The sequence below is a fragment of the Odocoileus virginianus genome, chromosome 27, assembly GCF_023699985.2.
Source record: "Odocoileus virginianus isolate 20LAN1187 ecotype Illinois chromosome 27, Ovbor_1.2, whole genome shotgun sequence".
Classification (NCBI taxonomy): Eukaryota; Metazoa; Chordata; class Mammalia; order Artiodactyla; family Cervidae; genus Odocoileus; species Odocoileus virginianus.
This window is the reverse complement of record NC_069700.1, coordinates 18619461-18691273: the sequence shown is the minus strand read 5'-3', so window position 1 is coordinate 18691273 and position 71813 is coordinate 18619461. Positions and strand designations below refer to the sequence as shown.

Here is a 71813-nt window from a genome sequence, read left to right as displayed (position 1 = left end):
ACTTCTTACTCGTTTTTCCATTCTCTGGGAAATATTACTAAGCAATAGTGACCAAAGAGCCCTGTTAGTCCCACTCTAACTGGGTCTGTTACTATCCCAAGAGGCTGTCCATGAAATGCAACTCATATCAGCATACCTGCCCTTCCCCCTCCCTTGGGTGGATGGTTGCTTTTCAATGGCTTTTCTTTCTAGTGATCTTCAATATAATGTCTGTGCTCCAAATAGGCTGATGGGATTCAGAGGCCAAAAAATAGCTACCAAGGTAAAAATAGCTTAGAACAGGTGACAAGAAATTCTGATATTTTTTTCTGATTTAATCCTCACAAAATTACAGGGAGGTTTTAACTTTTACTAATTTTCCAGGAATGAAAAATGAAAGTACAGAAAGTTAACTTGTTAATGCCTATCAGAAAATATCTCCCTGAAAGTTTGGTTTATATCAAAGTCAATAGCATGAATCAGTACACAGCTCAACTTTGCTCTTCTAATCTCAGTTGTACTTCTTGGCTTTACTTCTCTCTAATCTCTACTTGGCTTTAGTTACTCCAATTCTTGGTGAGGAGAGAACTCTTCCAATTACAATTTATTATAACTCTAGGGTTAGACCCACATAACACCTGTCACACTTCTCTTTCATTCTAAAGACTGTCTTGCAAATGTCCACAGTTCATTTCTCTGAAGCTCTCAGAACGTATTTATTCCTAGTTTTGAACTCTCTCAGCACTTACCTTTGATAGCCCCTGATTCCTGTAGGCTGATCAGGAGAGGGATGAAAAGTCCTAATATTGGGATCCTGGTTATGGCCATTTTCGTCTTTGGTGTCTCGAGGAGGGTCAGTGTCTCGATGAGAGCTCAAGGTGGATCAGAACAGACAGGAATATGAGAAAAGAGAATGTAAGGTGTCATAGAGTCTGACTGATTAAAAATTTAAAATCAGTTGAGCTGCAGCCAATCAGAAAAATCTTTTGAGATGACACTGCTGTTGCTAAGGGAAAGACTCTTGCAAAGGGTCCAGGAAAGGAGAAGCTTTGTGTATTAGATGAAAAGGAACTTCTTAATTAACCAAACAAAAAGAATGAAAAATTGAGTTTTCAAGAATAATGGGCAATCATCCACAGACTCTTCCAACTCAAGCCAAGTTCTAGAAAGGGATCTACCTGAAGCACATTAGTGAGAATAGAATCAATGGGAATATCCTAAGGTGAGAGTTAATGGCAAATCATGGTTCCATGCTGTGACAGCTGGGGAATTTATTTAAGGGACACCAGGTCATATAAAGTGTCAGGCTATGAGGAATGCCTGAATCTTGGGAGTGCCAGGTGACAGAGCTTCACTTAAGATGCCACTTTTTACTTGAGGAGAATCCTCAAGTATCTTAAACTCCAAGGTGGCCAATTCTGTCTAAGAGTTTGGGAGCCCTGGCTCTTTAGTATATAGAGAACATTGGAGGAGAAACTGAGTTTCAACACACCCAAAGCTGGAGAGAGATGGAAAGCTGCACCTTGGAACACAGGTTGTGGTTACTGGAGACAGTAGATTGGAAAGAGAGATCCTATTCCTAATTCTTACTACTTTCATATCACTGGAGATTGGAGAAGACCGCTGGGCACACATTTATTTTTGAAGACTCAGATAGATGAATATATACACAGGGCAGAGCTTATTTTACCTGGACGATTAAAGATATAATCTGCAGGAATGCTTTACCATTCTTTCCTCATGATGAAAGTTCATATTCAAAGAATTTATTTTGATGCTAACTATTGAGAATACAGAAATTTAGGTCATGTTGATGGGCCTTCATGTTTTTGAAGATATAGCAAAGTAGAAGAAATGTTAAGCCACCCAGAAAGGGCTGGGATCCAGATACTTCCAAGGAGGAGAAAACTGGCAGAGACACGGCTCACGAGATGGTGAGTTCACCGCTTAAGATCTCAATACATAACTTAGCGTGGATGGTTCATACTCTTTTCTACACTGTTGAGGCCTTGCCTTGCGCTAAAACTCTCCTCACCATTCATAAGAGTCAACACTCTATACATGGTTGATTGTAACTAAGAGTTTTGAACATCCTCTGATAGGGACTTCTATATTACTGGGAGGATGCATGAACAGTTCTGCCTTAAAGTTGTTGAGGACTGTGCTTCCTGAAGATAGTGGAATGAGCCAGATGAGAGTTCTACAGAGTAAGTCGCTGCTTATCATGTGGTCTTATACTGTAGGCTCATCATCAACTCTATCCCAACCTCCTGTAATCACACTTAACCAAGAATGACTTCTCCATGTCTGCCCTTTGCTGGCTGCCATAATGGCTTGTTCTTACAAGATGCTCAGTAAATGTATAGTAAACTCAGAGATTACATCTTTGCATTTTTCATTTTGTAATAGCACATTCAATGCAAGTGTTGCCCAGCAACGTATGATGTCATTTAGTCCTAAGGCACTGATTGGTTCTCCTCCTGAGATGACTAAATTGGGGACTCTTTAGAACAGACTTTCAGTTCCCTTTCTATGTGATGAGAAAGAAGTTTCTATTTGGACATTAATCACGGTTCCCTGTTTTTTCCTGACCTCTAACTTCCTGTGCGTTTGAGGGAATTTCTGAGGGTACCTGAATGAGGTTGTCTCTGACATTAATAGGTGAGGAGCTTCTGTACTAGTCAGAATTGATTCAGGAAATAGAAATCCCTGAGGACATCCTAGGCAGAGTTATTTATTACAACTCTACTCTATTATAGGGGATTATATCTTCAAACTGTTAGGAAGCCTGGGGGAGCACAGGTCAGTGCAGACCCCTAACTCTGAGAGGGAGGGACCTGTAGGAGCCACTGCTGACATCACGGCTCCTCTAGAACCCAAGAGGAAGGAATGTCTTGGGAACCCAAGGATGATGTCAAGATCTTCGTCTGTGAACCTTTGTGTCTGCTACCTGAGAAACCCTCAGCCTGTCTGTGCTTACCAAATCTCACGATACGAAGTTTCACTGGCAGAATGTAGGCCACATTCAGAAACTGGGAGCCAGGGAGAGTCTGGGAGATGCAATATTCTTAGTTTTATTCCTTACCATAGAGACAAGGGGCTTCCCAGGTGGCTCAGTGGGAAAAGAATCTGCCTGCTAATGCAAGAGATGCTAGTTCAGTCCCTGGGTTGGGAAGATCCCCTAGAAAAGGAAATGGCAGCCCACTCCAGTATTCTTGCCAGGATAATTTCACGGACAGAGGAGCCTAGTGGACTACAGTCATTGGGACCGCAAAGAGGCGGACATGACTGAAGTGCTGAGCCACATGGCCCATCCCACCCTGGGAAGGTGAGAGTCTAAGAGTTTCATCCATTTTCTCTTTATCCCATTTGACATCTGATGATGCAAAGACCTGAGCTTGTACAGGCTCTCAGGGGTTCAAAGTCACTTTTCTTTGTGTAGTTTTTGTAAATAAGAAATTACACACATACACACACACACACAACCATGTCAGGGGAGGAGCTGGAAACTTCAAATCCATATCTCATTCCACAGGCTCCACTGCTATGATTTGAGCATCAAGGGCCAGTTTGTTCTTTTCAATTTCTTTGTCTGTTCTAACAGGCATGGACTGAACTTGGTAATTGAGAGACTGTGGAGAAAAGATTCATCTGGGAAAAATCCCAGTGAAGCCTGAGAGCCTCCTTCTGCCCAATCAATGACTGATTCACTCCTTCATCACCACTTCCTGTTCCCTCCATATTTTGGCAAATTATTTTCAGTGCCATATCTAATTCCATATGTCATATTTGCCAATCTGTGGCAAAGTGAAGTGTGAGGAATGACTCCTTAGGCCTGCTGACTGACTGGCTTAGAACGAGGAAGGTGGTAAAGAAAACGATTAAAAAAAAAGTATTTAGTTAGTTAGTAGTTAGTTTTCAAGTCTGAATGTTAGGATAAATGAAAGACATTTTCAAAAAAAATAGAGGTCATGACAAGAAGGTGGTTCTTGTTCGCATTAACATAGCATGGCTAAAGCACAGAGTATAACGGAGCTGGGTGATCACAGTAGAAGAAGGGAGACCTTGAGTGGATGAGTAGCGTCTAACACACAGGTCATTTCAAGACTTAGGATGATACAACAGAAATGGCCAGTGCTGTAAAATGTTTTATAATATCAACACCAGTGTTTTTATCAAGCCATGACAGTCTTTTTTGTTGCACTCTTTCTCCCTTACCAATTAAAATACTTTAATTTTAATGGTGACGGTGGTGTAGTCTCTAAGACTTCTCTGACTCTCGTGACCCCATGGACCGTAGCCCACCAGGCTCCTCTGTCCGTGGGATTCTCCAGGCAAGAATACTAGAGTGGGCTGCCATTTCCTCTCCCAGGGGATCTTCCCAACCCAGGGATAGAACCCGGGTCTCCTGCTTGCAGGTGGAGCCTTTACTACTGAGCCACTAGGGAAGCCCAATAAGATAATAAACACCATATTAAATATTACCATTATATTTTCCACTGTCATATTTCCCATTTATTCTGAGGAAACCAAGATTTACAGAAGTCTGGTCTTTCGGTCCATGTTCTCACTTAGAAAGTGGGAAAGTAGTTTTGTAAATCATGTGTCTGACTCTGTAGCCAGTAATACATGGAATCAAAGAGCAAGTCCATTCGAAACACCAAAACCACGCCAACCACAAATGCAAGCCTCAGGTGGGGATGACAGTGGCTTTGTCTTATACACTGTGTTTATTGGTGAACATTTTAAAGGTACTCAGGAAGCATCACTTTCCTTTTCCCCTCCAAAGCATAGTAAAAACGGGCCTAGGCTTCCCTCTTGTGGTCAATAGTATTTAATTCTTCACATCAGTTTTTTTTTTTTTTTTTTGACATTGAGCATTCAGAAGGTTTGTGAGCGATCTGAGATTTTAAAAATCAGGATGTTGTAACTAATTTTTTGCCTCATGTACATACTCAGAATTCCAGGTGTGTTTGATCTAATTAGGTTGCTTAAATGATCTGCAGTTTAAAAACCTTGAAAGTCTTTTTCTATTAAGTATCACAGTGAGTTTTTTTGGATAACAAAACACAGAATGTGCCTCTTTTAAATAATTTGACAAAGAAAGTGGTGCTTAGTATAGTAAAGGAAAAAAGAACGGTAAATCATTTTCATTCTTGTGGGTAAAAGTTTAATACCCTTTCTACCTATCAAGGACAAGTTTAATCTTAGGCTTATTTCCTAGCTCTTTTCAGGAAACCAAAGAAAGGAAGAATGTCAGCTAAATTTCTAGACAAAATTGACTGTGGTAAAAATGACCTCTGCTTGATAAGTTGTATCTTGGCTAGGAGGAATTTCTGATAAACTATAACAATGTTGGAACCCATAGCTTGGGCATCTCTGAATGCAGTGATCCTTGTAATTGGCCATGTGCTTACCAGGGGTCTGGAAGCTAGGCTCATGAACTTGATACAAGAGGCGTGGATTCCAAATGGATGAGGACTCTACTCTAGGGGAGATGTCACTTTCATGGGTGTAAATTCATCTCAAACCCAAGCTGACCCTTGCAGGGAGCAGGAGGGCAGAGATTAGGACCCGGTCTGCATTACAGGTTGTTCCAAGAACTTCTCCCATTGAACAGAATTATCAGATGCTGCCTGCTTGAAATGCTTTGATCCTGTTATCCTTCGGAGTGACTCTGAGAGCTAAATGAGCCTGAATATTTGATCAAAGCTAAGAAGATCCCCTGGTCCCTCATTTTATTCATTTTTTACACATATATGTGTATATGAGACATCATCAGTGTTATTAAAGATCTCTCTCTAATAAGCGTCTGCTGCTACATTTACACAGATAAAGGGGTTAATAATGTCCCATCTGGCTTTGATCACTCTCCCCCACTTTTATACAGTAAGACCACAGTCCTAAATGAGTCTCCTTATCGACACCACTCTGGGATTTATCAAAGTGGCAGATAGTTTGGGGCAGATAGTTCCCCTGCGTGTTCATGATTAAGTCTAATAAGCAGTGGGCTTAACTTTCATGTGACATTTAATATTTGTATTTCTTTCTGATTTCTCTCAACCTACATCACATGATAACACTATGAAATTTTTTTAAAAAACAACATTTTTGGAATCACTATTTGAATATCCTTAAGATGTTATTTCTATTCTTTAGACATATATATCTTTTCTTTTCTTGCATAAAGTCACTCTTGCTGTCTATCAATGCTGCTTTTGAAGTCAAGAAATTCTACCACTTTGTGAATTGCTTTGCTTCTACCTGAATGGATACCTTAGGATTTTAACATATGCAGATTGCAGCCAGCACATTTCTATCTACTCTGAAAACACTCACACTCTTCTTCTGGGGTTACCCTGTCTGGGATTGTCTTGATGCTCAGTGCCCAGGAGATGTAACATCACCACAGCCTCCTCCCTAGTACAGAGCTGAGACTTTCCTTCGCTCACTTTCTAGAACCCCCATAGGAAGGATGGGCAAAGGGCCCTCCATCCCTCACATGGATTGGTGCTCACCCGGACTCTGCAGATACTCCTGGGATTCTGGGGAAAGTGTTGGGGAATACAGTGAACTGGAAGTCTCCTATGAAAAAGTGAGATAAAAGTTACCATCATCAAAGCTTTAGGTGTGTAAAGTCCATGCTCTGGAAAACCTAGTCTTGGGTAGGAGCTTTGATCAGCCTTGGGTGGGTCCCTGACAGTGACTCTGCATGAACAGTGGAACCATGTTCCATCCATATCTACTTGCACTGGGCCACGCATGGTCACGCACCAGTGTACTTACTCACTCTGCATCATCAAACCACCAGGCACTAGATGACGTTGTCCCCATGTGTCCCCTCATCAGGCTGGTTTCAGTGGCACTCTCACTGTAGTTGGGTAGACCTTCCGCCAAGCTTCTGTGAAACTGATGTCACGTGTGGGGAAATAACACAACATATTCAGCTGCAGCGTGGGCTGCTTAGCCCTGGACGAAGCAGCAAAGGAACTGCTGATAATGGTCAGCAGCCGGAGACACATATTTGCATCTGCTTAGCCTTGTAGGCTTGTCTGGAGTCCGAGAGAAAAAACCAAGAGTGATGATCAGACCCTTAATCACACTACACAAGGAACTGGAGCTTCTGCTTTATACTGGTTCCCACTCAGAGAAGATGGAAGAATACCATTTCAAGCAGGAAAGGCTGTGCAGTGCTGGGCAGTGAGATAAGGGTGGAGGGGAGCTGTGTGGCTGCCAATGACCCCCATATCCACTCAGCTTGTTCAGACCGCATATCTGAAATCACAGGAATGGTCTCACCAGAGGTCCAGTACACAGCACAGAAGATCCTGAAGAAAAGGTGCGGGCCCTAGAGATATGCTTTTTTTTTTTTCTTTTATGAAAGGTCTGTTTTGTGAAACATATATCTTTGTGAGTTGCCCTGAGAGAGAGGCCTGGTTCTTTGGATCATATTCAAGCTCTGGAGGCATCTTTCACCTTTAATAATCTGCCTACATGCTCAGCAGGCCTCAAGGTGATGGCTCTGGAAAGTTGGAGCAAGTTTGGTGCAGAAGTCAGGGTCCATAAACCTATAAAACTTGTCTCTCAGATTGGGTCTGATGCGCTAGGGTACAGGCCAGGGCTTCAGGGGGCTTTGGTACTTTCCTAACATTTTTCTTTTTTGTTATTCCTCTTCTCTATTTGCATTTATTGCTCCTCCATCCTACCAGTCTTACTCTTCCCTAGGGAAAACTGCCCAAGGGGCATGTGAGTCTATTTCAAAATTATATGCAATAGGAAAGGATTGGAAACAGTCCAGGTGTCCATTACAAGTGACATGTGGAACAGATAAAGTACAGCCACACCACGCAGTGCAGTGGAGCTGTTAAAAGTAATCATGAGGCGGCAGGTGGGGTGTGGGTGGCAGGGGGACAAGCAGAGAAGCCCTAGAATAAGGGACTTTTGGCCTGGGATTTGCAGGTACCAGTAACAGGAGCAACAGAAGCTACAACTGAAGACAGAAGCTGAAATTAGTTCTCAGAAGAAATAATGTCACTGGACCCTGGAGCCAAACACACAGCTTTCCACGGAGAGCTGCCTAATTGCACCAACCATTCCTGGATTTCCCCTCCTTCTTCCCCTCTGCTGAGGTAGATGTTTCTTCATGATAAAAAGATCAGAATGGTTTCTCACACCTTATTTATCTGGATCAGAGGGGAAAAAAAAAATCTAAACATCTGAGCAACTGTAGACAGTGTTCTTCCCGCATGGACATGATCCTTGCTTATGTTTCCTGCTTTTATATCTTCTGATTATGTCAGCTACACACCAGTCATCAGGGACCAGAAATTAATTTCAAGCTGATTTTATTTAGGCAAGAAGTGAGGATTGTGGGACTGCTGAGTTCTTCCAAGAGCTGGTCACCTCCATCAGGGGATTATGGTTATCGTGCTGCTCACAGAGCATGATCAGCACAGAACACCGTCAGAAAGAGCCTGGTTACAACACTTTGTGATGCGAATGTCCTACACAGCGGCCAGCAAAAGACTGTGCTGAATATGCCACACTCTGAAAATCTAGGTGAGGGCCAAAAAAGTCATTTACGTTTGTAAATTTAGCTAGAATTTATAAAGATATATAAAGTTATTTATCCATTCAATGGTTAGCAAATGTTTTGCTCTTATGAATAATGTTGTTATGAACTTGTAACAGTTTCTTTAGGTGTGTATTCAAGAGTAGAATGCAGAATTGTAATGATGCATGTACATATTTTCAATGTTACTATGTAATTTTGACTCTGAAATGATTATATCAACTTATACTCCTATCAGCTGTATATTGGCAGAAACATTGTTCCACACCCTTGCTTACAACTGCTATGTTTTTGACATTTTTATTATTTTTTCAAGGTGTTTTGTTGTTTGCATTCCTCTGATTAGTACTGAGGAGGTTGAATGACTTCTCATATTTACATATAATTTAGAATGTGTCTGTATAATGTTTCTTCTTGCCTTTGCCACTTTGTTTTTCTTGCACATTATACATTTTACAATTGTCTATTTCTACAAAGCAAACCTGCTGGGAACATTGATGAAGATTGTGTTGAGGAGAACTGGTGTTTCAACAACATCCCATTTATCCCAAACCAAGCATCTTCTATCTCTCCATGTATTTGAGATTTCACTAGTCTCTGGCATCAGAACTTTGTGGTTTTCCCTGTTGAGTCATCATACATATTTTGGCTAAACTCATAACTATTTTATGCTTTTATTGCTATTGGAATTACTTTTAAATTTTATATGCAGTGTTATTCTGCTATCATAGCAGATCACAATTGTTTTTTCTTTTTATATTGCCATCATTAAACTCACACATTCTAGACATTTTAATAACTTCTTAGGGTTTTCTACTAAAGTGTATTAAATGCTTCCTAGGTTGCAATGTTCATTATTTGTCAATAAGAGTCTGAAATGAGGACTTCCCTGGCTGTCCAGTGCTTAAGACTCCATACTTACACTTTAGGATCAAACCAGGTTTGATCCCTGGTTGGGGAACTAAGATCCTGCAGGCTATGTGGCATGGCCCAAAGTAAATAAAAATAAAAACCGATACAAAAAAATCCATGCTGAACATAAAATCAAAATTAAAAAGTCTGAAATGATGTGAAATCTGCTTGGCTCATATTAAATTTGCAAAGCAATATTATTTAAAAAAATAAAGCCTGATTGATTTTTAAAATTGAAAAATATTTGAAAGATAGCTTCACATACCCAACAGTCAGATATAGTCAATTAAATATCTTAGACATGATCGTGGAACTAGTCACCAGTTGTGTCCCTGTTCCGGTTTAAATCATTTTCATGGCCTTCAGGGTGTAGGTTTCCTTTCTCTCTGCCAATATCTAGAATATCTTCATTATCACATGTGTCCACAAGTAGATATTGCCCTGGTATTGAAAGCTCCATGTGCCTATTAGGTGCGCCGCCTCCACCAACTCACAGCACTCAGTGAAGCATGAATCATTCCATCAGTTTTTATTTCATGAAGCATCTTCTCCATAAAAGATTTTCCTAACTCCCTCATTAGTCACTGGACTATCATAATTTAATTCTCTTCTTTTAAAGCTGTAAGTGGCCTTGAGAACTGGATTTATAATTTTTTCAGTGTTGCTTCTTTCATGGTGCTTGGAAATAAAACATGGTAACAATGAATGTAAGATAAAGGAAGCAGCCTCTCTCTCAAGGAACCTTTCCTTTTTTTCCCCTTTCGCTTCTCCTTCAACCTCTCTCTCCTCTTCCATTCCCATCCCCACCCATGTCTCCAGGGTGGTCCAGTTAAGGAATTCTAGAGCCCCAGAAGACTGGAGCAGGTTCAGCAGCAGTAATTTTCCTAGCTCTGCTCCCCTTTCGTACAATTTATGAAAGGAAGAGATTGGAAGTTAAGATCTGGGACATTTTGGGAGCATTTCTCAACCCTTCCCACCTCACTCCGAAGTCTTCATGCTTGCTCAGTCGTTTCAGTCAAGTCCGACTCTGCGACGCTATGGACTGTAGCCCACCAGGCTCCTCTTTCCATGGGATTCTTCAGGCAACACTATTGGAGTAGGTTGCCATTTCCTCCCCCACGGGGTCGTCCCGACCCAGGGATGGAACCCACGTTTGTCAGCGTCTCTTGCTTTGCAGGCGATTTGTACCTACTGAGACACCTGGGAAAGCCCCTGAAATCCGCTGAACATTCATGGAAAAACATGCCATCTGCTGGTCACATGCGGAACTGCAGTAGCCTGGGTGGAGGTTAGTGTTTGAAGGGACTGGGTTAGTGGACCCAGTGTTTGGACTGAAGCTCCAATACTTTGGCCACCTGATGTGAAAAGCCGATTCATTGGGAAAAACCCTGATGCTGCGAAAGATTGAAGGCAAAAGAAGGGGGTGGCAGAGGATGAGATGGTTAGGTATCATCATTGACTCAACGGATGTGAATTTCAGCAAACTCCAGGAGACAATGAAGGACAAGGGGAAACCTGGTTTGCTGCAGTCCATGGGGTCACAAAAAGTCAGACACAAATTAATGACTGAAAAACGGCAACATGTGAAAGAAAGGCAGGGTACAAGGGTGCAAAGGCAGGAGGCTTGCTCAGTCAGTGTGCATTTCTTTACCTCCCCCCCCCCCCCCCAACCTGGTCGCAACATTCAGAAGAGTCTCTCCTATTTCCAGTTTGAGATGTCTGGCTATCTCTGTGAGTCTCTGGGGTCCTGGGAAGAGTCTGCAAGTATTAACATGCATCCTCTGGTCCTTTTAATTCCTGGACTGAGGCATCCAAGCTAGTTTGCTAGTCAGTTTGTATAAGCTTCATCAATTCTTCCCATGAGTTTTATTACTACAAGCTAAAACCTGCAGCAGAATCAACTGCATATGATTTTATCACTTTCAAAAAACCACGGATGGCAATTTGTGATTGCTCTTACACTTCTGTAACTTTTTCACAAAAATGAAAATTTAAATATACAAGTACATTTTAAAGCGTAAACACTTCAGAGGAGTTGGTTTGTCAGACACTCTTCAGATTCTAAGACAGGGACGGCTCTAACAACACAAGAAGCTCTTCAGCTTGGACTGTAAGACCCTCAGAACTAGGATTTATCTCAGTCCCCATTCCATTCTTAAATGTTTGGGTATTTTAAGCACCATGATGCAGAAGTTCCACTGCTTCTTAATTTTTATACTGACTTCTGGAGGAAAATCTGTAAGAAGGGGAGATTTTGTTAAGAAAGCTGAATCTGAATGAGAGTCTTTGGGACCAATTGCAGTGTTACAGTTACCCTATTTTTGTGGCATGGACTTTAGAAATCACCATATTCCTCCTCTCCTTTAAATGATTCCTCCGTAGGATCTCACTTTGTCACTGATTCTTTTTCTTCCTGGGTTTTGGCCTTGTGGTAATGCTATGCTTCCCTTTTATTTGAAGGAACACAGTCATGGCTCTAAGCCCTGGAGGTCTTGGGAAGGGAAATCCAATGCCATGTCCATTCTGTCTCCTGCTGAGGCCAAGGTGATATGGATAGGGTGGAGTAGGATGAGGATTCATACACACCAAGGAGGTTTTAGAGCTGTTTCCCAAGCATTTATAACTGCATCACCTCCACCTCTATCGACCTGAGATATCACAGAAGGGCCTCCAATACAGTCACAGATACAGAATAACTTGCCTCTGTCCCCTCAGGATTTGGACTAATCTTCAGACTGTTTATCCCTGGGAACACAACACCCTTTTTTGGGGCACAACCTTCCCAGAGGTCAGGGTTGCTGACTAGCTTCTGTTTCGTCAGCTTCCTCCTGCACATGAAGCCACCTAGTGGGTTCACTTCCACTCTCTACTGTCCCGGTAACAGGCAGATTGAACCCCTTATTTTAGGCTCAAATATTACCTTAAAGGGAAGGAATCATTCCCCTCTCTCAAATCTGATGATCTTTTAAATTGTGTTAAAAAAATGGCACATTTGCAAGTGGAATAAATCCAAGAAATACTATTTTAAACAATATTTCAGAGCTTCAAGTTCCTTCCAAACAGCAGTGAAAGGCAGACATTCTTGTCTGTAATTTGTTCCAGAGCATCAAGTCTGATGGAGGAAGAAGGAATAGAAGGACTAAGTTAGCCTTCCTTAGGTGCCAGCTGCACTGTGGTCAAACTTATGAAGAAAGATCATCATCCAACTCTGGGTGTTAACTGCCCACCCTGTGCTTTGGGGAACATTAGACCCACGACTCAGCATTTGGGTGGGCATCTCAGAACTCTGCCAGTGCTTTAAGTCAGAAAACAAACCAAGCAGACAGTAGAATGACAGACAGCTCAGCCACCAGAACATGAGAGTTGACTTTTTTATTTTTCCTTTTGTTGGAGAGAACTCTACATACATTTTAAGCCCCATTGTTAAAGGACTCCATGAAATAATCATTCTTTCGGGTGAGTTCACCTGACAATTCTCCAGATAGATTTCTTACCAGTGACACTGGTAAGTGAAACTGACAGTGATCACCCGAATTTCTCTGAATTCATAGCAAGACTCCTGATGTCCTCTCACAATAATCCTTTTCCTTTTTTCTGATTTTCCTTTATCTCCTTTATTGTTTTAGTCTTCCTTCTTTCCAAGACTCCCTACTTTCAATAATGAAGCCCAAGACCTAAATAGGGGTTTCGTTTCACAGTTATATTCTCATCCTATATTTTTAGGATTATTTTAATGTGAGCAGTGTATAGCCAAAGAAGCTTGCCCTAATTTATAGCAAACTTAGAATTTAAATCTCAGGCATCCTAAGCTCAGGGCTCCTTTTGTCATCTACTAGCTGACAGAATCATGAGTGTGTATACAGGACAACAGCATCTGGAGAAGAAAGGGTCTGGAGTGAATTACATTTTGAACAAAAACCCTTGGGGGCAGACAGTGAACAGGTCTCTGCTGCCCTCTCGTGGTCATGTTGATGAATTACACCCTTTCCTTCTATTCCTCCTGCCTTCTCTGGAATCCTCATTTTTCCTGCCTTCCTCAGTGTTATGAGCATTTGTCTTGTTTTCATGCCCTTCTCTTTCAAATACCAGCATGTCCATACACGAAATGAACAACCATAATACACAACATAACTGACGGCACAGTTCTTATTTCAAAACTGGTGTCCCCTTGAGAAAGCATATGTAAGGGCTTTTTGTGAAGAGATGCATAAAATTCTAAGTAGAGATTATATTAAGTGGTCAGTGGGTACTAATGTGTCTGATCACTAACACAGTGCAAAGACAAGTCCTAAAGTCCTGGGAAAATCCCAGCACTTTACATACCATCAAAATGATACAGAATGTGTGTAACAAATAGCTTTTAATACCGCAAAATTGAGTGTGAAAAAATAAAGTTCTGTTTTCCTATTACTGATCTGAATTTTTACGTCAAGCCCTATCATGTCTTAGAGCAAAGGGGTCAATCTAGTAATTTCCAGAATATCCCATGATTTTCTTGACCATTAATAATTTAAAAGCAGCCCTCTGCCCAGGCTTATTTCTAAGTCCCCAGGCAGGAGGTGGGGCAGGACTGCTGGAGAAGGCAGTCCTCATTTTGTTGACTCCATACGGTGTTGACTCCCACTGTATGTCATGGTCACAGCATCCCTGGTTGTCCTTCCCGTATTGGTGATGAAGACTGTTATATCCATGCCATCACTTTCCTCTCGCTGTATCATCCATGCCAGCATTTGAGGCAGCAATCTTTCGTTCTGAGAGTTGAATCTTCCAGGGTCCCCCTCTTCTTGCTTCGAGTGGCTTTCCCTCTGCTGCTGCTCTTTGGGGCTGTTGTTGAAGAGACACGCCTGTGGCCTCACTGCCAGTCCGGGAACCAGAGGCGAAGCGGGGCAGCGTCCTCTCCACCCTCCCTGAGAGACAGAAATGGGGTAAAGGAGTTTTCACCAAGGTTTAATTACTTTATTTCTCCTCTTCAAACTCCTCATCCTTCAACATGAGAAAGGTCTTTATCTGCACTAAAGGTAGCAGGAAAAAAGTTCTTCATTAAGAAGAGCAGTCTCAAGTTAGGTGGCCCAAATATGGGTGGACCTCATCAAGGGAGAGGAAGAAGCTTCAGGGAAAAAAAATTCGCTTAAATGCTTTCACATAGTAATGTTGCATATGCTTATATTTTATATTGAAATGAATATTTACAGTTGAATTGTCTTGGAGAACTTTTTAATTCTTGAGAAGCCATACCTCAGGGATACTGTGGGTGTGATTCCAGACCACCACAATAAAGGGAATATCACAATAAAGCGAGTCACACAAAGTTTTTGGCTTCCCAGAGCTTATAAAAGTTAACATTTATGTTCTGCTGTAGTGTATTTAGTGTGCAATAACATTATGTCTAAAAAGCTATGTATCTTAATTAAAAATACCTTATTACTAAAAAATGCTAACTATCACCTGTGCCTTCTGTGAGTGGTAGGAGTAACATCAAGGCTCACTGACCACAGATCGCCACCCAAATATGATAATATGAAAAAGAAATACTGGGAGAATTACCAAGCTGGGACATGGAGACATGAGGTGAGCAAATGCTGTTGGGAAAATGGCGCCAATAGACGTGCTTGGCTTAGGGGTGCCACAAACCTTCAATCTGTTTAAAAAATGCAGTACCTGGGAAGCACGATTAAAGGAAGTCTGCTTGCATCTGCAGATCCCAGCGATACTTGCACTCTGATTCAAGGAATGGACTTAAGGGGAACTTAAAGGAAAATCTAAGTTAAACCAAAGTGCGCACGCACACACACACACAATGAATGTGCCTATAACTTCCCTCTTTATAATGTTTGTGCCTAAACACAGTATCTTTTTAAATTTCTTTGGTTCAAAGTCTGTACTAATTAAGCTCTTTATTACCCATCAAAGGGAGATAAAGAAAATCTAGCAGGAGAGACCTTGGCCTGGAGCTCTGTTCCTGGAGAAAGTAGTTCCTGTCTCTGGGCCTCGGGCTTCTCATCATTAGAAGACGGGAAGGATACTTGTTATTCAGTCTTGCGTCCAACTTTAAGCCCCGTGTGCACTGTTTTGTGGAGGCCTGACACTGGGCGGGAGTCCTTAACGTGAGGGGAGGTGGAGGGGCTGTCTAGACAGATGGCCAGCCTGAGGGGCTGTGAGGACCTTCCAAGATGGCCCAGATCAGATGTTAGATGGGGCGTGGCTTTCTGGGAAAGGGTGAGGAGTGTAAACGTTACAGTTTGGTCTGCAGGTCTGAAGAACTCATAACTAAACCCGGTCAAAGTTCACTTGCCACCTACGTTTCACTTTTCAAAGGATTACAGCTAAGAGGTGAAGATGTGATTCTGACTGGAGTTTCATCTTCAGGGATTTGGTTTTTCCTTCAGTTTGGGGGAGGCAGCTTAACACCTTCACCCAAAGCCCAGGGGACGGGGGTTGCCTCCCCCCTTTGACTGTGCCCCATTCTTGCTCCAGGCAGCACTTCAGGCTCCGACCTGTCTGTGGAACCTGCTCTGTGGATGAAGGGCGCACCCGAGACCAGGTGAGGAGGGACCCCAGCAGCCCCCTGCCTTCACCCCAAAGGAGAGAGGGGGATACGTGAGTGGACTGTAGAGTCCCTGGTCGGGGAGGATGAGGATGGGGGAGTTGACTAAGATGAGGAAGCAGGGCCTAGAGACGCCTGGCAAGGACGCTCTGCCACTTGTTGTAACAGCCCCTGCTTGTATTTTATACTCACCCCACCCTATGTTTTTCAAAGTGCTGCCATGGCGTATTTGAGCCTCACAATATTGCAGTGAAGCAGGCTGGGTGAAGGGGCTCTAGATTAAGCCTCAGAAAACCGGGATCATATTACTTGTTTGTCTTGTCTGAAACTGTGTTTGTGCCCCTGAGCCTTGCTTCCTTGTCTGTCACATAGTGATGATTCAGCTGGATTTGCAGCATCTGCCTGCAATGCAGGAGACCCCAGTTCAGTTCCTGGGTCAGGGAGATCCCCTGGAGAAGGGATAGCTACCCACTCCAGTATTCTTAGGCCTCCCTGGTGGCGCAGCTGGTAAAGAATCCGCCTGCAATGCCGGAGACCTTGGTTTGATCTCTGGGCTGGGAAGATGCCCTGGAGAAGAGAAAGGCTACCCACTCCAGTATTCTTGCCTGGAGAATCCCAAGGACTGTAAAGAGTCAGACACGACTGAGCAACTTGCTTTTTCACGTTTTTTTCATTGACATTTGAGACAGGTGATTCTTTGCTGTCGGGGTTTTCCTGTGTGTTGTAGGATGTTTAGCAGCAATGATGGCTAGGACTCATTATATGTCCCCCTCCCCTTAGGTGTGACAACCGAAAATGTCTGCAGACATTGTTGAATGCCTTCCAAAGGCAAACCCTCCTCCCTTCCCACTGAGAACCCTGGTTTAAGGCATTTATTCTCCCTGTTTATACTCTCTCACCAATCTCTTTCTGAGCCTCATTGAAGGTTCACATGCATTTTCACAGCTTTCTTCAAAAGCTTCCCTGGTTTGGACAGCTTTTTTCCTAGAGTACTTTTGTCAGTTTTCTCTCTGCTTTCACATAAAGAGTCTAAAGGAACATAAGCTTACAAACTGATTTGTAGAAGTGTGGGTCTTTTTAGTTTGCTTCAGTGAGTGATGGTACCTTGGCATGGACTTTGCAGGTTTTCTTAGCTTTTACTTGCTGGAACCACATGTTTCTGCTTTCCCCAGGAAGAGTTAAGAAGTCAGGATGGTAATTTCCTTCCATCTGAGGGAATGGGACTGATCCTTTTCAAGCGGCAAACTACTACTGTTCTGCACTGTCTTCTAACCCTCGCCTCATTTTCCTTAAATATTTGACCACTCTCAGGTATTGTGGTTTTGTGACTGGGCTCATATCACATTTCCTAGAGATATTTTAGATGAAAGGGGCTTCCCTGGTAGTTTAGGGATAAAGAATCTGCCTGCAATGGAGGAGATGCAGAAGACGCAGGTTCCAATCCCTGGGTTGGGAAGATCCCCTGGAGAAGGAAGTGGCAACCTACTCCAGTATTCTTGTGTGGGAAATCCCATGGACAGAGGAGCCTGGCAGGCTACAATCCATGGGGGTCCCAAAAGAGTTGGACACAACTTTGTAACTAAACAACAATAAAAACAACAGGGCATCACTTCAGAGAGTAAACAGTCATAATACTGTAAAAGTAACCTCCTGAACCATTTAGTTCATCATCTCCATTTCAGATGAGTGTTGGTTTTTCCTCCTGCTCTGTAAAATTGTATTGGCATTAGTTTATGGGGGGGAGAGGAGCAATAACTTATCGCTCATTGTTCTTACATGTGATGTGAAGTTTTTCTTTCCATAAGATTCTTAACACAGCTGATAGACTAAGTCTTAGATACATTTCACCCTGAGTGTTTCATTTTCCAAAACTAAATCCAGCATTTTATTTTTTTTTATTTTTTATTTTTTTATTGTAACAAAGATTATAAGCCAGACTTTATTTTATTGCTGCAGTCCCCCCCACATAAATCCAGCATTTTAAACTAGGTAGTTTTAAAATATTTTAACTGTGTAGAAATATTTTTATGTTGTTGGTTACAATGGACATGTTGAGTTTGCCCATCTCTACCAATTAGGCTTTTTCTTTTATTCATTTCTATGTGTCTTCAAGATGATACAGAAAGATGATACTGAAAGGTTATTCAAGATCATTTCCTTGGTCATCTTCTTCTGTATCACCGTTTCACCACTATTATTTTCTTTACTTTCCAAGGCAGCCCCTTGCCCCGGTGTTCTCCTGGTGGTGGCTTCCTGCTTCTGATGCCTTCTTGCTCTCCTTTGCATCCAGGAGACTGTAGAGATGAGGGACTTTTCAGTCGCTTTCCAACTGAAAGCGGAGGGGTGAGAAAAAGTAATTGAATACTGCTCTCTAATTCTGCATGCTCAGAATAGACGGACCGAAGGAGACCTTTTGTAATCAAAGCATCATCGTCCCTTTGGCCCCAAAGATCATTTCATTTCAGTCAGAAATCTACCTTCAGTGCCCCAAATAGCATAAAGTACAACAGTGTAAGTAAGAGGTTGGAAATGATCGATAAAAGCAGAGAAGGGGAGCCAAGCCCATTTCATCATTTGATTGTGGAAGGTGTTGATGTTGCTTCCCTGTTATGACTCCATAACCACTGGAAACCACAGAAGCACTTGTGTTTTGTAGTCACATTTAGGTACAGTTGTATTTTCTCTTGTGTTTACCCCAGGGAGGATGGTGGAGCTTCCTGGATACAGCCTGTCTGGTGTGTTTGCCTCCTTCTTTTTTATACTTCTCAGCGTGAAGCAATCAGGTAGGATGCTCTTCTTCCCTTTATTATATATTCCAGTGTCTCAGAGGTCCAGTCTGTGTGCCGACTTCCAAATTCAAAAGAGCTAGTATAATATTAAGAGCGGGATCCAGGGGTCAAAGCCCTTGTGTTCCACAAATACCTCCTTCTCCTCCAGCTGTGTTATGTTCAGAAAGTTACTTGAATACCTTCTGCCTTAGTTTTCTCATCCTTAAGAATGACAACCTAACTGTATCTCATAGGCTCACATGGGCTTTAAGATTAAATGAGGCTGTACATGAAAAACACTTGAATCAGCACCTGGAACATGGTGAGTCACTCAGTCTCCTGATTCTATTCAGGATAGCTCTTTCAGGGCAAGAAAAGGGGTTGCTTCTTACCATCAATTAAACAGTGTAAAAATACATGGAAATAAACTAGAAGAAGATTTCAAGAAATGGGCATGGAAAGCTCAGTAGCTAAATTTTCTTGGTTGAAATATTATATCTTGAAAAGGGATTGTGAAAATTCAAGGCCAGTGGGTAATGTCAGAACCCCCAGTAAAATGCAGGATGACAAGGTGGGAAAAAAGCATGGGCACAGGACATCGGAAATCACAGGGTCCAGACAGAGGCTGCCAGGAGCTGCATGATGTGGTGAGGCTGCCCTCTTCTCTAGTGATGCACTTTCCTAAGCTGTAAAATTCACCCAGATGGCACAACTTCAGTTCTAGTGTTATGTTCAGATTTCATCAACACAGAATACCAGTAGATATCCACCCATGTTCCATAGTGAGCACCATCGACTTGATGCTGAACAACAACTCAACGAGATGAAGTTCCTTCTTAGGAGGTTTGGATCTGCACAGAGAAAGTGCAACTGGCCCTGGACTATTTTAGGATGAGAAAAAAACATAATATACATGACATGAAATTAGGAAGCATAGGAACATACAGAATTATGAAACATCTCTTCAATTTGTAGATAAGAAGTCAAACATGACTTAAAATTTTATTGGAAGGCTCGAACTCTTTATACTAATCACCGCCCTTAATCTGCCAAAAATATCCTTGCAAAAGCTGCATTTTACATAGCCCTAGTATTTGGAATCTTGCCTGTTTCAGAGAAAAACAAACAAACAAAAAAAAATCCAGTTCATTACTTAGGACAAGACAAGAACAATTCTGAAAGCTGAAAAGTCTATTGAATAAATCTATTACCTAAAGTTTAGGAAAAGTGATTACAATGTCAGTCACTAAAGTGAAATTGTTATCATTCAGTCGCTAATTCGTGTCTGACTCTTTTCATCCCCATGAACTGCAACATGCCAGGCTTCCCTGTCCTCCACTATCTCCCTGAGTTTGCTCAAATTCATGTCCATTGAGTCAGTGATACCATCCAACTGTCTTATCCTCTGTGAAATTACTAACTATAAAATAAATCACAGTAAAATATAAAATAAGCCACTAACTAATACAGTTTTCAATTAGAAAATCAGTTTACACTTTAACTTATTTGAGAATAAAAGCAGTGCAGAGATGGTAGTTGTTAATCTTAAAGATGAAGAAATTAAGATTGCAAATCAATTTCTTGAGAATAATGGATTTCTCTCCAAATCACACAGCTGGTAAGTGATAGATTTAGCACTTGTACTCAGGTTTTTGAACTCCATGCTATTTTCAGTACACAAGATTATCTCTGTAGCCACCAAACATACATATAATGCTGAGTTTCTTTAAAACATTGCAAATAGAACCTTCCCTCCTCCAGGGGCCTCTGTTTTGATCAAGTAGACATCTCAAAGCAATCGTATTGCTCCTCCAGGTGGCACTTCCCAATTCCTCTGTGTCACTCTTTTGTAGATGACTTTAGAGTGACGGGTTCTGCCCATCCTATCCTGGCCATGGTGGGAGAAGATGCCCAGCTCACCTGTCAGCTCCTTCCCAAGAGGACCGCAATGGACATGGAGGTGAGGTGGTACCGCTCGGAGCCCAGCACTCCTGTGTTTTTGCATCAGGGTGGAGATGAAGTAACAGAGATACAGATGGAAGAGTACAGAGGCCGGGTAGAGTGGATAGAAGATGGCATCACTGAGGGAAGCGTGGCTCTGAAGATTCACAGCCTCCGGCCATCCGATCACGGGCAGTACTGGTGCCGTTTCAAAGACAACAACTACCTTGCAGAAACAAGCCTGCTGCTCCAAGTAGCCAGTGAGTACCTGGGGAAAGACATAAGCTCTCAGAAGGGGAAGTATATTAACCTGCATTAGGTTCATTTCCAGTTGAACAATTCTCTTTTAATCATGGAGGCAATTGCTGATGTCCAGTCTTCTGATTTATTTGGAGGCAAGTGGTTTTGCAGGCTTTAAAGTGAGCTCACTTATATAAACAATTTCCCCAAGTTTAACTTACACAGTTTTGGCTATTCTTGAGGGTTATTTAAAATTGATGACACGTAGTCATTAGCAATTTTGCTGAGGCAAGAATTCATGCCATACGGGTTAGTGTGCAAAGGCAAGTCAGCTACTACGTGAGCGAGTCTAGTTGACAAGCCCCGTATCTCTGTTCTCTACTCAGCCTCAAATACGCAGTCACTGAGATGTAAACTCACTGTTTGAGTAATGCCACCTTCAGTTAAAAAGCTAATGATGAGACTGCAGACGTTAAGAACATTGTGCTTTTATGGAGATTGTGGATACTAGTGCTCAGTGAATTTGGGGCTCACAGATGATTTGGGGACATACCCATTGTGAGTGGCAAGGACCTGCATGATGCTTTTGTGTTAGCAAAGCAGGAAGGGGTTGGAAGAAAGGATAGCTCTGTGGAAAAACAAATCTCTGAAAGTAATCGATCGTATGGTCCCTGGCAGGAGTAACTACTTCATGTGCTAAAGAGAAAATTGCTCTTGTCATTTAGTCAGTAAGTCATGTCTGATTCTTTGTGACCCCATGGACTGTAGCGTGCCAGGTTCCTCTGTCCATGGGATTTCCAAGACAAGAATACTGGAGTGTGTTGCCATTTCCTTCTCCAGGGGATCTTCCCAACCTAGGGGTTGAATCCACATCTCTTGTATTGGCAGGCAGATTTACCTTTACCACTGAGCTGCCAGGGAAGCCCAGAAGAAAAAATTAGGCAAATCCATTTACCTTATCAGGAAAATTGTTCTAAGGAGAATTTAACCTCTCTAGCTGATGCTGCTCTCTTCTTTGCTCCCCTAGGAGGTTGATCTCCAACACCTTCTTTTTCTCAACACCTATGTGTGATTATTACTGCTATTAAGTTCAAGTTGATTCAAGATGGATGAAAAGAATCCACAAACTTCTGAGATATGGAGTGGGGAGGGCCTGTACTAAGGCATTTCACTTCCAGGGACATCTGAAAAGAAGCCATGCATTTTCTAAGGCTCTGGGTGAAGAAAATCGGTCTCTGTTCTCAACAAGTGGTAGAGACAAAATTGTCATCTATGGAAAATAGAATCCCCTTTGTTTGGGTTTGAGAGTTGTGTTGAATAGAGAAAGAATTTCATGATTATAAAAAACTAGGATTCTCAAAAACCTTTGCCATGGAATGGAATACTTAGATACAGAAAGTCCTCATGAGACTTCCCATTTTGCATACCTCAGGTTATCTGTTTTCTCCTCCAAGTCACAACCAAGAACAAAAGGAATGGGAGGAATATTCTCTCTGTAAAAGAGATCTCACTTTACAGTAAATATTCTATTTAAATTGGAGTCGTGATATTATCCAACATGTCCCAGTGCCTGACGCAATAATATTAATGAAAACGGCAAAGTCTGTGGCACAAGGCAGTTCATGAGTAAATTGTAACAAATCTTAGTTTGCAGTGCTAGAGACAGAAGCAAAATGTCCTTATGTAACTCTTATTTTCCTATCTGAGTCTGAATGAAAATACTGCTCATATGCTAGAATTTAAAGATCCAGACTAGGGTATAAAGGGTATGTGAGCTTCAGTTTGAATGGGAGGAGGACTTAAGGCCACCTTTTGCTCCCCAGAGCCTTAAGCTCCTGCTCTCTCCCTATGAGCAAGGTCACTGGACTCCCAGCTCTGTGATTTGTGCTTCCATGGGCTCCGGGACCCAGGGCTGTGTCTTTCTACCACAGGTCTGGGGTCTGACCCTTACATCCACATGGACGGGTCTGTGGAAAGTGGATTCCAGCTTGTATGCACTGCAAAGGGCTGGTTCCCGGAACCTCAGATTTCCTGGCAAGACATCAAGGGAGAAAAGTTGCTGACTTTCTCTGATCATATCTTCCAAGATGAAGATGGCTTGTTCTATGTAGAAAGCACTCTTGTGGTCAGGGGTGCCTCTACAGAGACTGTGTCCTGCTTCACCCACCACCCCTCACTCGCCGAGGAGAAGGGCTCACATGTCTCCATCCCAGGTCAGTGCTCTACCTCTGGGACCAAGATGCTTCCATTAGCAGGAAAGGTTAAAGGAACTGTTTTGTAGCACATAATATTTTTTAATCAAGAAGAATATCTAATATTTAGTAATGTGCATTGTGTGTGTGTGTTAGTTGCTCAGTCATGTCTGACTCTTTGCAACCCCATGGACTGTAGCCTGCCAAGCTCCTCTGTCCATGGAATTCTCCAGACCAGAATACTGAAGTGGGTTGCCATTTTTCTTCTCTAGGAGATCTTCCTGACCCCGAGGCTCCTGCATTGCAGGTGGATTCTTTACCATCTGAACCACCAGGGAAGCACCAATATGCATTAAAAACTATAAAACATTTATGGCTGGAGATATACATAGCCTATATAGCTGTATTGTTAATGGCATTCCATTTATTTTTGGATTCTGCCTTTTCTTCTTTATTAATTTTCTTTTCTCACAAGTATGTGTTACACTGTGAAGGAAACACAACTATTCATTCAACTGAAATGTTTTCTCATGCTGTATTTTTGCCAGTTACATCTAGGAACTTATCACCTGAAGATAATCAGAGATGGAGACAACTATTTAGTAATGCATCTTTATTATAGCCTCATTTATAAAGAGCAGCAAAAATAGCAGCCAGAAACCCAATATAACAGTGGAGTGTAAAGTGTCTTATGTTACTATACATTATAGCATTGATTGGAAAACAGTATTTCAAATAATTTTAATGGTTGAAAATAACCCCGATGGACCATTTAAATGATAAAGATTATATCTATCTATAAATAGACATTTCCAATCATTTAAAGATTATTGGTTTTAAATAACTTAAAATTGTGCTAAGACTTTTGGGACATCCTCTACATTTAGATATTTAAAGATGTAAGTACTTATTTATATAAATAATTATAGGGAAAACATTAAACGTTATATGTTGCTGTTAAAAGGAGTCAAATTTATATATACATATGTATATATAATTGCAAAGCATATATTAATATACCTCTCAGTTTGTAATTCGGAGAAGGCAATGGCAGCCCACTCCAGCACTCTTGCCTGGAAAATCCCATGGATGGAGGAACCTGGTAGGCTGCAGTCCCTGGGGTCGTGAAGACTCGGATACAACTGAGTGACTTTACTTTCACTTTTCACTTTCCTGCATTGGAGAAGGAAATGGCAACCCACTCCAGTATTTTTGCCTGGAGAATCCCAGGGACGGGGGAGCCTGGTGGCTGACGTCTATGGGCTCGCACGGAGTCGGACACGACTGAAGTGACTTAGGAGCAGCAGCAGTTTGTAATTATGGGTGATAATTGTCTTTGTCCACATATTATTAAGGTATAAAAATATACTTTTCACATATGTGGAGAGGGAGTGTCTAGGGGAAGGCACAGGACACCTAGTGTGAGTTTCTAGAGTGAGTTTTTAGTGTGAGTTTCTAGTGTGGCTAAGCAGCACCATCGTGGTAACTGGCCTCACCCACCAGCTGCACCTTCTCACCCTTCTATGGTTTCTGCACCTGCTCTTCATCCCAAGGGGCCTGCATTTATAAAAAGAATATTATTGTTTCAATAAAATAGTTAAATACATTAAAGATAAGCAGAAACAAGCAGAATTATGGGGTGGTAGAATTGAGAACATTCTTGTTGTGCAGAGAAAGGGAATAATAGCTGGACCACCAGGTGATGGATGGAGAAAAATCATTATTTTTCTACATTTTATTTCTTTCTTAGGAATCACCTATTTCGAGAAAATGTAGACCTTGCGTTTTGGGGGAGGGGGAGGAAATATTTTCTCTCCTTTCTCTTAGAACAAATTCCTTGATATGTTATTCTCATTCTTTTTCCAGAAAAACTCCAAACAGAGATGGGTAAGCAGAGATGGCTGGTGTGCACGAGTGTACACGAGCCTCTGCCCTCCCTCCACCCCTGAGGAAGGCGATGCTCCCTGGACAAAGCTCACACAGCAAAGGCGACACATCGTTACACAGATGAGAAACTGGCTCATGATCTTCCCAGTCTCATCTTAGTACTGGAGGGACCAGCCAAGCGCAGTCTCATGCAGGCACCTTTACACTGCATGATCTGCCACTTTCCATGCCCATGGGGACCCCCGTGAGCCCCAGACGGATGCCTAAAATGGGTGTAGATGGAAGCTTTGTCCCACCAGGCGGGAGGAGAGAGAGTGTGGGGGATGGCACAGGGCAGCTGGTGTGAATTTCTGGTGTGAGTAAGCAGTGCTGTCGTGATAACTGGAGGTCCTCACCCACCCGCCGCCTGTACCCTCTTGCCTTGCTATGGTTTCTGCACCTGCTCTTGACCCCAGTGGGCCTGACCTCATCAGCTGTGCCTTTCCTAGATGCAGCCTGGGACCCTGTGCTCGGGGTGGTCATTTTCCTCTTTTTCTTTACTTATTAGTCGGATTGCAGGTATTATTTTATGGTACCTAAGATAAGTGGTTTAAACAATAACCAACTGGTTTTTGAACCTCTTTCAGTTTCTCCTCTGTTGCCTTTTATCTTCCCTGCTTTCCTCCTTCCTGTGACCTCTTCTCTGAGCCCATAAAAACCAGTCTGCTACCTACCTGCTCATTTTCTCCTTCCGTCCATACCCTGCTCTCCTTTAAGTCGCCTGCTACAGGAATATGTGTGAAGGTGTGTGTGGGTGCCTGTGTGCATGTTAGGTGGGTTTAAGCACATTTTTCAGCCCATACAGGAGCTTTCAAGGAAAATTAAGGTGGAGAGCACACCCCAATTTCTGCCAGAGTCTAGTGTGGTACTTTGGACACCTTTGTGCCATAAAGATAAAGAGAAGGGCCTTGGACAGTCAAAGGTAACTCCGTAAACTGCGCAGATAAGATAACTCTGTAGACTCTGCCCCGATAAGCCTTACCTTCCAAGTCAAATCCCTTCCCTCCTCGGGTGGACAGAAAACTTGGCTGGCAGAACTTGTCAGTTACAGCTCAGAAAATCAAGCCAGTGTTGGGCAGGCTGACCCACATCTCTGTCCCATAGGAAGGTCCTCTCATTTCTCTGGGTTATTTGAATCAAAATGACATGCTTCTTGGAGATCCAGCACACAAACTATAGTCTAATGTCCTATTGTTTCTAAGTGGTGCATGCCTTCTGGGACCAAAGGTAAATAACATGAAAAGACCAGAACTTCCCTTGGCTCTGCCCTCAGGAGCCTTGAGGACAGGCTGGTAATAGAGAGGAGATCAGGGAGTTCAAAGCTGCCACTGTGTTGTTAGAGCTTGTAACTTAGAGCTCAGAGGCTGCTGGCAAACCAAGATGTCTATAGAAGTGCTGAAAATGAAATCCTAATTCCTACTCTGGCAAATGTTATTGGTTATAAAAATAATTACTAATTTTTTGAAATGATAATCACATGCCCAGTATGGAGCTAAATGATTTTCAGGAATTATTTTTCTTTTCTTCCAATAATTTAAAAGGTGAATAGATTTATCATCATTTTACAGTTGGCAAATAATCAATTTTAGCTCTTAATTACCAGTCTTTGGTAGGACAATCTAGTTTGAGACTTGATATGTACCACAGTGCATGGATAGGGGAAAAAGAAGAAAACCTCATAGAGATAACAGAGATGAGGAGATAGTTTGCTTTATTACTCTAAGAAGCATGGATGGAGAAATAGCAGCAAACTAACTCCTAGGTCTTTTTTTCCTGACTCCTACTTTTGTGTTTAGATTTTAACATGTACATATAAAGTAGAAATAATATGTTTTAGGTAAAATTGAAGAACAAAGCAAACAACATGCTGGAAATAACTGGGAGACAAATTGTATCAAGAATAGAATAGAATAATCTGAAAATTAGAATTATGTTTCTAGAGAAGTACCTAGAAGATTACCTATGAAATACATAATGAGGACATTTTGCCTTTGATCTTTGATTCTTCACCCAAACAAGTTACAAATTTATGCCTGGATTTCTTTTATAAATTATCATTTTGTTGTTTAGTTGCTAAGTAGTGTCCAACTCTTTGCAGCCCCATGGACCATGGCCCACCAGGCTCCTCTGTCCATGGGATTTTCCAGGCAAGAATACTGGGCAAAATTCTAGGCAAGAATAACATTATAAGATCATTATAACATTTTTCAAGATCACCCGAGAGCACTGACTAGTGTGTGTTTAGAGCCTCACATATGTGGGACCTTGGGGCACCGAAGTGTGATGCCTGGATCTGACTTATAAGTAAGTAAGGTCACTCAGTCGTGTCCAGCTCTTTGCGGCCCCGTGGACTGTAGCCTACCAGGGTCATCTTTCCATGGGATTTTCCATGCAAGAGTACTGGAGTGGGTTGCCATTTCCTTCTCCAGGGGATCTTCCCGACCTAGGGAACGAACCTGGGTCTCCAGCATTGAAGACAGATGCTTTACCATCTGAGCCACCAAGCTAGGGGGGTTTCTTCATATTTCATTACTAAAAACTCACCCCATTTTCATTTTGTTGCCATTATCAAGGTCTATTATGGGATTGGCTCCAATAACCTCAGGTCTTGAATCTCTTGCCTCACTCACACTGCATTGCTATCATTGTAATCCTTTTTATATGGATTATTTTGTTTGAAAATGAAAGTTGCTCAGTCATGTCTGACTCTTTGCAACCTCATGAACTATGCAGTCCATGGAATTCTCTAGGTCAGAATACTGGAGTGGATAGTCATTCCCTTCTCCAGTGGATCTTCCCAACCCAGGGATCAAACCCAGGTCTCACAAATTGCAGGTGAATTCTTTACCAGCTGAGCCACAAGGGATGTCCAAGAATACTGGAGTGGGTAGCCTATTCCTTCTCCAGGGGATCTTCCTAACCCAGGAATTGAACCAGGGTCTCCTGCACTGCAGGAGGATTCTTTACCAACTGAGCTATCAGGGAAGGTTTAACTCCAGGAAACCTTTTTATTTTGATAGTGACATATTTGTCTTGTAGTATAAGAAGCTGAGACATACACAGATTAAGAAGTAGTTTAAGGTCATGCAAATTTGAAATGATAAAATGTTAATTTGATTTTAATTGCAAAATTATTTTCTTATGGGTCTATAAACTGAATAAGATTATAGGAAAGGGATGCAGGTGTGGGTCTAATTAGTGATAATCTTCAGATGGAACCATGGGATGGTTCTGCCCTGCACAGGGGCAACGTCTATCCTGATTCCACCAAATCTCTACCTCTGTAAAGGATAACTCTGAACCTCAGGTGCCCCTGGGATGCCCCTGGGTCCTGAACACTACTCTAGGTGTTCTTGCAGATGACACTCTTTGCTCCAGTTTGAATCTTCCATTGTGTTTTTTCTGCTGTATTTAACAGCTTCCTTAAAAGTGATTGGACCTTCCCAGCCCATCCTTGTCAGAGTGGGAGAAGACATACAGTTAACCTGCTCCTTGGCTCCAAAGACTGATGCACAGAGGATGGAGGTGCGGTGGGTCCGATCCCACCGTCATCCTGCTGTTTATGTCTATATGGATGGGGCCCATGTGACTGGAGAGCAGATGGCAGAGTATCAGGGGAGGACTGCATTGCTGAGTGATGCTATGAGTGAGGGGAGGCTGACCCTGCAGATAAATGATGCCAGGGTTTCAGATGATGGGAAGTACTGGTGCCTTTTTGAAAAAGACGGGGTCTACCAGGAGGCAGATTTGGATCTGAAGATTGTAGGTAAGTATTCTAGACAGACGTTCTGAATTCAATGTCTGTTCCTACTGCTTTTAACTTGCTGGATCCTGGAAAATTTCTCTGGCACCTGAAATTTTCTCACTGTCCCTTCACTCATCAAATGTACAGTAAACTCTCCCACGTGCAGGAGCTATCGTAGATACATAACGTCCACAAACTCAAAGGACCAGACCTAATGCTTTGTGTGTAGAATTTGTATCCTTCCCAGGATCTCTGTAAAGTGGCCTTACCTCTAGTGAAATGTGAGATTCTTACTCCATAATGGCACAGGACTCATTATTCCAGTGTGTTACTAAAATATTGGGAAAGATGTAGTTATTAGGAAACATGGTAATTTGAAGGTTAAACTGTTGGGTTGGCCAAAAAGTTCATTCGAGTTTTTCCATCATGTCTTAACAGAAAAACAGAAAAAATAATTTTTTTGGCCAACCCAACAGATCCACCATATAAGAAAAAAAATAAAAATGTTGATAGTTTTGGCAGGGATGGAGGAGGGACAAGATCACTCCCTGCATCATGATTTCCCTGTCTATGTTCGTGGGTAAAAACTGATTTTTCTAAGGTTGGCAATTGCCATTGAGGACATTGCCTAACTCATAGATAATCTGTTTCTCCCATGGGTGGTGTATCCAAATTAATAAATATGTTTAGAAAACATCCATGGGAGCATATGTTAACAAGCTTATTGAACTTCACCACTTTCTGCCATTGGAAACATGTATTTATCAGATTTTGTTCTTTGAGAATATTCTCTTATCCATTTTTCTGGCCATGTTGATTCATGACCTCATTAGAGTTAATTTTTGGGGTATAGAAGAATAAAAATTGGATTTTAAATTTATTGCATCCCTTAATCTGTCCCAGAATGATTTTAGGAATATAAAACATAAAAATATGCAAACAAAAGGAAACAAAGACTCCAGCTAGTCTCATTCCTAAGTGGCATATAAACTTCGCTTACCCTTGTAAGCTTCGCCTTCTGCTCCAAGTCTCTGAACCCCTCTCTTCCCTCATAGTGAAATCACTGATTATGTAACCACTTGCAGAGACTCTCAGTTGCCTTCCTTGATCTTTATTCCCAGGTCTGGGTTCTTCACCTCAGATCTCCATGGAGGGATCGAAGGATGGAGAAGTAATGCTAAAGTGCACTTCAGAAGGCTGGTTCCCACAGCCCCATGTGCAATGGAGGGACATGGAAGGAAACACAATACCATCCTTTTCCCAGGACCTGACTCAAGGCAGTCAGGGGCTATTCCAAGTGGAGGCATTTCTACTGGTCACAGACAGCTCTGTTGTGAATGTGACCTGCTCCATCCGCAGCCCCCTTCTAGGAGAGGAGAAAAAGACAACCTTTTCTACTTCAGGTTAGTGATTCCATGTGCTCCTCTCAGCTTTGTGAATTAAATAGGAAGACCAACCCAGACTTACTCATTTTACTGTTTTTCCATTTTTTTTCTTTTCTGATGAAGTTTATTGCTATCTCTTGCAAGCTGGTCTTCAAGACATCTAGAGATTCTACTCTTTTGAGCTTCTCCCTGAAATTCCCTACTAAAGCCTTAAGGTTATATGGTTATATCATCAGCTACTAAATTCCAAGAATTGACTCTATCATCACTGTATCTACACTCTTTTCCTCCGATGCAAAAACACTGACATCACTTCCCCCTGCCCCTCATGACAGGTTTTCTTCCAGATTAGAAATTAATTTTCCATAGCACCATTTTCATGGCTGCAGATTCAGTAAATTTATCTTTTTGCCATTCTTGTTATTCCAGTGATTGTGGTGATGATAGAGTTGGAAAAGAGGAGGGGGAGAAATGTGTGTGTTTCTGAAAGGAGCTAACGGGAGAGCTAGCATGAACCTCTAGTCTCTCCTCAGCTTCGGCAGAGCAGGAAGCAGGAAACCAACTTTCTTTTTGATAGGACCAATTCCCATCCACCTCTGCAGCCTAGGAGCTGCTCAGATGAAAAGAACGATCCTGAAATTCTCCCAGTTTTATGATTTAATGTGATTCTGGGGCTTACATTTCAGAGTCCAGGATGATTTATTTACAGAAGAGCCTGCTGATTTGGGGATTGCCTCTTCTTCTTGTTGGAGTTGTAGGCTTGATCTGGAGGAAGAGCGGCAGAAAAGGTGAGTTAGGAGAACAGAAACAGCGTGGAGCAGGCTTTGTGGTGGGAGCATTTTCAGCAGACACTGAAGCACAGAGGCATCCAGTGGATATTCAGTAATTAAGGAAACATGAGCGTCCATGGCTTACATGCATGTAATTGAGGATCAGTGTTGAATGAGATCAATTTACAGTAATAATAGAAGCAAAAGGAGTGAAAGATAATAATTTAATCTCCCAGTGCACATTTCCCAGGTGATCTAGTGGAGGGAGAGGAAGATAAAAAAGTGTCATTGATATCCTTGCTCTGAAGCTAAGACATAACTGGATTCTGTCAGCATGAACTGAGATCATTGAAATATGGTGATTGACTTATTAGTTTTCCTTGCTCTGAAGGAAGGGTTTCTCATATACTGGTGATTTTGTGAGCCCTAGAAAGTTCTTCCACTTTAAATTTCTTAAGTCATCTTGCCTTTTCCCCCTGTTTGGATGTTAATATTATGAAATTAATATTTTAAAATATTCTTATGTTGGTTATTATCAGACTGGATTTTCTTTCTTTGCAGTGAAGCACACACTGCGTTCAAAAACAGCTCACGCAGAACGAATCCTTTCTGAGGGAAACAAGCTTGTAGCCCACAGACAGTCACGCAGCCAGATGTCCCGCAAAAATTTGACGACCTCCTTTGCAAGCTAGGACGGGAGGGGCTCGTCTTAGGAGGGTGGTACTGAGAGGTGGAAGTTAGGGATAGGACAGAATAGGCCTTGACTGTTGCCAAGGACAGCGTCCGGAAGAAGTCATCTTTATATTAACTGAGAATGAGTTGGGGCAATGGGTTGCTATGGATATGAGGACTGGGCCATTTCCTCTCCTCTAAGCCTCCACTGCCTGAAGATGTCTCTAGGGCAAGTTAGAATCTCCCGTGACTACACCTCTGGAGGCCTCTCCTTTTATAACTTGAGCAAGTGCCCTATTTATGGTGCATGAGTGCTCAGTTGTAAATTTTAATACTGTGCCACCTGGGAAGCCTTATCTATACTTTCCCCCAGTTTTCTTATCTGAAATTCTGCACTCCCTGCTTTCTTTGGTCTCCTAGTGTGGATCCTTCTGACATCTTTCCTGCACCCAAAGGAGTCTCAGCAACACCTCCAATTACCCTGGATTCTGGAAACCAGGGTTATATTCTAAGTCCCAGTTCTTTTCTCTTTTCACCAACTACTAGAAGGGGACTCACACACTCACTCACTTACCTAATCAGGAGGATTCAACCTTACTCTGGTGTCATGTCTGACCTGGAGACTTATCCTTTCTGTGAGCTGTCATAGCCCAAGCTCTCTAATATCCTGCCTGCTGATCACAATCTGATATCTGATAACAAAAGACCTTTAGAAAATCCAATGGAAAATGCAACTTAGCCTAGAGGAGGAAGTGCAAGGAACAATCAAATATTTGATTTGCGTCCCTAGAAAGTTAACAATTATCCCAATGGGACTGAGAAAACAAAAAGATACAGTTAAAATAAGGAAGAGAAAATACAGATAAATGTAAGGAGAAAAATCTGATCACTAAGATATAACCTTAAAAATCCCATAATGTGTGTAATTTCTGCATCACACTTTTTCAGGAAGTTAGAGTGTGGAATGAGGAAATTTTTCAGAAATACTAGACCAAGAGGAAAATGTGTTACATGTCATGTATATGAAAATGTCAATTTTAGTTTTACAGTGCAAAAGCACACAATTTAAAATGAATACTTATAAAAGAAACAAGCAATATGTACAACACAAGCAATAAAATTTAATGGAAATAAAAAATATTTTAAATCACAGTGAATTAAAGAAGAGAAGCCACACATAGGAGAAGTAGAATGTGAAAAAGCAAAGATTTGGAAAAAGTCTTAAAATCTTCTGAAGTGAGAATGAAGGACACCTGTAAACGACAGACTGCTGCTTTCTAAGAAGGCAGATGGCACGGTTTTCACTGTCCTTTGAAGACTATTCATCTGTGGCATTCTGGAATTTTCTCTTTTGGATCATGTTATTTTTTCTTCTGTATTTAAACTCATATATGTTTGAAGTTATGTACTGAAATATTATAGTATGTAATATTATTCTTTCACAAATATTTTCACATTTATTTAGTTTTTAAATTTTTCCAACTGTCGTAAAATACACATAAAATTCATCATTTTAATCATTTTAGAGTGTCTAATTCTTGTTGTTGTTTAAACTAAAAGAGAACCAAAAACCGTAAACAGTTTCAGGGCTTTATTCAGACTCTGATATTACAGTCTCTTGAAGAGAGAAATAGCAATGGCAGAATGCAAAATGGGAAAGATGCTATTACTAAGATGGGAAAGATGCTATTACTAACATAAGAAAGATATGTAATTGCTGAAATGATGTCTCAAATCTGAATTCAATTAAAATTAGAAAGAATGTAATCAAATTGTATTTAATTTTCCTATCCATTAAAGTTTTAAGGAAAAGAATAAAGTGTCCAAGACATCGGTATTTTTCCATTCACAATATGTGCAACCATCATTAGTATTCAGTTCCAGAATATTTTGATCCAAAAGGAAACTCCATCACCATTAAGCAGTCATACCCATTTCCACCTCCCTCCAGCCTCTGTCTACCTTGTTTCTATAAATTTGCCTATACTGGGTATTTCACATAAACAGAATCATAAAATACTGTGCATAGACTTTTTGTGTGTCTGTATTTTTTTTTTTATTTAGTGTAATGTTTTCAAAGTTAATCCATGTTGTCAAATATTCCAGTACTTCATTCCTCCTTTTTTTTTCACTAAAAGATTTTATTTTTTAAGAGTTATTTTCCCCAGGTTTACAGCAAAATTGAGTGGAAAATCCAGAGTATTCCCATATCCCTCCCCTCTCACCCTTTAGTATCCTCTATTATTAACAATTTGCATTGGTGTGGTGCATATATTACAATGCATGAACCAAAATTGATACAGTACTTTCAATTAAAGTCTAGAATTTGTTTGTGCGTGATATATACATACATACATACATGAACACACACACACACACACACACACACACACACACACAGGCTTTCCCAGTAGCTCAGAGGTAAATGAATCTGCTTGCAAAGTAGGAACCGCAGAGGATAAGGGTTCAGTCTCTGGGAGGGGAAGATCCCCTGGAGGAGGGCATGGCAACCCACTCCAGTATTCTTGCTGGAGAATCCCATGGACACAGGAGCCTGGCGGGCTATAGTCCATAGGGTCACAGAGTCAGACACGACTGAAGTGACTTAGCGTGCACGCACACACACACACACATACACGTATGTGTATGTGTGTATATGTATATATATGTATATATATATATATATATATATATGACAACAGTAAAATATCCCAACTGAACCCATTGTCCTTCCTGTTCCATGCCACACTTTCAGTATTATTGTACTCATTCTGCTGCTACCCCCACATATCTTCATCCACCACATCCATTTGATTATGCCTATTAATATATTCCCCACCTTTCCTTTGCCTCTGTCTTGCTTGTTATTTAAGCCCTTCATTTTTTGTAAGTAAAGTTAATATTCTGGGCTCTGGATTTATTCTTCTTAGATTCAAATACTGACTGCCACTTAGCGGCTGTGTGTTAGGGAAGTTTTGCTATGGAGGTGTGCCTTCCAAGAGGGACTGTTCGAGGGACTTGCCACTTAAAGATCTGCTCTAAGGGCAGAAAAATTTAAGGGGTCTAAGTTGATCTCTTCTACTGTCAGAAAGAGAAGCTTCATTTAATAGGAGAAGCTCGTATTTTATATTCTTAGAGAAGTAAACTTTGTAATAAATGGCTGGAGAAGGCTTAGACTTATTAAAGGCAAAGGGAAAATCCTCACAAGTAGGAAGAACTGGGTCAGAAAGAAAAAAAAAAAGCCAGTATTAACAATAACTTTTTCTTCATGAAGGCTGAGGCTGTTTCTTCATTCCTTTGACAATTTTTTTTCTCTGAAAATACAAATTGCAATATTGGTTTCTTTTTCATTCACATACAATTCTGAACTTGCTGATCAGTAAGAACTTGTTTAAAAGAGGGGAGAGGGGCTCCTCCTTCCCAGAAGGCTTGGTCTCCTGTTGAAATAGTTTTGTAGCTATTTATCAGTCTTCTCCACACCTTGGCAAAGTCCAGCTTTAGAAGCTGATGGACACTAAAGCCTGAAAAAAGGACAAGCTGAGGCATTAACCTATAAAAGACTTGAGATTTCTTTGTACATCTCCAACAGTAGTATTCACCTGGTACCCTTCCCTTTAAACATCACTCCCAACTCCATGGCTTCCCAGGTGGCTCACTGGTGAAGAATCTGCCAGCCAATGCAGAAGATGCAGGAGATGTTCAGTTTGATCCCTGGGTCAGAAAGATCCCCTGGAGAAGGGGATGGCAACTCCAGGATTCTTGCCTGGGAAATTCCAGAGGAGTCTGGTGGCCTGCAGTCCCTGTGGTCGCAAAAGAGCTGGACGCGACTTAACAACTAAAGAGCAACAACAACCCTCCTCATATTTGATAACAAAAATAGTGACAACAGAGACTTCCACTTTAAATGTAGCTTTAAACATCTTTACTTCAAAATACAATAAATACCAGGACTGAAGAAAGGCCCATGTGTTTACTTGGAGTTTCCTTGTGACAAATCATTGTTGTCCATATCGAGTACTTCTCCAAAGATGACGCTAGAGGAAATTCCCCCAGACATTTTTAGCTGCCCATTTCTCTTTCTCCCTCTATCTCTCTTTGAAAGAGGCTGAATTTAAACCTAATGAGAATGACCTGCTCTTCAAGAAGGACAGCATTCCTCAACAACATACCTGTAAGAAGCCTGAGCAGAGGCAGCGAGGTGCTGACACTCACTTCTTATAATAGAGAGTTAGATTCTTGGGGGACGCTTGTTTCACAGCTATTTAAATGAGTTAGAGAGGTCTTTGGAGAAGAATCAGGACAATTCTCAGGATGATCTGAAGTTGAGCAGATGGTCAAAGATGTACCAGTACCCCAAAGACTAAAATAAGGAAAAAAGTTCCCACAGAAGGCGATGTCAGTAAAAGAATAAATGTGGGACCCATCGGCCATGTTATAAAAGGACAAGTTCCCAGCTTCCCAGTCTAGGAAAACTCCTATCCTGTGGAGCTGCTGCCTCAGTGACAGAGAGATTTCCTGGGAGGTGGGAACAATGACTTTTCCTTCCTTGTATATCAAAACCCAGAAATGCTTCTCTGGCCTTTCTACAAACCAGCCCTCTCTCTTCGCTGTCTCTGAGCAAATGCCCAGAGCCCATCGAGTTGCAGATCCACCTTCTTTCCTCATTTTTACTTCTACCTCCCAGTATTGCCTCTCCATGGTGAGGGACTTCTCGCCCAGAACACTGAAGATGGCTTCAGACTCCCCTTGCTCTTCGTGTGTTGGGGCATCACCATTCTGGGGAACATTATTTTTTAAAGAAATGCGTTGTTTGTTCTCAGATAAGACGAGATTGGGATGAGCTGTTTCCGGATTCAGAGTGAAAGCCACTGCAGGTATGGAGGGGAAAATAAAGGTCATTCCACAGTGGAGACTGGTTGGCTTTAGGAAAGATGCAAATTATAGGGAAAGGAGAATGGAGGAAAAAAAGAGAAAAATGGAAGATTAGGTAAAACAATGTATGTTATATCCTATGTTTATTCACAGGAGACATGTGGTGTGTAGGTCATAGAAGGCCAGGGATGGATAGGACCCTAAGTAACCATGTGTTCCAGACAGACTGAGAACACTTAACCAAGAACTCTGTCTCTCAAAATCCCCATGGTCATATATTTCAAGTTGAGGCTTCTCTAACCTGCAAATGCCGATTGCTTTACTGCTTGCTCTTAATAATTAAACCGTTTCTTATTTCCAATCACAATGTGCTCACTTTCATTTATGTTTCTTTGGGGTTAGTTCTCTGTGTGATTAGGTAATAACTAAGCCATCTATAGTTCTTATCTTACACTCTTTTTATACTTTTAATGGTTTAAATCCCAGGCTCTGTGGTCAGAAAGATATGAATTTGATAATTGCTCTGCTTTTAGTAGTGGCAGTCTTGAAGTTACTTTGCTTCTCTTGGCCCCACTTTAATCTCATGAAGGTATACATAATTATGATGCCTCAGCATAGAACTACTGTGAGAAGACAATGAGATAATATGCAGAGAACTTAGTACTATATTTTGTCCATGATGAACACTTGGTAAATTTTAGCTTCTGATGGTTATAGTAACACTAATACCTGTAGTAATAGTAGCAATAGTGTTAACACTAGTAGTAATGAATCTGCTTCTGGTCAAACCAAACATCTTCAATAACTAAAATTTTTCTCATAAGAATGTGTATGTGAATGATTACAATATATTTTAATTTTTGGAGGATTAAATTAACTAGGCCATGTTTGTGGATACAGGGATATTCAGAGTGAATAGCAAGAAGTGGAAATAGAGAGTTGTGACTTGGGGAAGACTGTAAGATGGTCAGGGCCCATTTTCTACTTGTACTGAGATGCAACAAGCCCTTCTCTATCTCAGACTGAGTACACAGCCGACATCCTTCTGACTGAACTACTCTCTTTCGAATGAATAGATCTACAGTAGCAGTTAAGTCTCAGACTAAATATAAATTCCTCAAGGGAATTCCTTTAATCCACCATTTTTTTCTTCATGGCAATCTCTTATTCCTTCATAAGGCATCACAGTTTGTACATGCACTTTCCCATAAAGTCAGAGACCAAATCCACTTTATTTACTTGGCACTAAGTAAATAGTTGCATAATTTAATGCTGAATGAATGAATGATGTCAGAATGGTAAGAAATCTGGTAACATTTCTGCGTTAGATTGAAGTGAAAGCCATGAAGTGAATAACCAGTTAAGTATTGTTGGGAGTTTATACAAAGTTTCTCAACTGTATAGAAGAGATTAAAAGAGACAAATAATAGTAAGGTAACTCACCTGCTTTGAACTGTTCCTTCCTCCAGTCTAAAAAGGAAAAAAAAATCAGATGGAAGAATATGCTAAGTACGTGTCCTCTGAACTAGTGAGAAGTTTCTCCTTTTATCCCCTTGTGTTTTTTTGGACTCCTAGATTCAAAGTAAAATCTCCCGAGGATAGCTCCTATCTGAAAAATGCTCTGAAAATGCCTCACGAAATCCAGAAGTACCTGAAGCCCCAAGACAATATCAGTTACTCACCAGCATATAACTCAGCTTTTCTCCAGTCTGAAATAAAACAAAGACATTAGCTTCTCCCATTTACAGGAACGTCACTTCAGAACGTGAAAATCTGAGGATTTACCATAGTACAGTATATTTGTGTTTATGATCTCAATGACAATTCTGATGTACTTATCTTCTTTTACATATCCAGTTTTATTTCTCACATTTTTCACATTCTACATCTATGATAAAATAAGCAGGTTCTTTTTTTTTTTTTTTTTTTTTGGTTGGGGAGAAAGAAAAGGTAGGCTTAAGTTTTGAGAATATATTGGAAAGCCTAAAATTTTGTGTGCTGCCTTGATACCCTTGAGCTTCACAGGGTTCCAAATGCCTAACTGGGGGTTCTCCTGCTCCAGCTCAGATGGTGAAGAATCTGCCTGCAATGCAGGAGGCCCAGATTCAACCCCTGAATCAGAAATATCCTCTGGAGAAGGAAATGGCAACCAACTCCAGCATTCTTGCCTGGGAAATCCCTTGGACAGAGGAGCCTGGTTGGCTACAGTCCATAGGATCACAAAGAGTCAGACACAACTCAGCGACTAAACAACAAAGGACAACCCGCTCTCACTAGATAGGTCCTCTAGTCATCAGGAAAGTCTCCCCTCTCAGCTAATTTCCCTGTGGGCTAAAACAGCTGAACCTTACCTGATCTTCAACCTAATGAATTTTACCTCTCTGTCAGAGTGCACAATTAATCAAACAAGCCAATTACATACTTCCACAGAAACAGGGTCACCTCATTCTCTTGTTACTACAAAACCTGCCTCCCACAGACCTTGCTCTATTCATTCTGCTCTCAAGTGCAACCTCCACGTGCTCCGGCATAGCACGCGGTGTCTTTCTATCCCAGGATGTGAATATATATGTGAGGATATATGTGTTTAAAAAGCTGCTGTTATTTGTTCAGTGCTGGACATCACGTGTTTGACCATTTTATACTGTTTAGGGTAGTCGGTCCCTCTCTCACTAACAAGGTAAATAGAATACAACCAGGAGAAAAGGGCCGATGAAAGGGTTTCCCCAACTATAACAGCAGTATAACTCACCTTGCTGATATAATTCTTTCCTTTTGGCTGAAAAGGAATAATAGTCTGTGAGATGCCAGACATACAGCATACAGTAAGGACTCTATCTCCTATTTTAGAGCAATGAAAATGGAAAACTTACCAAGCTCTCTCTCAAGTGATTCTAAAAAGGAAAAAAAAAATGGGTTTAACAGAAAATATTTTCTAGACTATGTTACTTAGCCCAGATTCTAAATGCTACTTCCATATATCTAGAACAAAAAATAATCCTTTGAGAATTATTATTATGACCATTAAAAAAATAAGCTCTATGCCTATACCAGTGATTTTTCCCTCTCCAGTGGACTCAATTATAATATTTTTTTCCTCAGGAAGTTGTTGAGCTCTATGTTTTGTTGGAGGTCTTGGGGCTTTAACTCATTCTTACACATATCTCTGCATTCCCCAAAAATGCCATCCACATGCGCAGCCATGTTAACAAATCCATAAAGTCACATATCCCCACCAAGTCTGATGCCCAGTTTTACCTTTAACTTTACTTTCTTTCTCCTTTTCTCCCTTGACTTTTGATAGTTTCTTCTTTCCCCGTCGTTCCTTCAAGGTCAAATACACAATAGCACCAACCGAAATCCCAAGTATCACCAAAGTCACAGCAAATGCTGCCTTCCAAGGAGAGGGCCTAGGGAAGAAGGATTCTGACACAGGATCCCCAAAACCTGATTAAAAACATATGCCAAGCAAGCCTATCCCATCCCATGTGCTAAATATTCCTTCCTTGCATGTGTGAGTGTGTTTAGGCACTCAGTCATTTCTGACTCTTTGCAACCCTATGGTACGGAGCCCGCAGGCTCCTCTGTCCATGGGATTTCTCAGGTAAGAATACTAGAGTGGGTGGCCATTTCCTCCCTCCAGGGAATCTTCCCGATCCAGGGATCAAACCCACATCTCCTGTGCTTCCTGATTTGCAGGTGATTTTTTACCCACTGAGCCATCAGGGAAGGCCGTATCCCTTCCTTACTCCTCTCCTACCTCCCAAATGAGCAGCACGGACCTGGGATAAAAATGGTTTCCACTTGCTCTTGTCCAAAGAAGGGGTTCTTCATGGAACAGGACACTTGTGTCTTTGAGCTGTCTCTCACAATGAGGGATGCCTCAATCTGAAACAAGCCATCATCATCTTGTATCTCGTCCTCAGAGACAGATGGGATCTTCTCTCCCTTCGCGTCTTCCCATTGTACTTCAGGCTGGGGAAACCATCCCTTGCCTGTGCACTTCAACCTTATTCCTCCATCTTCTGGACCCACCAAGAAAACACGAGGATCAGAACCTAGACCTGGAGAGGAAAGTCATTCATCTGAGACTTGGAGAGTTTTTGTCCAGAAGTTCCTCATATTTCACAGCTACACCAGTGGAGAAAGATGGACAAAGCACCATAGTTCTCAGGGGATGGAAGGGGGTTCTTTTCTTTCCCCATGAGATCAATGGTTATCTGAAGTTCAAAAGGTAAAAGAGCATTGAAGCTGATTCTGGGACTTATACCAATGTCTGTCATATCTCCTCTACACAAGCATATCTGCAATTGGCCATAGAAGGATAATAGGGAAGGAACAGAGTAAAATCTATCGATGTTAAATTCTTTCAGAAAAAAATTACTGTATCTATATCACATGTCTATTTCATCTGCTGCTTAAGTTGAGATTTTTCATAGTCACTTCCTTAAATAATTTCCTTTTCCAAGTTTTCTTTCTTGCTCTGAGTAAAGCTTACCTAAAAGATGAATATGTAACATGGTAAAGTGAGTCCATGAAAGAGTCAAGACATTTTAACTTTTCCATTCTCACTCCTTTCTTTTCCTTCCACTCCTCCTCCTCTTCTTCAATTTTGCACGGGCTGGGTCTACTAGTAGATTCACACAACTAAGACCCGTGTTAAAATATAACACTACCAGAATACTAGATGAATCCACCACGTCTTTGAGAATGATAACTGTTCTGACTTCTAAGACTATATATTATTTGTCTTTATAAAACTTGATATCACAAAATATGGCTCCACCATGTCTGGCTCATTCCTATTCAACAAACTTCTTCTAAAAGATTGGACTTGTCTTCATACCCAGAAGTCAAGAAACTAACATAGCAAAGGTACTGAAAAATGCTGTCACTTACATGAGGTTATTTCTGTAACTCTGAAAGCTTTGACCTCTTCCTGGGAGGATATTAAAGTGAGATCACAGTAACATGGCTTAGGAGAGTTTGTCACTCTTTCCTTCAAGACCTAGTGGATTAGACTTTTCCACTAAAGTTATACACAAAGAAGAAGATAAAATGAGTGTATAGATATTTTGACAAATAGTATCAAATGAGAGTATTAATTTAAGGTAAACCTAACATATTCAAAGAATGAGAAAAACTTTACAACTAGAAAAACAATATTTTTGTCTTGGCAGAGAGTATAAAGTTTTAGAAATGGAAATACCAAAGAAATAGACAGATAAATCATTATAACCAGATAGAAAATTTAGACTTACGCTAGTTATCTGTAGGAAGTTTATGGGAAGCAATGTACTGTACAGAGCAATTGGTATGGAGATAAGTGAATAGATACATTACAAAAAAGTATTTTGAACCTATCATGAAATTTTATACCAAAAATATGTTTCTACATATGTGAGATCTAAATGTAAAAAACAAAACAAACAAACAAAAAAGAGATAGAAATGAACTACTACAACTACATTCAATGAACTACATAGGAAAATCTCAAACATAATGGTGAACAAAAACCAAAAGAACCACACAACAAAGCAGACATAAAAGAGTCCATGTATATGAAATTAAAAAACAAGCACAACTAAGCAGCATCTCAATCTACTCTGTCAAACCCTCATTTCCTCCAAACAGTGCATTCGGGACTGGACCACTAACACTTCCAGTTAAGCCTCTGTCCCTCACGGTAGCTAACTGGGATTCTCATCTCTGGGCGTAATGGTACATTTTGCTAATTATGATGCTTTACCTCAAAATATGTGAGGAGAGACATAGAAGGAAATAAATGATCTATTTTTATGATAGATATTTATGGAAATAATTTGTTTTTAAAGTACATCAAAATAAATGCATAAATAGGATAAATAGAGGATTTGAGGTTAAATTCAGTGCCTAGGATGTTAACACCTCCAAGGATACTTACTTGTTGCCTCTTGTTCACCATCCTCCTCCCCAAATCAAATGTAGAACACTTACATTTCCCTTACAGTGATCTGTATTTTCCGATAATTACTCACCTATCACCTTTAGCTCCAAAACGGCTTCTTCGAAATCAGTTCCTTTTTTAAAAAAGCACTTGTACATTCCATTGTCTGAGACCCGGAGGCTGTGGATTCTCACAGCTACTCTCCCCTCAGTGATGTAGTCTTTCACCAACTCGACTCTCCCTTTGAAATCTACTAGTTGTTCTCCCACCTGCTCCATTCCATTCTGATACACAAACACAGCCTCTGAGAACTGGTTGCGAAACCACCGGATCTCCATGCTCTCCACATTCATGGCTGGGTATACACGGCAGGGCAGCACCGTGTCTGCACCCAGCATGGCCACGATGGGTTCCGAGGGGCCAGTCACTGAAAAGGAGTCTGTGGAATGGAGTCACAAGTGAAAAGAATATTGCAATACCCTGCCTGTGCCTTTTAGAATACAGCATTATCACAGGTCCCAGAGACCCATGGGCATTCTCTCTCTCATTAACACAGCAGTAACTTGTCACACATATTCAGGCTGAAGATGGCAGTGAACAAGACAAGGGAGCTCACAGTCAGCACAGTGATTTCATGTTAAACAGATGATTTTTAAATTGCAATGGTAGTAAATTCATTGGAGGAAGATGAAGGAGTGCTGGAAAATCATGAAGCAGATTTTGGGCAGATCTTGGGCATCAGCAATGCATTCCTCCAGAAATTGAGATCCAAATGAATTAGAAGACAACAGAAAAGAAATTCTACCTGGTCCTTACCTCTAAAATAATAGTGATTTATCTGCCCTGTGTATAGGCAAATGCAATATTGTATCAAAGTAAAAGATTTGCAATTAACCTAGGTCTATAGGAGACACGGCAGAGTGGTTTAATGATTCTACTCAGAGGGTAAGAGAATCCAGGTATAGAAAATATAAACTATTCTTACCTGAGCCCCACATGGACATCTGGAAAAGCAGGATCAGAAAGAGGTCTCTTAGCAGAGAGAAGTCTGGGGAACACACCATCTTCTCCAGAGTAGAGAACAGTATGACACTGAGGGGGTCCTGAAAATAGCTGGAGTAAAGATAAAAATGGGACCCACAAGGTAAAAAAGATTATAGCTACATAGTTCACAGGACTTCTAAGAAATGGTCTCCTGAAACCCTAGTGTCTTTCTCAGGGACCATCAGGGAAGCCTTTGACGTTCACAAAAGAGGGCCTTTTGTTTCCCCTTTTCCCAGAAAACAGTCTTGATTTCAACAGCCATGCTCTGACGTGATAAATCTGACCACAGTCTCTCTAAACCCCTCTGAAGAAGAACACTTTATCCAAGGGATGGAAAGGCAGAGAAAAGGCAGTGAGCAGCCACTGAGAGAGATGGCTTGGGCATAAACCTTGCTCTGGCCTCAACAGATTTTCTCACCATACATTCGTATACGAGGAAGGAGCAGATACAACTTGGCTTGTCCTCTGTCTACCCCCAGAGTCTTTGACCAGATTCTCTCACTTCCCTCCCTCTTGTCCATCATCAAGAAAATGTACCACTCACACAGACTGTTCACATCTTCCAAGTTCTTCTTAGGGCGATGAAGGCATCCTGGAAGTTCTCACTGACGCTGCCACGAACCAGGAATACATACTCTTTGTCGTTCCTCCAGGTTCCCCTCTGCGGGCTGCCTACAGATGTCTCCCGTGATACTTGCTCTAAGATGCCAAGGGAAGAAAAGACGTTAGAAATCTTGGAGTCCTGAAGGAAGATTTAGGTTTTTTTTTAAAGGGTTTCAGAAAACTAGAAGAAAGATGGCCCCTGCTCGGGACACTCTCAGAGTGCAATTCTCCTCTATCTTGCCAACGTATTCAAAACTGAAAGCCAAATAAGATAAGAAAAGAGAACTTTGACCTGGCATGAATAATAAATCCATCTAATAATTGCGCACTTCCAAGGAAAGGATCAAAATCCAGAGACTTCTTTTTCTCTGAGAGTGTATTTATCCAGGCTGCTGCTGCTGCTGCTAAGTCGCTTCAGTCGTTTATCCAGGCTAATAAAATGTAAATATTAGAACTTGATTGGCTGAGTTAAAATCTTGGTAAGGTCACTTACAAGCTCATGGTTTTGATCAAGTTACATAAGCTCTCTGTGTGCCTCAGTTTTCTCATCTGAAAATGGGTTTAATAATAGTACCTACCCTAAGCTGTCATGAGGATTACATGAATTAGTATACATAAAGCACTTAGAAAAGTGTCAGTAACTTTTACATTCTGCTGTGTGGCTGCATAACTGATTTGTGTTTTGAAGATCCTTCAAATCCTACAAGTTCTAGAATAATTGCCTTTCTTGCCTAGAATGACAGACATTCTGAGTTAGAGTCTGAAAAAATTTTAAAAATTCTAATTTACATTTTTGCTATTCTGGATCTAAGATTGAACATCTCTGTATGGATTGTAAGAGACATAGTAACAAGATATAAACAAGTATAAACCAGACATGGGGCTTCCCTGATAGCTCAGCTGATAAAAAATCTGCCTGCAGTTCGGGGGACCTGGGTTTGATCCCTAGGTTGGGAAGATCCCCTGAGGAAGGGAAAGGTTACCCACTCTAGTATCCTGGCCTGGAAAATTCCATGGACTCTGTAGTCCATAGTTTTGCCAAGAGTCGGACACAACTGAGCAAATTTCACTTTCCGTTTCACAAACCAGACATAGTCTAACAAAGTTTTAAATATGGTAGTGTTAATTTTTAAATAAAAATAAAGTTCAGAGAGAAATCACTCAAAGAAACGAGATGATCCCTTCAAATACTGGCATTCATCATGAGCACATAACTTCCAAGAACCGCATGGTGCTAACAGCCTACAGCAGAATTAAAAAATGCAAAATCAGTTTGGAACTCAAAAAAGTTTATAACCACAATTAATCAGAAATGAACAGAACATTTCCAGAACATATAAATGAAGCTAGAGAGGTTTTAAATAATATAACAACTATGCCACATCAAATCTTTTACTTTATGACTTGGTGAGATTTAACAATTTCTCTCAGTTTTTGATTAATAGAAATCCACTTACAATATGACTAGTAGAACGACCCAGTATGACATTTACCTAACTCCTTCCTCCAGTGTGCTTAGAGTGCCAAGCCTCCCCCAGATCTGCCTATAAAGTTAATACCAAAATATCTGCTTCTTTCAAGTATTCTCTTTGAAACTTGGTTAAGTATCTAATCTCACTAGAGATTTGGATTTGCATTTTCTAAATAGGCAGGGGTTTGACATGAGTATGAATAATGCTATCATACTTTTGGAAAACGATTAAAATTTATGAAGTCACCACCGCAGGAAAACCATGCAGTCACCATGGAGGCAAATACTCTATTGGAAGAAGGTATCAGAAAAAGGAGATTAAGTCAGCCCATGATTCCTCCGTTTCTAGGTGACTAATGCCAGGACATGCATGCGTGCTCAGCCTTGAAGTCGTGTTTAACTTTTGTGACCCCCATGGACAGTAGCCCCCAAGCTCTTCTGTCCGTGGGATTTCCCAGGCAAGAATATCAGGGTTGCCATTCCTCCTCCAGGGGACTTTCCCCGCCCAGGGGTCAAATCCAAGTGTCCTGAGTTTCCTGCAACAGCAGGAGGATACTTTACCACTGAGCCACCTAGGAAGCCCATACTGCCAGAACACATCTACTAAATCACCTATCTTTCACTTTACTCCCGGTCACATAACAAAGAGTGGGAGTAAACAACTATGGGATGTAGCCCAGAAGTATTTGTACCTTTTCCCTGCTCCAAGCCCTTGTCTTCAACCTGCAACCTTCACTTTTCATATAAGAGAAGTTTTATGAGAAAAAAAAAAAAAAAGCTTCTGATTCCTTGCTTGTCCAGAATTTTCTTTTGCCCTTAATGCTAATTTTGTTGCTTAGAAAATTCTAGTTTCTACTCAGGAAAGTGATGAAACAAAATTTATATTTTAAAGCTGGACAAGGAAATTTAAGCACAAAATTCTCTCTGTCTCTCTGTCTGTCTGTTTGGGTCTCTTTCATCCCCCTGTAATATGTAATGTACTTCTGCATTGTACATTAACCAGACCTCCTCAAAGGTGAGAATGCTGGCTTGACTATAAAGATAATTGTTTTTTTTCTTTCTTCTAATACTAGCAATGTAACTTCTTAAAAGAATAGCATTCTTTCCTGACTCTGTAAGGAATCATAGAGACTTGCTACTTGCTTTGCATGTGGTTACCTGGACTATCTCTGGTGAACTTTTCATGTAAGATGTCAGTATGTCATTTTGATGACAATCTTTTGTCTTAGAAATGTGTACAGTTGTACCTTCAACTTCTAACAGGTGGGAGAGTTCTCTGAGCTTCTGAATCTGTCTCCTGAATTATAATCCTCAGTTGACTAGAATGAAATTCTCCCTTTGTTTTCTTCACTTGATTGCTAATTGAAATTCTGTTGACAAAAATGAAGACTCCATTCAATTGTTTTCTAGTAATTACTATTGAATGACATGTGTGTATGATGGAATCTGATTTTTTTTTCTTTTGTACATAACAAATTTTTCTGCACCCTGGAACTTTGAGGTTTTGTGTTTTGTTCAGTTGTTTGTGACTCTAAAATGTTACAAGAATTCATGTATAAATGACTCTTCTGCAGTAGTCAGCTTTTTGTGAAGTACCCTTCCTTCTGATTCTTGCCCCTAATCTTTTCACTTTGGGAAACATTCTAGGTGAATGTTGAAGTTCTGGGTGGATTGGCTCAACCTATATTTCCTAATTTTTAAAATCTTTTTGATTTAAAGTACCACATAGTAACTGCTTTTTTCTAACCCAATATTTTGATCTTCAGCAGTGTGTACTCTGAGAGCTGACACCTCCATTTGTTTTCTACTTTAAGACAATTTTTCATTCCCAAGAATGCTGATTGTTTCTCTAATCCTTCATCTCCTATGAATGAATCCTTCCTAATATGCTTTCATATTTGCATTAAGATTTTTATATACACACATTATTCTTTAGTTTTTTAAGTCAAAGAAATCTGAAAATTAGAGATAACCAAAGTTATAGACAGAAGCACCTTTATTTGCTCCACTCAGAAATACATATCCTATTATTATTTTGCTGTGATTTTTCTATTATTTGCAAACAACAAGATCATACTGTTCACATTGTTTTAAAAACTGCTCTTTAAAATTAATAACACCTTGTAGCTCTTTCCCTCTCTGCCCTTTTTCACCTTTCTCTCTCAAACACACAAATGCTGGTATGTAATTCAGTGTAATTCCCTCTAAATATTCTTCACAGATTAATTGGCTTTACTCAAACAATTCTCTATTATTGGGAAAAACGCCTAAGTATGTATGTGACTTTTTAAAATTTATTTTTTCTAACAGTTGGAAATGTATATTAGTCTATCTACATTTTGTGATAGAATATATATACAAGCTGGAGAAGGCAATGACACCCCACTCCAGTACTCTTGCCTGGAAAATCCCATGGATGGAGGAGCCTGGTGGGCTGCAGTCCATGGGGTCCCTAAGAGTTGGACACGACTGAGCGACTTCACTTTCACTTTTCACTTTCATGCATTGGAGAAGGAAATGGCAATCCACTCCAGTGTTCTTGCCTGGAGAATCCCAGGGACAGCGGAGCTGGGTGGGCTGCCGTCTATGGGGTTGCAGAGAGTCGAACATGACTGAAGTGACTTAGCAGCAGCAGCATATACACAAAGACGTATCATACATCTCAAAGTAAACAAAAGAGGCAAATAATGTTTTTAGATAGTTCCTTTTCTCCTTCAGTTTTCCCTTCCCATTCTTTAGTGTTTCAGACCTAAACAATAAGGTAGGTGTCAGACCCCAAAATAAGACAGGATAGTTTTATGGAGGAGCGCGGCCCAGAGTGGTGTGAAAGAATTTGATTGAAGGAGATGGGCTTGTATGAGGAAGGGAGATAACCCCAAAGAAAATCGCAGAATATATGGTCCTATATTCAAACAGTGTAATATTATGTGGCAAGAAAAACTTTTAAATGCACTGATACACACAATGCGGTTGAACCTCAAAAAAGCGTTTTGTTTAGCCAAAGAAATCAAGCACAAAAGTGTGTATACTATATGACTCCACTTTGGTGAAGTTTAAGAGTAGGCAAGATTAAGCTATCATGATTTATATCAGAATACTGATGTTTTTCGCCCCCTCCTTGGAAAGGACTGATGGACAATGGACGTGAGGAAAATTTCAAGAGACAAAAATGTTCCATAGTTCAATGAAGTGGTAGTTACATGAGTGTAAGCATTTGTGTGACCTCACTGAAATGCATGTTCTAAAGCCACGAATTCCATTGTATGCAAATTATATCTCAGTACATTTGATTTCTTAAAAATGTCAAATGTACCTCACTATCTGCAGAGAATATTTACTTAGGATTTCAGTATTCATTTGTCCAGACTTACATATTAATATTTATGCAATTGCTTCTTTTGTCTCTGATTATCTGTAAACCTTGTGTGACATGAAAAAAACATGAATTCAACTTGGAAAGAGTGTGAAATGGGAAGAAAACTCTGTGTGAGCATTTTGTATCTGGCACTCTATCACTGTGTTTTTACATCTATTCTATGTTGGGGGACCCTAAAGTTCTTTGGAAACAGAGCCCCAATATTCTCAGAACACAGAGTCTCCATTCCTGATGTCTTATTGTCCCCCATGCAGCTCTGCACACGGCTTCCAGTGTCAGCTATGGTGCAGTAGGAGGAAGTGTGCTGCTATAGGGTTTATCCTCTAAATCATCTAACTTTGTGAATCAAGCATTTGGATGACCAACTGACTTGGATATTACACAGGAAGATGATTCTGTCTCCCCAGCTAATGCGATTTCTGTCCTTTGCAGGTGCGAGCAGGGAGCCATACTGAACACTGTTGACCAAATCAGCTTTAGAGTTTCTATCATGCTATAGCTCAGTCCAGTTCAAAGTCCTCTGGGATGAACTATTACTTCCACTTTCAAAGTTAGTAGCAGTGCTGCAGGCAGGCTGAGACTTTCTCATTAAACGCATTTCTGAAGAGGCATTCAAATGCCCATTCTTCTTGGCAGCCTTATTTGTCCTCCTTACTGAGAATATTTTCCTAATTGAGGAAATTAGAAATTGAGATTAGAAACCTGCCATTTTCATCACCTGCAGCCACACCCTTGGATGCTGACCATGAGGACAACCAGGTGCAAATTGTGACTGGAGCCAGATCGTGTAGGTGCGCTAAGGAGACCAGGAGCTTGGTCCAGAAACCCCCCTTGGCTCAACCTGAATGGTGAGAAAAACACATGTGGGGACGTGCAGGTGTGTCTGTGGGACATGTGGGTCCTGGAAAAAAAAGGGCTTGAGCTCTGGGCTCATGTGGGGAGAAAACTCCCTTCCCTTTCAGGAATTAAGCCACAAGAGTATTTGTGGGCAAAATAAATTAATATATGAATGAATGAATGAACAAGTGAATGGAGGGGAGAAATAGTTTGACTGAGGAAAGTGGATGAATTTTGTGTCTGACATCATTTCTCACCACTGAACTCAAGGTTTTCAATTTCAAGAGAGCCCTGGCAAGGTGGTGAATTCATAGATAGGCAAGCTAGCCCACAGGACACAAGAGAACGGTTTACCGTTTCCTACACCTGCTGGGGAAACGGTTTTGAGAAAAACAAAAGAGGGAGGGGAAAAAAAAAAAAACCCATATGGGAACGGTTGGGAGTTGGTGGTGTTTGTCTCAAGGTCTGTAAGCAAAAACAGCCAAAATCCTGTGTATAAAAGCAAGTTTTTGCACATGGGATTTTTTTTCTTTTTTCTGAGAACTTTCACTTGATTGGCTTCTTACCACCTTCTCAACATCCTCAGAGTGAATGTTTTGTGCTTCCAGCATGCTCCATGTTCTGCTCTGAAGAAGATGGCAGGTTTTCCTGGCCTCTTTCCTGCTAGTGTTCTACCCGCTCTCCTTCTCTGGGTGTCCATGTGGGGCTCCCCAGGTCAGTGTTTTCTCTAATACCTTTCATTTGTTGGTTTGTTTTCAGTGGCTCTTTTTAAACAGTAGGTCCACCAGTTCCAACGCTGCACCCTCTCAAAGGCAGTTATACCTGGGAAGAATTATAGCTCTGTCTGCTGGCAACAGAAGGCTTGATGAGTCAGGTGAAGGGTGGGAGTGATCTCCTTCACATCAACATCCTTTGAGCAGACCTCATAAAAACCACAGCTATAATATTTATCTAAATTTTTATTGAGTGTGAGTGATCTTAGTGATCTGTTTAAATTTGATGTAACTCTTTCTTAAAATATACTTTGTAATGTTTATACTGCCAAGAAAATCCAAATTTGAAAACAAAGAATTTGGACTCAGGATCCCTGAGCTGGTTATGATCTGGGACAAGACGTTTATTCATTCTGGGACATGCGTCCGTCTTTCATAAAGTAAAAGGGGCCCCTCAAGATGAAATTTTCAGACTCCAGGTTTGATGATAACCAGCCATGAGGTCTCAATAATGACATTTTCTGATACTGTCTCTTTAATTGGAGATCAAAAAATAACACAAATAGAAAAATACATTTGGGTCTCACATTAAAAAATGCAGGTGGGTCTACCATCTCATCTCCTCCCCTACCACTTCCCCCAATCTGTTTCTGATTTTCACGCAGCGTCCGGGTTTTCTGTGATGGGACCAGCTCAGCCCATCAAGGTCCCACTAGGGACAGATGCCACTCTGCCCTGCCAGTTGTACCCCGAGCAGAGTGCAGCCCATATGCAGATCCGGTGGTACCGAGCCCAGCTCTCCCCAGCAGTGCTCCTGTACCAGAATGGGCAGGAACAAGACGGGGAGCAAATGCTGGAGTACCGTGGTAGGACAGAGTTGGCGGAGGACTCCATCGGCAGAGGGGCTGTGGCCCTGCTGATCCAACATGTCCGTGCGTCTGATAATGGCCAGTATTGGTGTCATTTTAATGATGGTCACATCTCCCAGGAAGCCGTTGTGGAGCTGCACGTGATAGGTATGTTAACTTAGCACAAAGTGCATGTATCATGGTATAAAGCAAAGGGAAAGTTGAGAATGTATGGATCCCTAGCCTGGTGTTTCTCAGGATCTTCTACATGTCACCTTGCAGAATGTCAGCTTTCTAAACTGTACAATGAGGACAAAACCACATGCTTGGCTTTTAAACAGCAAAAGAGGCAATCTTTCTGTAGATATTTTGGTATCCAAAAAGATCTCAAAAATTTATTAACTTGTATTAATTCAGATAGATACTGGCACCTTCAAATAATTTTTTACCCAGTCAGAAGAGAAAGACAACTTGTAGTATTAAACTCACTCTTTCTTTGATTGTCACCGTGCTTTTTCCTTCTTGGAATGACCCCAAAGCTCTCTCAGTCCTAGTACAGTGCAAAAGCATTAAGTTGATTTCAGAATCAACTTCATATTGATTTCAGAATCAGAGGTAAGCCTTATGCTGACTGTGAGCAGTTTTGAACTCTGAGTTTCAGTTTACTTATCAGCCTGCTGCTGCTGCTAAGTCACTTCAGTTGTGTCCGACTCTGTGCGACCCCACAGACGGCAGCCCACTAAGCTCCTCTGTCCCTGGGATTCTCCAGGCAAGAACCCTGGAGTGGGTTGCCATTTCCTTCTCCAGTGCATGAAAGTGAAAAGTGAAAGTGAAGTCGCTCAGTCTGTCCGACTCTTAGGGACTCCATGGACTGCAGCCCACCAGGCTCCCCCGTCCACGGGATTTTCCAGGCAAGAGCACTGGAGTGGGCTGCCATTGCCTTCTCCTACTTATCAGCCTAGTGAAGGGCAATTAGACCTTCAGCCTCAGGGACTCCTGAGCACCAAAGACTACAGGCCTCAGGGACATGTCTTTTCTCCTCAGGCTTGGGCTCTGCCCCTCACGTTCGCATGATGGGGCCTGAGGATAACGGGATCCAAGTTCTGTGCTCCTCAGGTGGCTGGTTCCCTAAACCCAGGGTGCAGTGGAGCGACATGGCAGGAGAGAAACTACTATCCCTCTCTGAATCTCAGAGTCAAGATGGAGATGGGCTGTTCCATGTGGAGGCATCTCTTGTGGTCAAGGACAGCTCTTTGGGCAATGTGACCTGCTCTATCCAGAACCCCGTCTCTGGCCAGGAGAAAGCGTCTGCCATCTTCCTTCCAGGTCAGTCAGGCACAAACCCCAAGGCAGAGCCGGGTGTGTTCCAGGCAGGGAGGAGTGAAGTAGGGCGGAAGGGAGCCTGGGAGAGAGGGCGGGGCTTCCTCCAGGTCGGTCTCTCACTGTGTCTCAACATGCCTGTGTCAGAGCCCTTCTTCCCCAGAACGTCTCCATGGAAGACAGCCCTGGCTGGGACACTCCCGGTGCTGGTGCTTCTCCTCATCGGGATCAGCTACACTGGCTGGAGACAACATAAAGCCAAAAACAGAGAAGTAAAGGAAAGGGAGAAAGCATCTCAGGAAAGAGACAAGATGGCGAAAGAAAAGGAAGAGGCACAGTCAGACAAAAGTAAATCGGGCAGCAAGTCAAATCAGAGGTTCCTGGAAAAGCTGCAGATACTGTGTGTGCAGGGTTGTTGAAGAATCCTGAGGAAAATACAGGGTGCCAAGAATTCCACAGAACTGGGAGTCCTATGCAAAGGAGAAAACCACATGGGAAGTTAGATCTGTGGGCAGTGGTATTAAGCCTCCAATCCACACCATGCCCTTTCAAGCCTCTGTACCCCAACCTGTTTCTCTTTGCAGAAATATCTTCCTTTATCTTCTCTTCCTTTTTTATCCTTCAAGAATAAACTCCAGAAACACCTAAGAAATCAAACTCCCAGGAAGCATGGACTTCCCTTCCTGTGTGACCCCAGGATTCTTCCCACATAACCTTTCTTAGAGCTTGCCCTTGTACATTTGACAAAGATATTCGTTAATCTTCTCACCTGCTTCACTATGGGATCCCTAAGAGAAGGTCAAATTGAGTTCATTTAGCTACTCACTGGGCTCAGGAGCAACTAAAACTCAATTTGATGGATTTTTTATATCTTTCTCTTTCAGGGGAGCTTGAGGAAGAGCTCGGTGAGTCTTACTTCTTCTCATGCCCTGTGTAGAATTTGTACCCCTTTCCACACCTGTTCTGGGTCTCTCATTGAATGTTGTTTCTTTCAGAACAACGAAAGGCATTATACAATAAAGGTAAGCAACTCAGTCATGTCCACTGATGTCCTGATGTCCAACAAGTTCTCAATTCCCTATTCTCAGAGAAAAGACTAAAGGATTCATGATGATTAGTGGAAGAGAAATTATGGAAAGGAAGAGAAATTTGAGGTTGCAGATTAATGTCTCATCTTGTCTTTCCTGTATTTGTTCTGTTTTAGACTGGAAGAAGGCCTTGATATATCCTGGTACGTAAACCTCTGGCCCTTGTCTTGTCAAATGCCTCTGGTATTCTGAGCATAATAAGCAGAGTCATAAATATAAACACACGTACACACACTTGAAAGTTGTGAAATTTTTATTTGGTATCACTCTGTAGTATTTTGTATTTGCAGACTCAAATAACCTATTGTCTTCCAGAGCTGATAATGAAGGAGAAATAACTGCTGACTAGTCAATTCCACTACATGACTAGGGTAGGACACAACATGAATGTGACTTGTTAGCCCTTCCACTATGGAGAAGGGAAAGATGGAACTCAGAGTGACTTTGAGGAGATTTGGGAAGAATAAAGAATATATTATGTCAGCATTTTTACTCTGCAAATAAATTTTAAAAGATCAGAAAATATATTTTATATTCAGAAAAGTATATTAACTATGATTTTACTTATTTTACCTATTTGAAATAAAGAAAGTAAAATTCAATATAGAGGGAGAAGGTTTATGTATGAAAAAGTTGGAAAACAGTTTTTCAAAATATTTTAATATCTTCTGCATAAATATGTTTATCTGGAGGTAGGGGGAATTGGCTAGTTTTATACCTTCTGAAATCTGTGTCTACGTATTCCGTAGGTTTATAACTCATGTGTTTCTGTTTGTGTGTGTGTGGAATATGGTGTTGGATCTCAAAAACACACTAGGTCATTCCTTGAATATATATCTATGCAAGTTTTGTATGCCAGGCATGCTAGATGTTGGTGGCACAAGTTATTATCTCTGACCTTGTAGAACTTGAAGTCCACTGGGGGAAGGAAATTAGGAACCAGGCAACTACACACAACCTGATGAGTGCTCTGATAAGAGAAGGTCAGAGGAACTCCTCCCAAGGATTAAAGCTGATTAAGCAGTTCTGTTAAGAGTTTTCTTTTATGAGATACTGAATAATGTTCCTCTGTTTCTAAAGGAGTGAGCAAAGTACTAAGGACAACTTTTGACATTTTTAATTCCAAATCTGTCAATTACAACTGGGAAGTAGGGTTATTTTTATTTCTTGAATTCAGTGTCTTTATCTCTTTAGATGAAGAGACTGGAATACATGATCTCTGATATCCTCCTTGACTCATATATTTATAGATTCCATGCATCCGAGTGCTCCATTTCTGACAGGAGGGCAGCTTAGTGAGGGACCATAGAGCTGTTCCAGCCAAGAATTATGGATGGGTCCTTATCTGCCATTTGTTTCAAGACTCAATGAGAATACCGTCTTCAAATAAAATCACAAGGCCTGTTATAAGAGAAGTGGCCACAGGCAGAAGCAGATGCAATTCTTTTTCCCACTAGGAATCTGTCTCTGGAGAAAAATATAAGCTATCCGATTACAATCTGGGTCGAAGTAATAAGGGCTCATTTAAATGCTTTGGTCATAAACTTAAACTCTAAGGGGATCATAGGCCAGAAAAGCTGTAAATAGATAGAGGGGTTTAGAGGAGGAATAGAATAGAATTAAATTAAAAATATATTTTATAGTTCTCATCATCAATGAGGAGGCCCACAGAGGTCTGGAGAGCACAGTAGAGTGGCATGTAGGGTATCAGGCCCTACCCCTGGGGTCTCCAAACCTGGCTTAGGCTGGGGAACAGCCCCAGCTTCAGGCTGAATTATGTGATAGTTTCTAATCTGAGAGCACAGAAAGCATACTACTTGTCCTGTAGTTTCTGGACACTACCAGAGTTTGAGGAGTTTAGAGGAGGAAGGGAATGTCACCACGAGAAGGTGATGGGTCAGGAAAATCATCGTATCTCCTTTTCATCCCCTGGGTATACTTCTGCCTGGTTTCAATTCATGTTGCTCTGTTTCAGACTGGAGGAAGGAACAGTTTGAACATGGTAAGTGGTTCTTTATTTATCTTTTTGACCCCCTTCTAACCTGCCCTCCGAGATCCCCTCTGTGACCCTGCTTATCCTTCCTAACATCTTCTCCTAGTTGAAAAGACAGGCACTACTCTTCTCGTAATGAGAAGGAGGACATGAGAAGCATTCAGTGTTAGCCTGAACTGACAACTGCTGCTAGGATTAGCTACTCTGGTTGTGCTTCCCCTTTCAAATACTGACAAAGCTTCCCTGTCTGTGGGGTCCACTTGGTTCTGAAACAGAAATTAACATAGCCCCCCAGCTGAGGAGACCCCACACTAAGTAAAAAGGGCTCAACATAGCAGTTCAGCTCTTCTTTGTAGAGAGGTCAGATCACATGGAGCCTGTGACTAACTGAGGAAAATAGGACTAATTTGCAGAGAACATGACAGGGACACCATTCTTCAGTAAACATTCAAAGATCACTGCACACTCTGGCACTCTGTCAAAACACTGACCATGGCAAAGATAAGACAAGTAGCATAGAATGGCCAGCAAGAACAAGTAGCAAGAGAACACATCAAACCCCCCTCCCATCCATCTCCACCTCCCCCAACACACACACCTTCAGAGGAGAGGTGTTCTTTTCACCACTCCTTACACATTTGCTCTGTTTTGTTAAAGCTTCCCCTGTACAACAGTTTTCTGAAATGTGCCATCTTGGCTTTATCCTTTCCTTTTTATTTCTTCCAGTTCTTGTGAGTGTCAATCATGAAAATGTTCATCAGAACAATTCTGACTTCACAAAGGAACCTCAGGCAGTATTATGTAATAAGCAAGGAGGTGGCAATCTTCTCAAACTTGATCAGAAAGGATTCACTAAAGGGAGACATTACTGGGAGGTGGACCTTAAGGACATTGATGAATGGACTCTAGGCATTTATGACGAGCCCACAGAGAAGAGTGATCTAGAGAAGATGAAGTTCAATGTCTTAGAGAAGAAGGGACGTGAATACAGGGCTCTCACTTGTTCTCACCAAGGCATTTCCAAAGAGTCTCTCCTGATTGAAAAGTGTCCACAAAAGATTGTGATATTCTTGGATTATGAGGATAGTAACATTTCTTTCTATAACATGGTTGATGGAACCCACATCTTCTCCTTCAACCAGGCCAACATCTCTGGGTCAGTCTATCCTTACTTCAAACTGAAATCCATGGAGTTCTCCCCATATGCATGATATTAAGTGACTTAGAATAAAAACCTGTAAATTGTGAAGATAGTAGCCCATTTTTTGTAAACCCAAGGATTCCAGTCCTGACGGGTGTCCTCAGGACCACCGATTATGAAGCCTCTTGACTTAAGTCTCCATGAATCTGCATGACCAAAGTTTCCAGCCACGTCAAGCAGTGTTTCTCAAAAATCTTTTTCCCATCTTGTGGTTTGTTGTAAATGTTTCTTGCATTATGTATTATATACCACAGACATACTTTTCTGAGTAAACTACTGGAAATGATGAAGTGAGTACAAAGACATATGAGTGGTAATTTTATTATTAAATATCATATACCTAACATTTTCTATCAATTCATTATAAATTTTGTAATACTTTATTTCTATATTTGTTTCATGAAGAATTAGTAAGAAACAGTTTACAAATATGCACTGATTTATGGATCACAATTTTGGGGCTTCCCAGGTGGCACTAATGGTAAAAAACCCACCTGCAATGCAGGAGACTCAGGAGACAGGTTTGACCCCTAAGTCAGGAAGATCCCTGGAGGAGGGCATGGCAGCCCTCTCCAGTATTCTTACCCGGAGAATCCCATGGACAGAGGAGTCTGACAGGCTACCATCTATGGGGTCACAAAGAGCTGGACATGACTGAAGTGACTTAGCATACATGCACACATGGATCACACTTTAGTAGCATTGCTCAAACAAAAATTAGATGCACAACAACACCGAATAAAAATGACAGAAGAGTTTTATTTTCAAATGTTGAAGGAGAAAAGTTAAACTATAATTTGATGAGAAGCTAAACTATATCTTAAATGCAAGGATAATTTGATAAAGAAAAAATAAATATCAATCACAATCCAGTTCTAACAAATGTCATGATGTCAAGATGATGGAGGTCTGGGGAAACCAGAATCAAATGAGAGCACATTGAAGTATAAACAGTGAAGGAAAAGTAAACATCCCCAGGCAAAAGAATGAAGCTGGCCTCTATCTCACATCATATGTGGAACACTAACTCAGAATGGATTAAAGATCTAAATGTAAGCATAGGTGTAACTCTTGGTTTAGGCTTCTTAGTTATGACACCAAAAGCACAACCAAACAAATAAAACCATAAATTTGACTTTGTTAAAAGTTTTGTGCACCAAAAGACACTATCAAAAAGTGAAGAGACAACTCATAGAAAGAGAGAAAATATTTACAAATTATTCATCAGAGTTTAGTGTAAAGAATATATAAAGAATTCTTAATACTAAGTAATAAAAAGCAATTCAAGTTTTTAAATGAACAAATGATTTGAAAAGACATTTATCTGAAGAAGACGTGCAAATGGTCAATAAACACCTGAAAAAATATGTGCAACACAATTAGTTATTTGGGAAACATAAACCACAATGTGGGCTTCTCTGGTGGCTCAGCTGGTAAGGAATTTGCCTACAATGCAGGAGACCTGGGCTGAATCCCTGGGTTGGGAAGGTCCCCTGGAGAAGGGAAGAGCTACCCACTCCAGCATTCTGGCCTGGAGAACTCCATGGACTATAGAATCCATGGGGTTGCAAAGAGTCAGACACAACCGAGTGACTTTTGCTTCTCACTTTCTTCAAAACCACAATTTAATATCACATCATCCCCTCTAAGACAAGATATTCTATGTCCTCCCTACATTCCCTCCTCACCAAGTGGAAAATAACAAGTGTTGGAAAGAATGTGGAGAAATGTAAAAGGATGCAGCCACTGTGGAAAATAGTTTAGAAGTTTCTCAGTAAGTTAAATGTAGAATCACCATTGTTGTTGTTCAGTCACCCAGTCCTGTTGGACTCTTTGTGATTCCATGGACTACAGCAGGCCAGGCCTCCCGGTCCTTCACCATCTCCTGGAGTTTGCCCAAGTTCATATTCATTGCATCAGTGATGCTGTCCAGCCATCTCATCTTTTGATGCCCTCTTCTCCTTCTCTCTCAATTTTTCCCAGCACCAGGGACTTTTCCAATGAGTCATCTTTTCCCATCAGATTACCAAAATACTGAAGCTTCAGCTTCAGCATCAGTCCTTCCAGTGAATATTCAGGGTTGATCTCCTTTAAGATTGACTGGTTTGATCTCCTTGCTGTCCAAGGGACTTTCAGGAGTCTTCTCCAGCACCACAGTTCAATTCTTTGGCATTCTGCCTTCTTTATGGCCCAGCTCTCACAACCATACGTGACCACTGGGAAGACCATAGCCTTGACTATACAGACCTTTGTCAGCAGAGTAGTGTCTCTGCTTTTCAATACACTTTCTAGGTTCATCGTCGCTTTCCTGCCAAGAAGCAATCGTCTTCTGATTTCATGACTGCAGTCACTATTCATAGTGATTTTGGAGGCCAAGAAGAGGAAATCTGTCACTACTTCCACTTTTCCCCCTTCCATTTACCATGCCGTAATGGGGCTAGATGCCAGTCATGTCTGGCTCTTTGCGACCCCATGGACACCAGGCTCCTCTGTCTGTGGGATTTTCTAGGCAAGAGTACTGGAGTGGGTTGCCATTTCCTTCTCCAGGGAATCTTCCTGACCTAGGGATTGAACCCAGGTCTTCTGCATTGTAGACAGATGCTTTACCATCTGAGCCACCAGGGAAGTCCTCCTAGCTTCCCTCCTAGCTCAGTTGGAAAAGAATCTGCCTGCAATGCAGGAAACATGGGTTTGATTCCTGGATCAGGAAGATCCCCTGGAGAAGGAAATGGCAACCCACTCCAGTATTCTTGCCTGGAGAATCCCATGGACAGAGAAACCTTGCAGGCTGCAGTCCATGGGGTCACAAGAGTTGGACACGACTGAGTGACTTTCACTACTACTTCACAATGGGGCTAGATGCCATGATCTTAGTTTTTTTAATATTTAATCTTAAGCCAGCTCTTTCACTTTCCTCCTTCACCCTCATCAAGAGGCTCTTTAGCTCCTCTCCAGTTTCTGCCATTAGAGTGATGTCATCTGCATATCTGAGGTTGTTGATGTTTCTCCCATCTATCTTGATTCTGGCTTGTAACTCATCCAACCCGGCATTTCTCATAATGTGCTCAGAAGATTGGTTTAACAAGCAAGGTGACAGCTGAAGGCCCTGTCGTACTCATTTCTCGATCTTGAACCAATCAGTTGTTCCATACGGGGTTATAACAATTGCTTCTTGACCTGCATACAGGGTTCTCAGGAGACAAGTAAGATGGTCTGGTATTCCCATCTCTTTAAGAGCTTTCCACAGTTTGTAATGATCCACACAGTCAAAGGTTTAGCATAGTCAATGAAACAGAGATAGATGTTTTTCTGAAATTCCCTTGCTTTCCCTATAATAAGGTGAATGTTGGCAGTTTGATTTCTAGTTCCTCTTCCTTTCCTGAAACCACCTTGGACATCTGGAAGTTCTTGGTTCCCTTAATGCTGAAGCCTAGCATGCAAGATTTTAAGCATGACCTTACTAGCATGTGAGATGAGTGCAATAGTCTGGTGTTTAGCACATTCTTTGGTAGTACCCTTCTTGGGAATTGGGATGAGGATTGATCTTTTTCAGTACTGTGGCCACTGCTGGATCTTCCAGATTTGCTGGCATAATAAATGCAGAACCTTGACGGCACCCTCCTTTAGGGATGTGAATAATTCTGCTGGAATTTCATCGCATCCACTAGCTTTATTAGCAGCAGTGCTGCTTAAAACCTACTAGACTTCACACGTCTGGCTCCGGGTGACTAACTACACCATCGTAGTAATGCAGATCATTAAGATCTTTCTTTAATACAGTTCTTCCTTATAATCTTTCCATCTCTTCTTGATCTCTTCAGCATCTAGTAGGACTTTACCATTTTTATCCTTTATTGTGCCCATCTTTGGGTAGAATGCTCCCTTGATGTTTCCAGTTTTCCTGAAGAGATCTCTAGTCTTTCCCTTTTTGTTGTTTTCTTCTCTTATTAAGCACTGTTCATTGAAGAAGGACTTATTGTCTCTCCTAGCTATTCTTTGAAACTGTGTTTAATTGGTTGTACCTTTCCCTCTCTTCCTTGCTTTTCACTTCTTTTCCTTCTTCTGCTTTTTGTAAAGCTTCCTCAGATAATCACTTTGGCTTCTTGTTTCTCTTTTTTTGGGGGGATGATTTTGTTCACTGCCTTCTGTACAGTGTTACAGACCTCTGTCCATAGTTCTCCTGGCACATTGTTAATTAGCTCTAGTTCCTTGAATCTGTTCATTACCTCTACTGCAAATTCATATGGAATTTAAGTCATACCTGGCTGGCATAGTGTTTTTCCCAGTTTTCTTTAGTTTAAGCCTGAATTTTGCTATGCAAAGCTGATGATCTGAGCCACAGTCAGCTCCAGGTCTTGTTTTTACTGACTGTATACAGCTTCTCCCTCTTTGGCTACAAAGAATGTAATCAATTTGATTTTGGTATTGACCATTTGGTAATGTCCATGTGTAAAGTTATCTCTTGTGTTGTTGAAAAAGGGTATTTGCTATGACTTGTGCATTCTCTTGGCAGAATTCAATTAGTCTTTGCCCTGCTTCATTTTGTTCTCCAAGGCCAAATTTGTCTGATAATCTCAGTATATCTTGACTTCCTACTTTTGCATTCTAATCTCTGATGATGAATAGAACATCTTTTCTAGGTGTTAGTTCTAGGAGGTCTTCTAGGTCTACAGGGAACTGATCAGCTTCTTTGGCATCAGTGGTAGGGCCACCGACTTGGATGTCTGTGATGTTGAATGGTTTGCCTTGGAAAAAAACTGAGATCATTCTGTCATTTTTGAGGTGCACCCAGGTACTGCATTTCGGACTCTTTTGAGAGCTACTCCATTTCTTCTATGGGATTCTTACCACATTAGTAGATACAATGGTCATCTGAATTAAATTTGCCCATTCTTGTCCACTTTAGTTTGCTGATTCCTAGGATGTTGATGTTTATTCTTACCATCTCCTACTTGATCATATCCAATTTTCCTTGATTTATGGACCTAACATTCCAGATCCTTATGACTGTATAATTCCACCCCAAGAGAAATTAAAGTATATATTCACACACAAAAAATGTATACACAAATGTTTGCAGCAGGATTTTTCATAATGGCCAAAAAAGTGAACACAACCCAAATGTCTATCACTGGTTGAATGGATAAACAAAATGTGGTAAAGCCACACAATGGCATATTTTTCCACCACAAAAGGAATATGGACCCATGTAAGGATTAGCAAGATACAAAGAAGGCTCCATAGCAGAATCTAGGTTTACACTAGTAGGCAGAGTTCAGAAGTTCACTGAATTTGAGAAGAATAAAGGCTAGTACTAAATTTGGACTGCAGAAGGGAAAATCGAAAGGAACACAGAATCATTGCCTGCTCTGTAACAACCCTGGCTTAAGTTTAATTGGTTTTCATAGATTGTTAAGGGAACATAAAATATCTGGTTTTTCCAGTACTAGGCAGTCTCACTGGGCTTTATCTGTACAAAGGAAATAAAAAAGCCACTTATCAGTTGAACTTTGTGTGTATGTGTGTGTATATGTGATCATTTGTGTGTGCATTCAAGTGAGGAAATGGACACCTGCCAACAGAATACTGCTTTATCAGCCTCCAAGGACAAAAGTCCAGAGTCTCCTTCCCTGTTTCTGAGACAATTCCGTTTTCTACCCAGCTACAGCACCTGGGAGCAAAAGACCTGGTTCACGTGACTGAAGCTCTCCATCCCAAGGATATAGCCATGAGTAGTACAGTCCCTTTCTTCTCTACTGATACAGGGAGCACAAAGACATTTCAAGCTCTGGCAATCCAGATCAGAAAAAAGCTGGGAAGTTCCTGTGGACCAACAGATGTGAATCAAACTCCCTTCTGAGTTGGTGACTCAGACAATGAGTTGGTTTGTAAAACTCTTTGCAGGTGGAGAAGGTGAGTTTGATTTTTGTCACTGTTACTGTTGGTGTTTATATGTGCTTGTGTTCATGAATTTAAATGCCTAGTGTCTCTATAAAGGTATTTGAGACAAAGACAGAGTAGAACACAGGATACAAGTCTTGGTGGTTGGAGCTGTTACTCTTAGGTCTGGTTAGCCTGTTTTCTCATTCCCTAATTAGCCATCTCTAAGTAGTTCTTACCTCACTCATCTATTCTCATTATATATTGATTATTCTTCCACCTCATTCTTCTACCTCACTTCTTTCAGCACACTTTAACTTATGGACACTATCACTCTTCCCATACTTCTCCTCTTCATGTCTGTGATGCTTCTGGTAATAAGCTTTCTGAATATTCTGAAACTTCTCTCACAGTGCAAACTCCTTGAGTAATTTCACTTTAATATATCCATTTGTATATTCCCAAAGTAGTGAAAAATCACCTTGCAAAATTGAAGACTAATACTCTCATACCGAGCACCTTGCATAATAATGAAATCAAACCTTTAAGATAATATATTGGATCTAAAGACTTCCTGAGACCCAACCGGCGGCGCGCGCTGGGGCCGCGGAGGGAAAAGGCGTGCCGCACCCAGGGAGAGCGCGCCCAAGCCCCTGGCTGCCTGAACCGCTCAGGCCGGGGAAGGCACAAAATGCAGGCGCAACCGAATCCGCGCTTTTGTGGAGTACCCGAAAACTGGAACCGCACTCAACGCAGGGCCCGCTCCATATAGAGCAGCTGGGAGCCTGAGCAGTGTAGATGGGGAAAGCACAGACACCCATGAGTGGGGCAAACCCAGTGTGGCCGGAACACGGTGAGTGCTAGCCACACAGAGCGGTATCTGTCTGCAGCGCCCCGCCCTCCCCGTAGCAGGACTGAACTGAACTAGCGAACCTAAATAAGAGATCACCTCCGCACACCTGTGTCAGGGCGGAAATTAGACATCGAAGAGACGGCAAACAGAAGCCAAATAAACAACGGGAACCGCTTCAGAAAGGACCGGTGCAATAGATTAAAATCCCTGAAGGTAACACGGACTACACCGGAAGGGGCCTATAGATATCGAGAAGTGTAAGCTGGAAAGAGGCGCTATCTGAAGTTGAACTGAACCTACACTGACCGCAACAGCTCCAGAGAAATTCCTAGATATATATGTATATATATTTTTTTTAATTAAAAAAATTTTTTTTCTTTCCTTTTTATTATTATTATTTTTTAAAATTTTTTCTCTTTTATTTTCTTTTAAAATTCCCTATTACTCCCCCATTACTCCTCAACTTTCATTTTCATATAATTTTACGATTTTTTTAATTAGGGGGAAAATTTTTTTTTTTTTCTTTTTCTTGTTTTTCTCTCCTATTTCCTTTTAAAGTCCTCTAATACTCCTCTATTATTCCTTAATTTTCATTTTCATTTCACTATAACCTTGCCAAAAAAAAAAGAGAGAGAGAGAGAGAGAAGCCCTATTTTTAAACCAAACTTCATATATATTTCTAAATTTTTTTTGTGTTTTTGTTTTTGTTTTTAAATATTGTATTTCAAAGAGTCTAACCTCTACGCCAGATTTTTAATCTTTGTTTTTCAGTATGTGATATAAATTTTGGACATTTAAGAATCCAATATTCAGTTCCCATTTCTATTCAGGAGTGTGTTGATTACTCTCTCCCACTTTTAACTCTCTGTTTTCTACCTCAAAACACCTCTATTTCCTCCTTTCCCCTTCTCTTCCCAATCCAATTCTGTGAATCGCTGTGGGTGTCTGGGCTACGGAGAACACTTTGGGAACAGATAACTGCGTAGATCTGTCTCTCTCCTCTTGAGTCCCCCCCTTTTCCCCTCCTGCTCATCTCTATCCCCTTCCTCCCTCTCCTATTCTTCATGTAACTCTGTGAACCTCTCTGGTTGTCCCTCATGGTGGAGAATCTTTTCACCATTAACCTAGAAGTTTTATTATCAGTGTTGTATAGTTGGAGAAGTCTTGAGACTATTGGAAGAATAAAACTGAAATCCAAAGGCAGGAGATTTAAGCCCAAAACCTGAGAAAACGAGAAAACTCCTGACTACATGGAACATTAAGGAATAAGAGACCAGCCAAGAGCCTCCATACCTACACCAAAACCAACCACCACCCAAGAGCCAATAAGCTCCAGAACAAGATATACCACGCAAATTCTTTAGCAACGCAGGAACATAGACCTGAGAGCCAACATACAGGCTGTCCAAAGTCACATCTAACACATAGACCCATTGCAAAACTCATTACTGGACACTCCATTGCACTCCAGAGAGAAGAAATCCATTTCCACGCACCAGAACACTGACACAAGCTTCCCTAACCAGGAAACCTTGACAAACCAATCGTCCAACCCCACCCACGGGGTAAAACTTCCACAATAAAAAGGAACCACAGACCACCAGAATACAGAAAGCCCACTCCAGACACAGCAATCTAAACAAGATGAAAAGGCAGAGAAATACCCAACAGGTAAAGGAACATGAAAAATGCCCACCAAGTCAAACAAAAGAGGACGAGATAGGGAATCTACCTGAAAAAGAATTTAGAATAATGATAATAAAAATGATCCAAAATCTTGAAAACAAAATGGAGTTACAAATAAACAGCCTGGAGACAAAGATTGAGAAGATGCAAGAAATGTTTAACAAGGACCTAGAAGAAATAAAAAAGAGTCAATTAAAAATGAATAATGCAATAAATGAGATCAAAAACACTCTGGAGGGAGCCATGAGTAGAATAACAGAGACAGAAGATGGGATAACTGAGGGAGAAGATAAAATGGTGGAAATAAATGAAGTAGAGAGGAAAAAAGAAAAAAGAATCAAAAGAAATGAGGACAACCTCAGGGACCTCTGGGACAATGTGAAACGCCCCAACATTCGAATCATAGGAGTCCCAGAAGAAGAAGACAAAAAGAAAGGCCATGAGAAGTTACTCGAGGAGATAATAGCTGAAAACTTCCCTAAAATGGGGAAGGAAATAGCCACCCAAGTCCAAGAAACCCAGAGAGTCCCAAACAGCATAAACCCAAGGCGAAACACCCCAAGACACATATTAATCAAATTAACAAAGATCAAACACAAAGAACAAATATTAAAAGCAGCAAGGGAGAAGCAACAAATAACACACAAAGGGATTCCCATAAGGATAACAGCTGATCTATCAATAGAAACCCTTCAGGCCAGAAGGGAATGGCAGGACATACTTCAAGTAGTGAAAGAGAATAACGTACAACCCAGATTACTGTACCCAGCAAGGATCTCATTCAGATATGAAGGAGAACTCAAAAGCTTTACAGACAAGCAAAAGCTGAGAGAATTCAGCACCACCAAACCAGCTCTTCAACAAATACTAAAGGATCTTCTCTAGACAGGAAACACAGAAAGGTTGTATAAATGTGAACCCAAAAAACAAAGTAAATGGCTCAGGACCATACCTATCAATAATTACCTTAAATGTAATTGGGTTGAATGCTCCAACCAAAAGACAAAGGCTGGCTGAATGGATACAAAAGTAAGACCCCTATATATGCTGTCTACAACAGACCCACCTCAAAACAAGGGACACATACAGACTAAAAGTGAAGGGCTAGAAAAAAATATTTCACACAAACGGAGACCAAAAGAAAGCAGGAGTTGCAATTCTCATATCAGATAAAATAGACTTTCAAATAAAGGATGTGAAAAGAGACAAAGATGGACACTACATAATGATCAAAGGATCAATCCAAGAAGAAGATATAACAATTATAAATATATATGCACCCAACATAGGAGCACCGCAATTTGTAAGGCAAATGCTATCAAGTATGAAAGAGGAAATTAATAGTAACACAATAATAGTGGGAGACTTTAATACCCCACTCACAACTATGGATAGATCAACTAAACAGAAAATTAACAAGGAAACACAAACAATGGACCAATGGACCAGCTAGACCTAATTGACATCTATAGGACGTTTCACCCCAAAACAATCAACTTCACCTTTTTCTCAAGTGCACACGGAACCTTCTCCAAGATAGATCACATCCTGGGCCATAAATCTAGTCTTGGTAAATTCAAAAAGATTGAAATCATTCCAGTCATCTTTTCTGACCACAGTGCAGTAAGATTAGATCTCAATTACAGGAAAAAAATTATTAAAAATTCAAACATATGGAGGCTAAACAACACATTTCTGAATAACCAACAAATCATAGAAGAAATCAAAAAAGAAATCAAAATATGCGTAGAAATGAATGAAAATGAAAACACAACAACCCAAAACCTATGGGACACTGTAAAAGCAGTGCTAAGGGGAAGATTCATAGCATTACAGGCCTACCTCAAGAAACAAGAAAAAAGTCAAATAAATAGCCTAACTCTACACCTAAAGCAGCTAGAGAAGGAAGAAATGAAGAACCCCAGGGTTAGTAGAAGGAAAGAAATCTTAAAAATTAGGGCAGAAATAAATGCAAAAGAAACTAAAGAGACCATAGCAAAAATCAACAAAGCTAAAAGCTGGCTTTTTGAAAAAATAAACAAAATTGACAAACCATTAGCAAGACTCATTAAGAAACAAAGGGAGAAGAACCAAATTAACAAAATTAGAAATGAAAATGGAGAGATCACAACAGACAACACTGAAATACAAAGGATCATACGAGACTACTACCAGCAGCTCTATGCCAATAAAATGGACAACTTGGAAGAAATGCACAAGTTCTTAGAGAAGTATAACTTTCCAAAACTGAACCAGGAAGAAATAGAAGATCTTAACAAACCCATCACAAGCAAGGAAATCGAAACTGTAATCAGAAATCTTCCAGCAAACAAAAGCCCAGGACCAGATGGCTTCACAGCTGAATTCTACCAAAAATTTAGAGAAGAGCTAACACCTATCTTACTCAAACTCTTCCAGAAAATTGCAGAAGAAGGTAAACTTCCAAACTCATTCTATGAGGCCACCATCACCCTAATTCCAAAACCAGACAAAGATGCCACAAAAAAAGAAAACTACAGGCCAATATCACTGATGAACATAGATGCAAAAATCCTTAACAAAATTCTAGCAAACAGAATCCAACAACATATTAAAAAAATCATACACCATGACCAAGTGGACTTTATCCCAGGAATGCAAGGATTCTTTAATATCCACAAATCAATCAATGTAATACACCACATTAACAAATTGAAAGATAAAAACCACATGATTATCTCAATATATGCAGAAAAAGCCTTTGACAAAATTCAACATCCATTTATTATTAAAACTCTCCAGAAAGTAGGAATAGAAGGAACATACCTCAACATAATAAAAGCTATATATGACAAACCCACAGCAAGCACCACCCTCAATGGTGAAAAATTGAAAGCATTTCCTCTGAAATCAGGAAAAAGACAAGGGTGCCCACTCTCACCACTACCATTCAACATAGTTTTGGAAGTTTTGGCCACAGCAATCAGGGCAGAAAAAGAAGTAAAAGGAATCCAGATAGGAAAAGAAGAAGTGAAACTCTCTCTGTTTGCAGATGACATGATCCTCTACATAGAAAACCCTACCAGAAAATTACTAGAGCTAATCAACGAATACAGTAAAGTTGCAGGATATAAAATTAACACACAGAAATCTCTTGCATTCCTATACACTAACAATGAGAAAACAGAAAGAGAAATTAAGGAAACAATACCATTCACCATTGCAACAAAAAGAATAAAATACTTAGGAGTATATCTACCTAAAGAAACAAAAGACCTATACATTGAAAACTATAAAACACTGATGAAAGAAATCAAAGAGGACACAAACAGATGGAGAAATATACCGTGTTCATGGATTGGAAGAATCAATATTGTCAAAATGACTATAAAACCCAAAGCAGTCTACAGATGCAATGCAATCCCTATCAAGCCACCAATGGTATTTTTCACAGAACTAGAACAAATAATTTCACAATTTGTATGGAAATACAAAAAACCTCGAATAGCCAAAGCAATCTTGAGAAAGAAGAATGGAACTGGAGGAATCAACCTGCCTGACTTCAGACTATACTACAAAGCCACAGTCATAAAGACAGTATGGTACTGGCAGAAAGACAGAAATATAGATCAATGGAACAGAATAGAAAGCCCAGAGATAAATCCACAAACCTATGGTCACCTTATCTTCGACAAAGGAGGCAAGGATATACAGTGGAAAAAAGACAACCTCTTTAACAAGTGGTGCTGGGAAAACTGGTCAACCACCTGTAAAAGAATGAAACTAGAACACTTTCTAACACCACACACAAAAATAAACTCAAAATGGATTAAAGATCTAAATGTAAGACCAGAAACTATCAAACTCCTAGAGGAGAACATAGGCAAAACACTCTCTGACATAAATCACAGCAGGATCCTCTATGACCCACATCCCAGAATATTAGAAAAAAAAAGCAAAAATAAACAAATGCGACCTAATGAAACTTAAAAGCTTTTGCACAACAAAGGAAACTATAAACAAGGTGAAAAGACAGCCTTCAGATTGGGAGAAAATAATAGCAAATGAAGCAACAGACAGAGGATTAATCTCAAAAATAAACAAGCAACTCCTCCAGCTCAACTCCAGAAAAATAAATGACCCAATCAAAAAATGGGCCAAAGAACTAAACAGACATTTCTCCAAGGAAGACATACAGATGGCTAAAAAACACATGAAAAGATGCTCAACACCACTCATTATCAGAGAAATGCAAATCAAAACCACAATGAGGTACCATTACACGCCAGTCAGGATGGCTGCTATCCAAAAGTCTACAAGCAATAAATGCTGGAGAGGGTGTGGAGAAAAGGGAACCCTCTTACACTGTTGGTGGGAATGCAAATTAGTACAGCCACTATGGAAAACAGTTTGGAGATTTCTTAAAAAACTGGAAATAGAACTGCCATATGACCCAGCAATCCCACTTCTGGGCATACACACCGAGGAAACCAGATCTGAAAGAGACACGTGCACCCCAATGTTCATCGCAGCACTGTTTATAATAGCCAGGACATGGAAGCAACCTAGATGCCCATCAGCAGATGAATGGATAAGGAAGCTGTGGTACGTATACACCATGGAATGTTACTCAGCCATTAAAAAGAATTCATTTGAATCAGTTCTAATGAGATGGATGAAACTGGAGCCCATTATACAGAGTGAAGTAAGCCAGAAAGATAAAGACCATTACAGTATACTAAGACATATATATGGAATTTAGAAAGATGGTAACGATAGCCCTATATGCAAAACAGAAAAAGAGACTCAGATGTATAGAACAGACTTGTGGACTCTGTGGGAGAAAGTGAGGGTGGGATGTTTCAAGAGAACAGCATCGAAACATGTATATTATCTAGGGTGAAACAGATCACCAGCCCAGGTTGGCTGAATGAGACAAGTGCTCGGGCCTGGTGCACTGGGAAGACCAAGAGGGATCGGGTGGAGGGGGAGGTGGGAGGGGGGACCGGGATGGGGAATACATGTAAACCTATGGCTAATTCATTTCAATGTATGACAAAAACCACTGCAATGTTGTAAAGTAATTAGCCTCCAACTAATAAAAATAAATGAAAAAAAAAAAGATAATATATTGATGTGTAATTGTAATTGGATATTAATATGCATGATTAAAACATTTTAATGTGAACTATTTGGAGGCTCTAAGAATGGAGCAGAAATCCAATCTCTAGTTATTATGGCTCTAATTCATGTTAAGTAAGGAAAAAGTATATGCAATGAGACTGAACAAATGATGAACTTTTTCTGTCTTGAAGGATAAACAATGATTTGACTAAGCTTACAGGTCATCAATATCTATCCATTCACAATTGGTGAATAAGGAAAAGTCTGCCCCTAAAAGAAAAATTATGTCTTGCCCTAGTGGGGTATCATTCAAGTTACCCTAAAATATAAAAGATTTGTATAATTTTTCTACCTCCAGAGATATGATTATCACTGTGAACTGCTTAAAGCCTCCTCTGAGAGTAAACACATTGCCCTCAGTTACTCTGGTCCATGATAACACACTTAGCATCCACCAAGGAAAGAAGATCCATCATAGCCCCACAAAGTCCTACATCAATTTACCCAAGCTCTCCCCAGTATCAATTCAGTGTCTCCTTTCTGGAGAGAGATGGAGGTTACCTGAACTATGGAGGAGGCTCAAGCTTGGCATGTATGTAGAGTGTCCTTAAATGGAAGCAGCATTGTTTCATCAGTGAGTCCACCATAAACATATCTGTAGTGGATTTTTCAGATTTTCATCTTGGAATAATTTACCCAATCTTAGTCTGGCCATTTGTATATCAATCCTGATAGCTGTGACACCCAATCATTTCATGTGTAAGAAACCACATGAAAATGGTAAGTCATAGTCATCTTGTGATCTAAAGGGAACATCCTTCCCCTTCTTAAATAATTTGCCTTTGAGTTGAAAACAGAGATGAACATATTTTGAGCTTCTCAATGCAGTTGTTATCTCCAAGCAAGAGATGTCAATGTACTTTTCTATGGTCACATTTTAACTACAGTTTTTTGCTTAGTGTTGGGAAACTGAATTTGAAAAAAATTAAATAAAAAGGAATCTGGTAAGGGTATAATATACAGAATTGTGAAGGGTCTGAACATTTGGAATAAGATGAAAATTTAAAGGGACTAATGACATTTAGCTTTGAATGGAGAAAATTTTGGTGAAGGTAAAAACTGTTTTCAAATATTGAAAACCCTAATATTCAGCAAGTCAGAATAAGTCTTGAAAATATTAAAATGGCCATCTTAGATCAAATGGTGAATAACTTCTTAAAGAACCACTTTTTTGTTTAATTGTTTTTCACTATTCTTTTGCCGAAATTTGTTTATCTTCACTCTAGTCTTTATTATTTTCTTCTGCTAGCTTTGGGTTTAATCTTTTTTTTTTTAAATAGCACCTTAAACAAC

At 40.7% G+C, this 71813-nt stretch overlaps 4 protein-coding genes across 4 annotated transcripts in view; 2 read left to right on the top strand and 2 right to left on the bottom strand.

Moving 5' to 3' along the window:
- LOC110152671 (HLA class II histocompatibility antigen, DR alpha chain) overlaps positions 1–901 on the bottom strand; it is a 4781-nt gene extending 3880 nt beyond the window's left edge. The window contains exon 1 of the mRNA XM_020916456.2: positions 729–901. Coding sequence (XP_020772115.1) covers positions 729–807 — 79 coding nt within the window. The 5' untranslated portion in view covers positions 808–901. The remainder of the gene's footprint in view (positions 1–728) is intronic.
- A 17810-nt stretch (positions 902–18711) lies between these two features.
- Positions 18712–30227, top strand: BTNL2 (butyrophilin like 2). Its single transcript, XM_070456934.1, has 6 exons — positions 18712–18790; positions 20629–20976; positions 22888–23169; positions 25015–25035; positions 28493–28840; positions 29941–30227. The coding sequence occupies exons 1-6, from the start codon at positions 18712–18714 to the stop codon at positions 30225–30227; spliced, it is 1365 nt and encodes a 454-aa protein (XP_070313035.1).
- Positions 30228–35861: 5634 nt separating this feature from the next.
- LOC110152662 (butyrophilin subfamily 1 member A1-like) lies at positions 35862–43508 on the bottom strand. The gene is made up of 9 exons (XM_020916448.2): positions 43430–43508; positions 42536–42883; positions 40301–40582; positions 39777–39944; positions 39392–39412; positions 39271–39297; positions 38201–38227; positions 37962–37988; positions 35862–36514 (listed from the first exon to the last, which is right to left on the bottom strand). The coding sequence occupies exons 1-9, from the start codon at positions 43506–43508 to the stop codon at positions 35862–35864; spliced, it is 1632 nt and encodes a 543-aa protein (XP_020772107.2).
- Positions 43509–50410: 6902 nt separating this feature from the next.
- On the top strand, positions 50411–57124 carry LOC110152660 (butyrophilin-like protein 1). Its single transcript, XM_020916447.2, has 9 exons — positions 50411–50489; positions 51154–51504; positions 52381–52662; positions 52804–53004; positions 53541–53561; positions 53652–53678; positions 53861–53887; positions 55720–55746; positions 56464–57124. Exons 1-9 carry the CDS (start codon positions 50411–50413, stop codon positions 56946–56948), a joined length of 1500 nt encoding a protein of 499 aa, XP_020772106.2. The 3' UTR covers positions 56949–57124.
- The last annotated feature ends 14689 nt before the right edge of the window (positions 57125–71813 follow it).

Coding starts and splice junctions, on each gene's coding strand:
- LOC110152660 (XM_020916447.2), top strand. CDS start 50,411: ATGGCAGGTTTTCCTGGCCTCTTTCCTGCTAGTGTTCTACCCGCTCTC. Junction 53,005..53,540: donor AGAGGCACAGTCAGACAAAA/GTAAATCGGGCA, acceptor TTTCTCTTTCAG/GGGAGCTTGAGGAAGAGCTC. Junction 53,888..55,719: donor GAAGGCCTTGATATATCCTG/GTACGTAAACCT, acceptor GCTCTGTTTCAG/ACTGGAGGAAGGAACAGTTT.
- LOC110152662 (XM_020916448.2), bottom strand. CDS start 43,508: ATGGTGTGTTCCCCAGACTTCTCTCTGCTAAGAGACCTCTTTCTGATC. Junction 42,884..43,429: donor GATGTCCATGTGGGGCTCAG/GTAAGAATAGTT, acceptor TCCATTCCACAG/ACTCCTTTTCAGTGACTGGC. Junction 39,298..39,391: donor ATCACTTGAGAGAGAGCTTG/GTAAGTTTTCCA, acceptor ATTCCTTTTCAG/CCAAAAGGAAAGAATTATAT.
- BTNL2 (XM_070456934.1), top strand. CDS start 18,712: ATGGTGGAGCTTCCTGGATACAGCCTGTCTGGTGTGTTTGCCTCCTTC. Junction 20,977..22,887: donor CCTGCTGCTCCAAGTAGCCA/GTGAGTACCTGG, acceptor TTTCTACCACAG/GTCTGGGGTCTGACCCTTAC. Junction 25,036..28,492: donor AAAACTCCAAACAGAGATGG/GTAAGCAGAGAT, acceptor TGTATTTAACAG/CTTCCTTAAAAGTGATTGGA.